At 45.5% G+C, this 72,089-nt stretch overlaps 1 protein-coding gene across 1 annotated transcript; it reads right to left on the bottom strand.

Moving 5' to 3' along the window:
• Positions 1 to 13,151: 13,151 nt before the first annotated feature.
• On the bottom strand, positions 13,152 to 59,508 carry LOC141116525 (neurexin-3-like). The gene is made up of 5 exons (XM_073608927.1): positions 59,374 to 59,508; positions 32,456 to 33,385; positions 16,461 to 16,478; positions 13,318 to 13,347; positions 13,152 to 13,228 (listed from the first exon to the last, which is right to left on the bottom strand). The coding sequence occupies exons 2-5, from the start codon at positions 33,165 to 33,167 to the stop codon at positions 13,152 to 13,154; spliced, it is 837 nt and encodes a 278-aa protein (XP_073465028.1). The 5' UTR covers positions 33,168 to 33,385; positions 59,374 to 59,508.
• Between the last annotated feature and the right edge of the window lie 12,581 nt (positions 59,509 to 72,089).

Below are 72,089 nucleotides of genomic sequence, written 5' to 3'. Positions count from 1 at the left end.
CGCCTGCGCCCTAGGTCCAGGTTCAAGCCCCACCATCCAAGTGGACCTAGAGGGAGAATAACAAAGTGCCGAGCGAAGCGAGGCCGTGCCCAAAGCGTGGCGAGCGAAGCGAGCCCGCGAGGGGCCCTCTAACAGGCGCCGTGTACAGCTGATTTCAAACTATTCGGCTTCAGCTATTTCCGCCGGCTTCTACTGCGCAGGCGCTGCGCCTGCGCACTAGAGGGGGGTCCTTATCCGCCGAGGGGAACTTTCTCGGCAGAACTCCGGCACGGACTGGCTTGAGATGTCACGTTTGGACCTTGACCCAGCATGAAATGACCAGATATATGTCATGATTGAACCTTGACCTGGCACTGATTGGTCACACCTCAAATGTCCTGATTGGACCTTGAACTGACCAGAGACGTCACAATTGGACCTTGGCCCAGCACAGATTGGCCAGAGATGTTGCAAATGGACCTTGACCCAACATGAATTGACCAGATATGTCACGATTGGACCTTGAACTGGTACAGATTGGCCAAAGATATCATGATTGGACCTTGATCCTGCATGGAATTGCCAGATATGTCCTGATCGGACCTTGATCTGGCACGGATTGTATAGAGATGTTACGATTGGACCTTGACCCAGCAGGAATTGGCCGGAAATGTCACGATTGGACCTTGACCCAGCACGGATTGGCCGGAAATGTCACGATTGGACCTTGACCCAGCACAGATTGGCCAGGAAATTTACGATTGGATCTTAAACCCGGCACTGATTTATTGGCCAGAGATGTCACCCAACATGAATTGGCCAGAGATGTTATGATTGGACCTTGACCCAGTATGGATTGGCTAGTGATGTCATGATAGGACCTTGACTTGGCACTGATTGGCCATAGATGTCTCGACTGGACCTTGACCTGGCACAGATTGGAAAGAGATGTCACAATTGGACCACAGATGTCCCAACTTGACCTTGATCTGGCACAGATTGGCCAGAGAGGTCATGAATGGACCGTGACTCAGCACAGATGGGCCAGAGATGTCATTGGACCTTGATCTGGCACTGATGGGCCAGAGATGTCATGATGTCCTGGCTTTTTTTCTGACTTCTTGTCACTTGCAATTGACTTTAACCACATGAGTGGTGCTCCCTTCCTTAACCATTATTAGAGGTCACCGCCATCACTGGTCTCCTTCTGAAAATGCTGCTTGCCTGGCTAACTGTGGCTTCAATTTTTTGGTTCAGAACAAACTGGCGGACCAGGAATTCAGATTTCCCTGTCTCTATACTTCCAAATCAAAGACTTGCTGAGCTTGCTGAATCAGTATGACTGCCAGGGCACTAGTATCTTCAGAAGAGGTCAGCAATGCAAGCCTCCATATTCTCTTTAAAGGTTTCCTTAGAGGCCCCTTTAGACTAACATTAGGGTAATGCACATGTTGCAGTAACAGACAATAAAGCATGTAACATGCATTACTGCATAGCATTGCCATTCATTTCATTGCACACTAAGGCAACACACCAGTATTACAGCATGTGTTGCATTATGAAAAAAAATAAAGTCACGTCTGATTTTTGGCATTGGCAGACTGTTCATGTCAGTGGGCTGCCTTAACCCAAGGCACATCAACACGTCGCACGTCAAAGAACTAAATGGGCCCTAAACTATTGGCGCCCTCACTGCACAGGGATGCTTATAAGTATTGGCACCCCCTCCGCTAGTATGGTGCTGTCAGTAAGTACTGGTACCCTTTTGGTCACTGGTTCTCGGCTGGTGAAGGGCATGCTGGGTATAATTCCAGGCAACCCCCCCCAGGAGATGTCAGTTCGGCTATTAGTCGCCGTGTCAGGTTTAATAAAGCCGCTCGGGTCATTGGCAAGAAGTGACAAAGCTGAGTTAGTGTGACAGATTCTGGTGACAGGAGAGGGACAGTGACGGACGGGAATCTTCATTGCCTGAGACACGGCGGAGACAATGACTCATCATGAAGAATGCGTCTCGCTAAATGAAAAGTTTACACAAGATGGACGTCTGACATACATCACATGGTAAAAACTCTCCTCCGAAAGGAAACAAAGTCCAGGTGATCACCAAAACAGACCAATTAATGCCATTATCGCCTTCTTGGTGTACCCAACACCCTCACACACAAGATGTGTGTTGACCTGCTGAGCAATCAATCTGTCCACGCACATCAATCACACACATATCCCTTCATTAGGTAGACCCTATCAGACAATGTAAGTTGGGATATGCCATACCTGTGGGTCCACCATGGAAGAGGAGAGTCGCCTGTTGTCTTCTGAGTCATGGAATGGCCAGAGTTGTCCTGATTGGACCTTGACCTGGCACTGATTGGCCACACAACAAATGCCCTGATTGGACCTCGACAGATGTGCCAAAGATGTCACAACTGGACCTTGGCACCAGCATGGATTGTCCAGAGATGTCAAAGTTGGACTTTGACCTGGTACTGATTGGCCAGAGATGTCATGATTGGACCTTGGCCAAAGCAAGGATTGACCAGAGACGTCATGATTGGACCTTGAACTGGTACTGACTGGCCAGAGATGTCACGATTGGACCTTGTCCAAAGCAAGGATTGTCCAGAGATGTCATAATTGGACCTTGACCTGGTACTTATTAGCCTCAGATGTCATGATTGGACCTTGACCTGGTACTGATTGGCCAGAGATGTCATGATTGGACCTTGACCCGGTACTGATTGGCCAGATATGTCATGATTGAACCTTGGCCCCAGCATGGATTGTCCACAAATGTCACGATTGGACCTTGACCTGGTACGGATTGGCCAGACATGTCATGATTGGACCTTGGCCCCCAGCATGGATTATCCAGAAATGTAATGATTGGACCTTAACCTGGTACGGATTGGCCACAGATGTCATGATTGGACCTTGACCCAGCATGGAATGGCCAACCTTGGCCACACAGCAATCACACTCATATCCTTGCATTAGGTAGACCCTATTAGAAGATGTAAGTTGGGATATGCCATACCTGTGGGTCCACCATGTAAGAGGAGAGTCGCCTATTGTCTTCCGGGTCCAATGCCAAGCAACTGCCCTGCTGCATCGCAACCACAGAGCACCCTGCGTTTTTATTTTTTCAGTGAAAGCAAAGCAGTCTCTGATTGGATGAGGTGGCAATCATGGCGTCGCCGCCCTGCCTCTCCCCCTCGTCCAGAGAATGTTTGCATTCATTGAAGAAAAATGCAAGGTGTTCTGTGAATGTAGTTAAAATCTATACTTGGAGTTCAGTTTTGAAATATTTTTTTAGCTCCAAGCAGTGCAAGTTACTGACTCGGTATAAGCCTCTTGCAGTCTCTGTACAGCATAGCTCAGACCAGGGGACGGAGAAGCAGCACAAGCAGCTAATTAATTGTGCTGCAATGTACAGAGCATGCTAATAGGAAAAGAGAGCAGACTGATAGAGGGATGAACTCATCAGTCTGCTACTTCTCCTATCAATGCCCAATCACAGGTTGAGGGAGCGACAATACCGGTGTTACTAAACTGTAACAGAAAAAAAAAAATAAATAAATAAATCAGGTGCCCTGCTAGAAAGGACAAAAATACAAATCCTTTTGCAGGCAAAATAGCCCCCATAAAAACTGAATAGCCATACATTTATGATCACCCGCCCATTATATAGGTCCCTCTTTTGCAACCAAAACAGTCCTGACCCGTCACGGCATGGACTCCACTAGACCTCTGAAGGTATTCTGGGGTATCTGGCATCAAGCCGTCAGTAGCAGATGCTTTAAATCCTGTAAGTTGTGAGGTGGGGCCTCCATGGGTCGGACATGTTTTTCCAACACATCCCACAGATGCCCGATTGGATTGAAATCTGGAGAATTTAGGGGCCAAGTCAACACCTCATATCTTGTGTTCCTCAAACCATTGTTACAGTGTGTCAGGGCCTGCCATTGGGGAATACGTTTCCATGATGGGGTGTACTTGATCACCAGCAATGTTTAGGTAGGTGGTACGTGGCAAAATAACATTCACATGAATGGCAGGATATCACACACACGGGATCTTCAAAAAGTTTCCACCCATTTTCTAACTCCTTTAAATATTTTCAAAAACAAAATTACATCACTTTTCTATATAGTCACCTTCCTTTGGGATGCATTTTTTCATAGCAACTTTTTAACACCATCAGCAAAACTGCTTCCGCCTTCACCGTTTCCACCAAAAATATAAAAGTGCGGAAACTTTTTGAAGACCCCTCATCAGGGCTTTTTTTTTTTTTTCCTGCAGGAACGCAGTTTCGGCACCTCCAGAACTGAATGTATATAATGGCAAGGGGTGCCCTGGGTGTGCTGGAGGGTCTCTATTGATGCTGGCAGCTGGGGAATCTATTGTTGCTGGGGAGGTCTTCTGTTGCTTGTGAAGGATCTATTGTTGCTGGGTGTGGGTCTTATGTTTTTGAAAATATTTTATTCTATCTTTTCATGTGACAACACTGAGGAAATGCCCTTTTGCTACAATGTAAAGTAGTGAATGTACAGCTTGTATAACAGTGTAAATTTGCTGTCCCCTCAAAATATCTCAACACACAGCCATTAATGTCTAAACCACTGGCAACAAAAGTGAGTACACCCCTAAGTGAAAATGTCCAAATTGGGCCCAATTAGCCATTTTCCCTCCCCGGTGTCATGTGACTTGTTAGTGTTACAAGGTCTCAGGTGTGAATGGGGAGCAGGTGTGTTAAATTTGGTGTTATCGCTCTCATTCTCTCATACTGGTCACTGGAAGTTCAATGCAAATATCTGAGGATCTAACAAAAAGAATTGTTGCTCTACATAAAGATGGCCTAGGCTATAAGAAGATTGCCAAGACCCTGAAACTGATCTGCAGCACGGTGGCCAAGACCATACAGCGTTTTAACAGGACAGGCTCCACTCAGAACAGGCCTTGCCATGGCCGACCAAAGAGGTTGAGTGTACGTGCCCAGCGTCATATCCAGAGGTTGTCTTTGGGAAATAGATGTATGAGTGCTGCCAGTATTGCTGCAGAGGTTGAAGGGGTGGGGTGGGGGGGGGGTGTCAGCCTGTCAGTGCTCAGACTATACGCCGCACACTGCATCAAATTGGTCTGCATGGCTATCATCCCAGTAGGAAGCCTCTTCTAAAGATGATGCACAAAAAGCCTGCAAACAGTTTGCTGAAGACAAGCAGATTATGGATGACATGGATAACTGGAACCATGTCCTGTGTTCTGATAAGACCAAGATAAACTTATTTGGTTCAGACGGTGACAAGTGTGTGTGGTGGCAACCAGGTGAGGAATACAAAGACAAGTGTGTCTTGCCTACAATCAAGCATGGTGGTGGGAGTGTCATGGTCTGGGCCTGCATGAGTGCTGCCGGCACTGGGGGGCTACAGATCATTGAGGGAACCATGAATGCCAACATGTACTGTGACATACTGAAGCAGAGCATGATCCCCTCCCTTTGGAGACTGGGCCGCAGGGCAGTATTCCAACATGATAACGACACCAAACACACCGCCAAGACCACCACTGCCTTGCTTAAGAAGCTGAGGGTAAAGGTGATGGACTGGCCAAGCATTTCTTCAGACCTAAACCCTATTGGGCATCTGTGGGACATCCTCAAACAGAAGGTGGATGAGCGCAAGGTCTCTAACATCAACCAGCTTCGTGATGTCGTCATGGAGGAGGGGAAGAGGACTCCAGTGGCAACCTCTGTGAAGAGTGAAGCTCTGATGAACTCCATGTCCAAGAGGGTTAAGGCAGTGCTGGAAAAAAATGGTGGCCACAGAAAATATTGACACTTTGAACCCAATTTGGACATTTTCACTTAGGGGTGTACTCACTTTTGTTGCCAGCGGTTTAGATATTAAAGGCTGTGTGTTGAGTTATTTTAAGGGGGCAACAAATTTACACTGTTATACAGTGGGGACGGAAAGCATTCAGACCCCCTTACATTTTTCAGTCTTTGTTATATTGCAGCCATTTGCTAAAATAATTTAAGTTCATTTTTTTTCCTCATTAATGTACACACAGCACCCCATATTGACAGAAAAACACAGAATTGTTGACATTTTTGCAGATTTATTAAAAAAGAAAAACTGAAATATCACATGGTCCTAAGTATTCAGACCCTTTGCTCAGTATTTAGTAGAAGCACCCTTTTGCTCTAATACAGCCATGAGTCTTTTTGGGGAAGATGCAACAAGTTTTTCACACCTGGATTTGGGGATTCTCTGGCATTCCTCCTTGCAGATCCTCTCCAGTTCTGTCAGGTTGGATGGTAAACGTTGGTGGACAGCCATTTTTAGGTCTCTCCAGAGATGCTCAATTGGGTTTAAGTCAGGGCTCTGGCTGGGCCATTCAAGAGCAGTCACAGAGTTGTTGTGAAGCCACTCCTTCGTTATTTTAGCTGTGTGTTTAGGGTCATTGTCTTGTTGGAAGGTAAACCTTCGGCCCAGTCTGAGCTCCTGAGCACTCTGGAGAAGGTTTTCGTCCAGGATATCCCTGTACTTGGCCACATTCCTCTTTCCCTCGATTGTAACCAGTCGTCCTGTCCCTGCAGCTGAAAAACACCCCCACAGCAAGATTCTGCCACCACCATGCTTCACTGTTGGGACTGTATTGGACAGGTGATGAGCAGTGCCTGGTTTTCTCCACACATACCGCTTAGAATTAAGGCCAAAAAGTTCTATCTTGGTCTCATCAGACCACAGAATCTCATTTCTCCCCATCTTGGAGAACTTCAGGTGTTTTTTTAGCAAACTCCATGCAGGCTTTCATGTGTCTTCCACTGAGGAGAGGCTTCCGTCAGACCACTCTGCCATAAAGCCCTGACTGGTGGAGGGCTGCAGTGATGGTTGACTTTCTACAACTTTTTCCCATCTCCAGAATGCATCTCTGGAGCTCAGCCACAGTGATCTTTGGGTTCTTCTTTACCTCTCTCACCAAGGCTCTTCTCCCCCGATAGCTCAGTTTGGCCGGACGGCCAGCTCTAGGAAGGGTTCTGGTCATCCCAAACGTCTTCCATTTAAGGATTATGGAGGCCACTGTGCTCTTAGGAACCTTAAATGCAGCAGAATTTTTTTTGTAACCTTGGCCAGATCTGTGCCTTGCCACAATTCTGTCTCTGAGCTCTTCAGGCAGTTCATTTGACCTCATGATTCTCATTTGCTCTGACATGCACTGTGAGCTGTAAGGTCTTATATAGACAGGTGTGTGGCTTTCCTAATCAAGTCCAATCAGTATAATCAAACACAGCTGGACTCAAATGAAGGTGTAGAACCATCTCTAGGATGATCAGAAGAAATGGACAGCACCTGAGTTAAATATATGAATGTCACAGCAAAGGGTCTGAATACTTAGGACCATGTGATATTTCAGTTTTTCTTTTTTAATAAATCTGCAAAAATGTCAACAATTCTGTGTTTTTGTGTCAATATGGGGTGCTGTGTGTACATTAAGGAGGAAAAAAATGAACTGAAATGATTTTAGCAAATGGCTGCAATATAACAAAAAGTAAAAAATTTAAGGGGGTCTGAATACTTTCCGTCCCCACTGTACAAGCTGTACACTCACTACTTTACATTGTAGCAAAGCGTCATATGAAAAGATATAATACAATATTTACAAAAATGTGAGGGGAACCCAGTGGAGGATGCCCCATATGTCCAGTTTTTCTTGGACCTGTTAAAATGTGTCGGGTTTCCCAAGTGAGAAGAAACTGAATCTAGCCATACACTAGTAGATTTCTGAACAAACCTTCATACGAACATTCATATAGATGGGGGGCCAAGTCACCCAATCTGTCAGTACGTTTATTATCATTTTAGGAGCACTAAGCGTCATTGCTGTCTGCTGCTTTGCTCTTCTGTTATCAGCATGATTCACCTCTGACAAGTTTTCCTGATACCAAGAGAAAAAAAAAAAAAAAACACACACACATCTGAGGGACCTCCAGCACACAGCCTGCGATTGACAGCCTCAGCTCAGTTCCTGCGTGGAGGGGGTGCATCTATTCTCTCTAATCAGTTGTCAGAGTTCTCCTCACTGAGCTCTGCAGAGTGTAACTTAAGCTCTCTGCCCCCTCAGACAGGCTTTAAAAATCCTGGACTTTAAACGCATGTAGAGAATAGCAGATAAACAGGCACAACTTATGTAGGAAGATTTGTTTCATCTTTGTGTATCACCTGAGGATAGTCTCTTCACTGGGTATATGGAAGGGTTCACAACTACTTTAACCCAACTACAGTAGATGGAACAGATGGCACCTTGACATTTCACTGGTTATATATCTACCTAGAGATCAAACCATGTTCAGCAACCCTTCTATTACAAAATGTTCCATTGGCTCTTGTTTTTTCCTCTTAAATACATGTTTAAATGTTGAACCTAGTTGGTGAGGCTGAAAAAAGAAACAAGTCCATCAAGTCCAACCTATGTGTGTGATTATATGTCAGTATTACATTGTATATATCCCTGTATGTTGTGGTCATTCAGGTGCTTATCTAACCAGTTTTTGAAATTATCGATGCTCCCCACTGAGACCACCGCCTGTGGAAGAGAATTCCACATCCTTGCCGCTCTTACAGTAAAGAACCCTCTACGCAGTTTAAGGTTAAACCGCTTCTCTTCTAACTTTAGTGAATTCCTGCGTGTCTTTTTAAATTCCCTTTTGCGGAAGAGTTTTATCCCTATTGCGGTGTCTCCAGTACGGCATTTGTACATTGAAATCAGATCCCCCCTCAAGCGTCTCCTCTCCAGAGAAAATAAGTTCAGTGCTTGCAGTCTTTCCCCGTAGCCGAGATCCTCCAGTCCCTTACTTCGCTTTGTTGCCCTTCTCTTCTCTAAGGGACTTGACATAATCCCAGCCTCCATCAACCTAGATGCTACAAAGTACATGTCTATTCTATGGTAGACCTGTTATCTTTATGTGGGCTGGGGGTAGAATCTGTGACCTTCGGGTCTTCTTCCTTTTCCCAACTGGGGGTCTCTCCCTCAGCGAGTACTTGGAGGACCAGCTTTGGCAGGTTCCCAAGAAGTGGGGTCCACTTAGCTCCAGACCAGAGTACCCTGCTCCTGTCAAAAGCTTCACACCCTGAAGGGTTCAGGCATTATGGCCCTTCCTCTTTGGAGTTCAATCATACTCTGTACTCTAATGAACTTTGTGTGTGCTGGGATTTCACCGTTCACTTTCTGCGCCACAGAAATTTGGAAAGTACCGCACCACAGAGCTCCACGTAAAAAATTAATAAAAATCTGAATTTGGTACTGCAACTACATGCCAATGGATTACTTTTAATGTATTTGAGATTATACTGTTCTTTTCCTCTAAGCTTTTATCTGTTGTTAAAGAATTACCGTAAATATCTAATAGAAATCAAAAATAATTAAAAAAATGAAATCATTAATTGAACCAGGATTGGGATTTTTTTTTAGCAAATAAACAGGCAGTAAGCCAAAATTTGGTGAAATACACCCAAGCAGCAAACATTTCTTTTTTCCAAAAGAACAAAGAATTGTCCAAAGCAGCTTCACATACTGACAAAGATGTTGGGATTTGTAATTTCCAGAACATCAGCTTCATTAGTCCCTAAAATGTGCTGAGAAGTGAGATGTGCGTGTTCCCCTCTGGCATGGCGGGGGTTAAGGTGGAGCAGTAGGGGGGTCTCCAGTCCCCCCCCCCCCCTACCCCCGCACAGTCTGTCTATAGTCGCCCTGGCCTCATTTGCAAACAAATTGCCACAGTCACATCCTTATGTAAATAGGTCTCCTGGTAATTTTGAGATGATGAACATAAGTGTTTTGCCGCCTGAGGGCGCGTGTCTGGGAGGGACGTTGAGCGTGCTCACAGTAAACACCTGCTTCAGAAGCGACGCATTCTTCCATACATCGCTCTGCCGCAGCGGTCACCTTGATGAAGGGAAGTTAGTGGATTTGTGCAATTTAGGAATGTTCCTAATGTCACCAGTTCAAAATCTTCATATTTACAGTATGCCTGAATCAGGAATCTACTGAGACGATTCTCAACTGTCATATGTTGTTGAAATGTATCAGTGTGAACATGTCTATACGAAGACCCCGCGTTTGTACGAATGGTGGTATCGGACTTTCCTACGCAACTGTTATCCACTGGCAATGTCGGGGTGAAAGAACGATACCTATTGATGATTATCTATTTAAGCCAATATGCGGATTTTCTCTTATTTTGTTCTCCACATAAACCAAAGGGAAGGGTACTAATACGAGGGACGGGACAGTCTGGCCATAAGTATGTTTGGTATGACCTTCTACAGAACTGAACAAATTGCCTCCTGAATTCCAAGCTGTTCTAATCATCCCAAACTTACTCGAACCATTAGAGACATAGTACTATTATTTGTCTGTCAATAAGGAATTCAATAAAAATAGACTATAGGATGATTGCAGATCACAGTAATGAGTACAGAAAATCAAACATTAAATGCAGCAGATATACAGAAGAATTACAACCTGATTCAGTGCCACAATTGCACCAATAATTTTTATACAAGGTATATCCTCCATAACAAATTCAGTACATTCCAGAACAATTTCTTACCAATACTCCATCGTACACTACCCACTACTTGTCCCAATGTCTAACTCAGCTGCTTCCCACTACTACACCAACCTCCTACACACTCAGTCTCAAAATTCAATATCCCCACCAAGCTCTATTCATCTACTTATCACCTAACATTACTAAATCAAATTCCAACATCCTATACTCTCATGCTCTACACCAAATCATCACCACCTCCACTTCCAACACACTGCTCTTTTACACCCCAACATCACCAGCTTTCAGTTCAGCATCCAGTATTATGCCCCTCTACTCCCCCAACATCACCACCACTCATTAAAACATCCAGCACTCTTCTCCTCTACACTCCATCACTACCTTCTTTCCAACAATTAACACATTTCTTGTCTATAACCAAACATCACCACTTTCCATTGCGACATCCAAAACTTTGCTCCACTCTGCCCCAACATCACCTCCTCCCATTCCCACATCCAACACTTATGTTACACCCCAACCTCACCACCTTCCATTCCAACACTATGCTCTTTACACCCAATAAAAATCACCCCCCATTGCAACACACCACACTATCCTCATCTATACCTCATTTCAACATCCAACACACTACATGTCTACAACCCAACATTACCACTGCCCATTCCAACATCCAGTAATCTGCACCTCTACACCCTAACATCACCACTTACCAATCCAACTTTCAACAATCAATTGATCTTCAACCCCACCACCTTCCATTCCAACACACAACACTTTTTCTCTATACCCCAACATCACCAACTCCCACTGCAACATCCGAAACTCTGCTCCTCCATGCCCCAACATCACCTTCCCTTATTCTAACATCCAATACTCTGCTCTTTTAGAGCCCAACATCACCCCCTCCCTTCCAACACTTAACACTCTGCTTCTCTATACCCAAACACTACCACCTTCCATGCAGCATCCGGAACTCTGCTCCTCTATGCCCCAACATCACCTTCCCCATTCCAACACCTAACACTTTGCTTGCCTATACCCAAACACTGACTTCCATTGCAACAGCCAAAATTGTTTCTCTATGCCCCATCACCACCACCTTCCATTCCAACATTCAACACCCTGCTCCTCTACACCCCAACATTACTACTGCCCATATCAACACCCAGCAGTCTGCTCCCCTACACCCCAACATTACTATTGCCCAAACCAACATTCAAGACTCTGCTCCTCTACACCCAACATACAAGATTCTGCTCCCCTACACCCCAACATTACCACTGACCATTACTGCCCACACCCAGCAGTCTGCTCCTCCATGCCCCAACCTCCAACAATCTCATCAAGTGCATCTCAAATTCACCACCTTTCATTTCTACATTCAACACTATGCTACTCTACACCACGAAATCATCAAGTCTCATTTTAATATATAACACTTTGCTTTTCCTCTCTTTAACATTACCCCCCCCCCCCCCCCATTCCAACACCTAACACTATGCTTCTCTACACCCAACATCACCACCTCTCCTTCCAACATCCAATACCCTGCTTCTCTACACCCCAACATTACCACTTCCTATTCCACCACTCGACACTCTGCTCCTACACTTCAACATTGCCACCTCTCATTCCAACATCCAACATTCTGCTCCTCTACACCCCAATATCACCACCTCCCATCCCAAAACTGCCCTCCTTTACACCCCAACAGCACTTCTTTTACACCACACCTCCACATATTCCATTGTCCACCACCTTGGTCATCCATTGTCCAATCTACCTAATACCCTACGATACTCCTTTACATCTCAGCCTGACCCTTCTGTACATCACATCTTTTCTTATCCTAGCATCCAGTGCCCTTTCCATAATCCTACTCCATACTATTTAACTTCAAAGCTACACTAAATAGTAAACTACCCAAATAAGAAATATTAGGAAAATAAAAACTTATATACTGTATATCATTATGACATGTCACAGCACAATGGATAAAACAGAGAACATCAGAAGAAAATACATTTTGTAATAAATGATAATCACAGTCCAAAAAAAAAAAAAAAAACACTTCAATGAGCATGACCAATCCACAACTATTAAATAAAGCATGGTGCACAATAAACACACAGTAAAAATAAAATTGTTCTCTACCTTTGCCTCTAGCTACAGCCAGCAGGGGGAGTCCAAGAGCGCAGGAAGAATTTTTATATAGAGAAAGAGCAAGTCAGGCACACGGTAATTTACTTTTATTTTTTTGCAACATGCTACCAAAAAAAACACACTTAAGTGTTAAGATGTGTAATGAAATAACACTGCAAACAGAATTCAGGACACAGCAAAATGGCAACAGTGGGGTCTGATGCAGGATCTTCGACAATGGCTCAGTTTGGGAATTTATTCTTCATCGTTCCACTGGAACTCCTGAGTTACATTTCTGCTGTCAGGTCACCAGGAACCCATGAACATTCAACTTGGATCCCACGGTTTTGTTTAGATGCCCCATTACTCCCCCAACCCCCCCCCCCCCCCCCCGCTAATCGTCTCCTGCAGACCATATTAACTGTTGCCAACAGGGACATATGACAAGATGAGGGGTCTACAGGCCACCAAGGTGAGCCCATCTACTCCACACATCTTCAAACAGCAGCACACCAAACAACTCAAAGAAGACATCTGAAACAAATGGAGGTCAAAGGAAATATGATACACAGAAAGGTAAGGAAAAGCGATGAGACCAGATGGGTATGGTGGGGGAAGCGTACCTTGGTCTTCCATCATGATATGGGCCAGCCCTTTAAAAGAAGAAGAGAAAGAAGAGAGGAGCAGAGAGATAAGACACACCATTACACAGCAGAGTACAATGCCCTCAGTGGGGATTGTAGAGACACATACTTTTTAAATGAAGTATGGCACCCTCAGCATCATCACACCCTCTATATCAGCTTTCTAGGCCATGCAGGAAAGCTGCTTCTTCAGCATAGTAAGAACAGAGTTAATAAGGGCCCAGCAGAAGCAACGTACCGCCAACTGACCTGCACCTCAAACCCAAGACGGACTCAGGAGAGAACCTGTGAATGGACTACAGACATATAAGGTGGGAACTTCTGAATGCCCAGAAGGTCCAGCAGAAGCACAGAGGCCCCCAACAGACCTGCACCTCAAACCCAGGATGGACTGAGGAGAGAACCTCTAATTAGGCTACAGACATGCAAGGTGGGAACTTCTGAATGCCCAGCAGAAGCAAACAGGCCCCCAACTGATCTTCACCTCAAACCCAGGATGGACTCAGGAGATAACTTGTGAATGGACTACAGACATCTAAAGTGGAAACTTCTGAACTCCCAGTAGGCACAGCAGAAGCAAAGAGGGCCTCCAACTGACCTGCACCTCAAACCCAGTACGGACTGAGGAGAGAACTTCTAACTGAGGTGGAAACTTCTGAATGTCCAGAATGCCTCCAAGTCTTCAGACACTTCATTGCTCTACTAGGCCTTGTTCAACCAGCCATACTTAGGCGGACGTGTGTGTGGGGAGCCATGTTTGTCTTCAAGTGTTTGCCTGCAGGTGTTCCATGCTTCCCTGTGCAGGCAGTCCTATTCGTGTCAATTGGGACACAACAGCAGCACAGACACAGCCACTGCTCTCAATTTGAAAGCCATGCCCCAGAACGTCTAGTACAACCTCATGTGAGCAAAAATGGCCCTTGCAAGGGCATGCACTCAAGTACACCCGTATGAAAGAGGCCTTGATGATTCCTCCAACCCTACATCAGTTATTTATCACTAAATGATGTTGATTATGGAAACTGGTGCTATTGATACCTAAAACAGGGAATGACTAAACACCTGCTCAAGTGTTTAGTCATTCCCTGTTTTAGGTATCAATAGCACAGCGCACTGACAGCGCTCAGAGGAAACTTACACCAGTGTCAGGTGAAATGCTAAGAGGTGCAATCATTGCTTTTTCCAAATGATAAAAACAAGACAATGCAGTTACTCTAATCATTTTAAATCAATCTTTAATCAGCTTTTAATTCTTTTCCCCATTAGGGTTTTCATTCTACCTTCAATCCATCTTTCTAGATCTTTATTATAACCAAGACATGGAGGGAAAAAACGCGTAATCACAGACGCAGCTGTTTGAAAGGATAGCGGTACAATCATTTTATAAATGTCCTTTATCCCCGCTAGCATGCTTTCAGGTCTTATACCTATGGCTGGGAGCAGCACAGCCACTTCTCTCTATTCTGTACATGTGCGTCATGGTCTCCACTAATTTCTACGAAAATGCCATCTGTTATTCATTCCAACAATTGACGGCTGTTCCATTGAAGTGAATGGAGATTGCCGGAAGAAGCATGGACAGGAGACTTTTGGGGAAGAGGCCACACAGCTAAGGTCTCAGTTGTAAAGATGGGTAAATATAAGACTTGGGGAGGGATGGTTCGATAATTGTATTAAAAATAAGGTTATTCTTTAAGACCTCATGCACATTTGAGCTCCAAAACTTTTACAGATGTGGACCTTTTTTATGCCTCTAAACACCCCTCCATGTTAGCCTGTGTGTTAATGTGTTCATAGTAGGGGGCAGGAGCTTTTACAGGCAAAAAAATCACCACGTGTGTGTTCAGGAATAGAGTGTTTTGGTTGAAAACACACCAAAATTAGACTAAACATGCAAAATAGCGTCTAAACGTGCCCAAATGCTAGGCGCATTAAGTGCTTGAGCGTTTATTCATTTTAATGGCCAGAATAAATTCTGGCCAATGAAATGAATGCGCAAGTTCTTGACGTGGCTAAACGTGTTTGCAAAAACGCAGCTTTGGCACATTTCTGAAGCCACTTTTCTCCTGCCTGTGTGCATGGGGCCTAAAGAAGAAGAAAAGTATGGATATTTTGTCATAGTACATTGATCCAGCTTGGACCAATATAACTATGCATATACCATACCTGTGGGATCCTTCTACAAAATGGAAATCACTGTTGTAGACACTGCTAATCCAGTATTATCCACTAGCTTCCAGGTCCTGTCCTGAGTGAATGCCCTGCTGCCTAGTGAACACAGGAGGTGGACCACTTGGCATGGGCGCCATTCAGAGAATGCTCTGTATTTTCTCAATGAATGCAAAGCGTTCTCCGATTGGACAACGTGGAGAGCATAACTGCCCGCATTCTCCACCTCTTCCAGAGAACTCTTTGCATTCATTGAGCAAATGCAAATCAACCCCTGAATTGCATCCATGCCAAGTGGACGGCCTCCTGTGCTCAACGCCTCAGGGCAGTTGATCGACATAGAACCTGGAATCTGGTGGAGATCACTAGAATAGCTGTGTCTACTACAGTGATTTCCAGCATCTAAAGCAGTCATTCTCAACCATGGTTCTTTTAAACCATAGGGTTCCTCCAGAGGTTGCTACTTCGCAAAACCAGCAGAATGACCCAATTATCTTTTTAAGCTATCTGTAATGATTGCATTCTTGTTGACCTCCAATGTAAGGGATCCTTTCCCCACTGACACCTGATAAAATAGTTTTAGTAAGGGTTCCCCGAGACCTAAATTTTTTTTTTTTTTTTTAAGGGTTCCTTTGGGGTAATAAGATTGAGATAGGCTAATCTAGAGGGATACCACAGGTATGGTATATGCATAGTTACGTGTGTCCAAGCTGGATCAATGTAACCATGTAAAGACAGCCATAGCTGGAATTCTAAAGCAGGAAATCCAAGGAAAATTAACTAGTCACCATGTAGGCAAGCAGGTAAAAAGATGGCAGATGGCTCTGCAAATTCCTTCCTGACTTTACAGCAGAAAAAGGATTGAAGGTGAATGAAAACGAAAATGCAAACCCCCTCCCTGTCATCTCTGCCGGTTAAGTCTACAATCTTAGCTGGATGAGCTGGGGACTCACCTGGCAGGTCATTGGCATCTAAGTTGGCATGAGCAGAGAGGAAGGAAAGAGAAAAAGAAAAAAAAAAGAGTCAAACTCTGAGCACACGTGACCAACATTGCATGGAGTCGGCTACACATGCAATCACAAATGAGCGTTCCTCGGCCCCTCACCATGCCCATCATGCAAGTGACAGGCACTGTGCATGGCTAGCGGAGCCAATCCGAAGCATCTGTCCGCTGGGGAGCAGATCGTCACACACCTGGAAGAATATTTGTTAGAAAATATTCATGATATTCAAGAACAAACAACACACCGGCAGGATTCCTTGGACTTTCCTCACCGTCCATGGCCTAAATACACCCCCCCCACCCCCATCAGTCATGACACATTGATATAACCAGAGCACCTTCATATCACCAGACAGTTCCTCTAAGAAGAAACACAGTTGCTGAGCACAATTTTAAAATGCCAGTTGCCTGGCTCTCAGGTAAACCCTCTTGCTGATAACTCAAAGGAGTTCTCAATTTTGGCTGTTGAAGAAAGGAGGAATTTGGAGGCCGATATCCCTGGCCTAGTAGTTTGGCTGACACGCTGATCCAATGACTTTAAATATGAACTCCGGTCAGCAAAATAAAAAAAATGGCATTAGGCCACACACACACACACACACATTAAAGCTGATCAAACTTTTTTTTATCATTATTATTATTAAATGGTCCCCTGCAGGTTTATGCCATATTGCGCCAGTATGCACCACATAATACCATATTACAGACCTACCTGTCAAACATACCATGAAAAAATACCCCCTAGATGGGACTTTAAAAGACCACCAACACTGTATGTACAAAAGTTTATTACAAATGTTAAAAATAAACAAGTGAGCAAATATAAAAAGACGTGTAACATCTAATGCCGCGTACACACGAGCGGACTTTCCGGCAAACTTGGTCCGGCGGACCGGACTCCGTCAGATAATTTGATCGTGTGTGGGCTCCAGCTGACTTTTTTCCCCCAAAAGTTCGACGGACCTAGAAATGAAACATGTTTCAAATCTTTCCGACGGACTTGAGTCCGGTCGAAAAATCCGCTCGTCTGTATGCTAGTCCGACAGAAAATACTGACGCTAGGGCAGCTATTGGCTACTCGCTGTGAACTTCCTTATTTTAGTCCGGTCCTACGTCATCACGTACAAATCCGTCGGACTTTGGTTGATCGTGTGTAGGCAAGTCCGTTTATTCGAAAGTCCGTCGGAAAGTCCATCGAAAAGTCCGCCCGTGTGTACGCGGCATAAGTGTGCATACAGCATTACATGACAAAACACAAAAACCAAACAAGATGAAAAATTACACTAATACTCTCCGCTGGGTATGTACCCAAATACCCGACGCGTTTCCGCTTTCTACACCTTCCTTTGAAGCAGGCATACTCATCCAGGAGCGAGGCTTTATACATGGACATTATTTCTACTGGGCACACCGAGTCAGGGACCATTGGTTAGCATTGGCTAACCCAGCAGCTCTATGAGAGGCTCTGGTCTGCCTCTGTCTTCACGGCCCTTCACAGCACTTACTGTTCACAGCCGCAACTCATTCGCTGTCATACACTGGGTACTACACCGATGTGAAAACTGATTTTCTCAAGTTAGCAGTGTTTTTCCTGTACAGCGTCCTGTGCCTTCTCCAACATTGGACTCTTTATGCTCATGACATGGAATCTCTCCAATTGAGCTAATATTTGTGACCATTCTCCAACTTGTACCCCTTTACGAAGGTGTAGAAACAGGAAACGCCTTGGTATCAGTGTTGGTGGTCTTTTAAAGTCCCATCCTGGGGGTGTTTTTTCATGGTATGGTCAAGTAGGGATTGGGACCACCACACTTTTTTTTCCTGACATGGTGGAAGCCTCTCTTTTCTACCTGTCACCATTCCCAGGTGTTTCCATCTTCCTTTCCGGTCCTGGCTGTTCAGCTGCATGGCCAGGCCGAAATGACATCACTCCCACACACCAGAGTCACATCACATAGCAGGTACCGTAAAAAATGTACGCCGAGACCAATAAGGTCTCTTCTGTTATGAAAGCCCAACCAGTCAGCAAGCTTTAAAAAGTGAGTTACCACTTTCACGTGGAAGTAAACCTTCCTATGGTTTTCAGCCAAGGAAGCTGCCATCTTGGCCTCTGTTTAATTTTCAACTGCCATGGTGGTGCACATGTGATCAGTTATGAACCAGCCATTGGATGCTTTGACAGTTTGGTTGAGAGCACAACCAATGTGACAGTTACATTTCCGGCACGTACTGGGAATGTAACTGTTTGAGAATGTTAAATCGATGGGTTGACTTCCACTTTAAGATCCTAAAGCTTCTTTAGTCTAGGGCAGGGGTAGACAGATTATAAAATTCAAGGTTGGTTTATTTTATTTTAGGAGCCATCTCCATTGACAACTACAGAGAGCCTGAAAAGTTAGGTGCCAGCTGTAATTTTTAGGGGCACGGGTTATGTGGGGGGCTCCAGCCATGGTCTTGGGAGAATTATTCCTCAGTTCTGTAGGATTCCCCTGGCCAGTTCTAGGTTGGACAACTGTTTCTACAAAGCGGACTCTCTTCTCTGGTCCCTTTAAGAGGAACTCCAAGAATGATACTGACTGAAAGATTTAGGCTGGGCTCACACTATTGCGAATTGGATATGGATTTCCACGCATCCAATTCGCATGTCAGGAGATTGTGATCGGCTCTCTATGGAGCACATGTCCGCAGTGGCTCCAGTGCGAATTGCCCAGGAGTCCTGTGCGTCTTTTGGGCTGTTTCAGGTCTGAATTCAGCCCAGAATTCAGGCTGAAATTGGACCTGAAACAGTGAATGGAGACTCACCGGAATCCTGCTGGGATCTCTAGCGTGAAACCAGCCTCAAAGTAGCAGGATAGATAGAAATCTGATTTTTTTAATTTAAATCAGATTTTTTTCGATTTTTATCAAATTTATTTAAATAAAATGCTTTTGGAGTAAAAATCTATCTATAGATCGTTTTCTATTTAAGATACATTAATAATTTTGTTTATTCAGCATGAAATGGAGCTTAGTTGTGTAGCACGAGGCTGTATATTCTGCAATACTTACATTTTTGGTAAACTCGTTCGATGAATCCAAGCTGAGAGAACATGCACTGGCAATGTTATTGCTTTAATTAAATAAAAGAATTTGAGTAGTTCTCCAGCTATGCGTGATTAAACAAAAATCGGTTCTGATATCACGGTTTTACTAACCTGACAGCTTAGTCTAAATAGGGAATCTTCATTTTGCAAATATTAAAAGATTCTAATTACCAGCAAGAACGAGTCCTCACATTTAAAGAGCACCTGTCATTTCAGATCCATCATGGCAGCGCCTGTTAGCGGGCAGTTGCTCTTTAAAAATGGTGATTTAAAATCGAGTTGATTTAAATCAAATACACCCTGTAAACTGGTATTAAACCCAAAAGCAAACATTATATTGCAGCTTACCAATTCGAAGGCTCGATTCACATCTATGCATGTTGCTTTTGAGCTTTTCTGCAGTGCTTTTTGCTGTACTTTCCACATTTTTTTTTTTTTACTGCCATTTTACCGCTATTTTGCAGTGATTTGCATTTTTTTTATGCTTTTTTAGGGGCAGAATTAAAACCGCAAAACGCAAATTGCAACAAAATCGCTGTAAAAATGCACTACATACTTTTCTGCATAACCAAAAAAAAAAAGCAGCGTTTTGCGTTTTAAAAAGTCCCTAATTCTTTCCAAAAATGCAGAGGCACAAAAATGCATCGATGTGAAAGTGTTCCATAGGAACCCATATTAAAAAAATATCCTGCATTTCTGCAAAGAGCATGAAAAAACGCATTGGTGTGAATGGAGCCTTAGATGGGATGGCTGCATTTGTTTTCTTTAGGCTTTCTTCTATTTTCATCTGGTGATCCAGCCAGCAAATCTGTTTTTCACAAGCTCAAGCTCTCCAGCAAAAAAACCCTTATCCACGAAGGGAAAAAAACAGTTTGCTGTAACTGCTTATAAAGTGTGAGCTGGAGTTTGGCTTCACTTTGCTAGTATATCTAAATCTGCCAATACATTTAACACTACCCTCCCCCCCAGACTGACAATGCTGTCTGCTGTGCCTCCTGTTCTCATTCCTCCAGAGTTATGTCTCACTAATACAGGGGTGTCACTGGCCAGTTCACCAGGTGAAAACAGAGGGGAAATGCCAAAGAAAGGAAAACAAATGCAGCCACCACATCTAATGATTGGTAAGCTGTAATATATTACGTTTTTGGTTTTGGGTTTAATAAATACTGATTTAAAGCGGATCAGTTTGCTGTGGCGAACTCAACAGGAAATAGGAGTGGGTACCTGTCAAAAGCAGGCATCAAAAGGGGGGGTAGGGGGGGCGGCAGATGAGCGGAGCTTCCCCTTTTGGGTGGAGCTGTGCTTTAGGCTGGCAACAGATCGATCAAAATTTGGCAGGTTAAAGCGGCACTCCACCCTGCATGTTTGGACCCTCCACTGCCATATTTGGGTCCAAAGATGCAGGGCAGGGTGGAGCTCCGCTTTAACCGGCCAACTTTTGATCGATCTATGGCCAGCCTAAAGCGGAGCTCCACCCAAAAGGAGAAGCTCCGCACATCTGCCTCCACCCCTACCCCCCCTTTTGGTGCCTGCTTTTGACAGGTACCCGCTCCCAATGCCGGGTCAGATCAGATTGCTGCAGTGATTTCCGACAATGTTCTTCCCCCCGCAGCCTTCTGGGACACATAGGAGAAGACTGCGGGACAGCTCACAAAGCGCAGTGCGACTCGTGCATGCGCAGTGGGAAACCGGCTGTGAAGTTGTTCAACTGAAAAAAAATGCTGTGGGTTTAACACTATTTTAAAGATTACAGCTGGCACCTCATTTTCTAAAGTTCCCCAGTGTTGTCAGTGGAGCCGTCTTCTGAAATAAATCCTGCTGGCTCCTAAACATATGAGGGGGGGGGGGGGGGCTATTGGCATTTTTTATACATCTGATCAGAGCTCAGCTTTAAATCCATTGGATCCACATATCAGCCAAGCAACTGGCATTTCCTTAAAGCTTCACTGAACCCAGCAGCCTGCATTCATTATATCTGTTCTCCCACAGTACACAGAACACGGAAATGCAATTATTTTAGTGAATATAAATGGCTAGATACTTTTTCTCATCAGCAGTATATAGCAGTCTTGTGACTCCTATCAGTGTCTGGTTAAAGCTTGTAGGAGGAGTTTTCATTCTCTGCCGACTGTCCTATCAGGATGCAGGACCCCTGACTTTGTCTGGACAGTGCTGATTGGCCCTGTACTGATCACATGCACTCTCCCAAGAAAAAAAAAAAAATAGAAAAACTTTCTAGCAATACACACCAAACTGAGCATGTGCAGAGTGCCCCCAAGGCTCTGTTCTATCAGGAGATACATTGGGGAATCTGCAAGAAGGGGAGGATCAGAGAAGACAGGATCAAACAGCCTTTTTAAACGATTCAGAGGATTAACCCCTTAGGTTCCACAGTGAGTATAACAAGCATGCTTTACTGCATATACAGACTGATTTTACTGTTGTGGGTTTAGTAACACTTTAAATCGGGCAGATCAGCATATCAGCCAAACAACTGGCATTTTCCTTAAGAAGTCAGTGATATCGGCCTCCACATTCCTCCCTCTATAGGTTTATGGTTCTGACGGCTTGAGTAGTGCGGTGACGGGCAGGAGAGGGCACTGCGCCGCTCTGTGCGTTTCCATACATAACATTCCTTCCATACAGCAAACTTCACACCAAGACCAATCAATGATCAATGATCCAGAGGATGAACCCCCCCACCCCCGCCTCCGGTTCTCAATACATCCTATACCTATAGAGCCCCCAATAATCAATTCTACTGAATCAGAACCAGGAATACCACCCAGAACCCTCACCTGGGTCTGTGCACCTGGCAGTGCAGGGGTTAAACAGCTGTGTCCCATTCTTCCATCCCATTGGATGATAGCGGCAATGAAACCCCCAACAGATCCTGCCTATTAACCCCTTCTTTCCCAGCCCTGGACATCCCTTTATTACCTCCGGTGGGGTGGGGAGACCTGCCCAATCATGTGACCATGGTCATTGGTGGTCACGTGATCAGGAGCCAGAGCCGGTCCCGGCGGCTCCTGATCATTAGTAGAGTCCGGGCACGGTCCTTGACAGCTCAGCCAGTGAGCTGGGAGAGAGTGCATTGGGCACGCTCAGCGCAGAAACCTCTGCTGCCCATGGACACATATGTGCGGCATACGGGCGTTAAAGCTCACCCTATCCACCGCTGTACATATTACATGGGTGACAACTAGTGATGCAACGAAATTTCAGCCGCCAAAAAAAGGGTTTGTGCCGAAAGCAAAAAAGTGCCGATAATGGCTGCCGAAAACATCTGCGATTTTACCGCAATTTTGGCGCGATTTTACCTTGCTTATGGTGTGCTTTTCATAGGTCATGCAACTCAAAAAATACATCAAAACTGCAACACAGGTGCATTTTTTGATGCGTTCTTGCTGCCCTTTAGCAGACAATCAGCGGTGTTGAAAACGCATGCTGCCGCAGCACCAAGTGGTTTGGTTCAGCACAATTTTGCAAAAAAAAAAAAATCAGGGACTTCTTCTGCATGTAAGGCAGCCCATTGAAATGAATAAGCTGCCCTACGCAGGATGGATGAGCAGGAACGTGCGCATGCTCCGTGCATGGTGTGAATGGACCCTAAAGCGGTATATAACCCAAAAACTAAAAAAAATTATATATATTGCAGCTTACCAATTATTAGATGTGATGGCTCCATTAGTTTTCTTTTTAGGCTTTCTTTTTTTTATTTTTACTTGGTGATCTGGCCAGTAACAAACCTGCTGTATTAGAGTGCCTTCACTCTGGATGAAGGAGCACCTTTGGAAAGCAGCATTGTCAGTCTGGGGGGAGGGGAGTGTTAGATATACTAGCAGATTTAGATACACTAACTGAAGCCAAACTCCAGCTATATATTCGGTTACAGCAAACTTTTTTTCATTTTGGGATAAAGGTTTTACGTGAATAAATAAAAGCAGATCATTGCAAGCACCCCTGTCAGTGGTAAATGGTAAATGTCTGTAAATGATACATCTGGAAGAGGGCTTGTTCTTCTGAAAAACAACAGACTTGCTGGTGAATTACCAGATGAAAATAAAAGAAAGAAAGCCAAAAAAAAAGAAAACTAATGCAGCCATCACATGTAAGAACTGGTAAGCTGCAATGATAAATGTTTGCTTTTGGGTTTAATACCGCTTTAAATAAACATTTGTTACAGCGAGATCGAGATTTAAATCCGCAATTCTCAGATCTAGCCAACAGGAGTATGAGAGTATTAGTGGATTATGTAATATTTGGACAGAACCCCCCCGATCTGGAATTGGTGAGGGGGTCCCCCCCCCTGATCTGGAATTGGTGAGCCCCCCCCCCCCCCCCTCTCTCCATGAAGGGAAGATGGAGAAAGTGTCATGTGACCTGTAAGCGCCTTGCACCTCGCCGGTCAGGTTATTGTTTGGATAATTTGCGCTCGGGATGACAGACAACACAGGGAGGGCAGAGAGTAAATATTTAATCCGTGCGCCTTTCATGGCTTTATCCTCACTGTTTCCTGCGACATCCGATCCCGACCCGGCGCACGCAGACCCACCAGTGCAAACACTGCGAGAAACACGAGACAGCGTGGATGGGTTAACCTCTTCATCACCGATGGGGGGGGGGGGGGGGGGGGGCTGGCTGTCCGTATTTACTGAACCACGGCCAGTTGCACAGCTTTCTACATTATAGTTGTTGGTAGATGTAAAGGAGATTGTACAATCAGATTGTTGAGTGTATAGAGCTATTGAGAGAGAGAGAAAGAGAGAGAGAAAGAGCGAGCGAGCGAGAGAGAGAGAGAGAGAGAGAGAGAGAGAGAGAGAGAGAGAGGGGGGGGGAGTGAAAAGAGGAGAAAGTAAGGAGGAGAAGAGAAAGAAGGAGAAAGAAAGGAGAAGAGAAAGAAAGGAGAAGAGAAGGAGGAGAAAGAAAGAAGAGAAAGAAAGAAGAAAAAGAAAGGAGGATAAAGAAAGGAGGAGAAAGAAAGGAGAAAGAGGAGAAAGAAAGGAGGAGAAAGAGGAGAAGAGAAAGAAAGGGAGAAAGAAAGGAGGAGAATGGGAGAAAAAAAATGAAGAAAAGGAGGAGAAAGAAGAGAGGAGAAGAGAAGAGGAGAGGGAGAGGGAGAGGGAGAGGGAGAGGAGAGAGGGAGAGGAGAGAGGAGAGAGGAGAGGAGAGAAGAGAAGAGAAGAGAAGAGAAAGGAAGAGAAAAAGAGAAAGGAAGAGAAAGAAAAGAAAAAGAAAGGAAGAGAAAGGGAGAAAAAGAGAAAGAGAAATAAAGGTAGAGAAAGAAAGGAGAAAAAAGAAAAAAAAGAGAAAGAAATGGAGAAAGAGAAAGAGGAGGTGAAAGAAATGAAAAGAAAAATGAAAAGAAAGAGAGAAAGAGAAAGAAGAAAAGGAGAAAAAGAAAGAATGGGAGAGAAAGAGAAAAAGAAATGAAGCGAAATAGACTGAGAAAGAAAGAAGGAGAGAAAGAAGGAAGGGAAAGAAAGAAAAAAAAAAAAGAGGAAAGAAAAGGAGAATGCGAGATTGAGATACAAACAGCAAGAGAGAAAGAATGAGTGAGAAAGAGCTAGAAAAGAGGAGAGACCAGAATACAATCAGATTGTAAGCCTTGGTTAGGAGATAATGAAGTACTTTGGGGACAGTCCAATGTTTCTGCTTTATATTACTCTAACAAGGACTACTGTCTTTGAGTTCCTCCTGCATAATGGTGGGCAGGCAGCTTGTGCTTAGGAGATCTGATGTGTGTGGTGAGCTTAACCCACCACATCATATTTAAATCATCCAATAAACCCAATAGTAGAAATAAGCCGTGTCTTGGTGCCATCAGAGGACGCAATGAAATGCTGTGTACTGTATATATATTTATGATTGTACATATTTCTCACTCGGCTGTCACTGAGCTCTATGATCGGTTTCATTATATCTGTTCTGCTTTTTTATTTTATTTACACAGGTCCTTTTTTTTTTTTTTTTTTAATTTATATTTGGTCTTCACCGATCTCCTCCCCCCCGGGGGCCCCTAGTAGAGAGCGGTGTGGCCCCTGGGAGCAGTGTGCGGAGCTCTTCCCGGTGTCAGGGTATATCATGTAACACGGCTGGAAACCTGAATAAAAGGCCAGAGCGTCACCTGTGTATTAAATATTTACCTCCCGTGTTATTAGGAGCCGAGCAAATTAACCGCCGGCCTCTCCGGATTTACCCGCCAGTCTGATCTTTTATCAAATGTAACCACTTCTAATGCGAATTCCCACAGCGCCACCCGGCTACGGAAAGGCCACGATTAACCCCTGCCCGCCCGGAACGCCGAGCGTCTCCTGAACACAGAGGGGCCCCTTCCGGGATCTGCAGAAATACGACATAATCCAAACACGATCGTTCTTGTTATCTGAGGATTGTGGATATAAAATGTATCCTTATTAACAAGCAGCTTGTGTCAGGTATGGGGCGGTGTTCACCAACTTGTGCGTCACGGCTGTGCGTGCCAGGAAGCATGCGTTGATGCGTATTGTAAACGCACTGCGCTGCGTCACATACCACGCACTGGGCGTGCTCCATTTTTTTTAAAAAAGGGGGCCATTCGCATTTTTCCATCCCTTGTGATCAATAATAAACAGGCCACCCTAACACAGTGCACATCCATGCGTTCCATAACACGCGTTTAACGCATGCACCGTCGCACCACCAAAGAACACAATGTGAATGGGCCCGGATTAATAATGAATAAAAATGTAGAAAATAACAAAAACATTATTCCAATATCTTAGGCTCAATTCACACTCGCAGTTTTGTGTTGGAGATTCACGTGATTTAGCGCGTCACGCCTAGGCCAGCCCATTCACACCAATAGGCTGCCCTAGGCGCGCTTGTCGCCTGAAAGAAGCTCCTGCTCCCTTTTTGGGCAACAAGCTTCATGACATTTTTACAGGTCCGTTTTACTGCGACTGCAGCGCCATTCTGACGCACACCAAGCGCACCAAAATCGGGGTGCCATTTAGAATGAGTGGGACCGAAAGCGTCGCTGGTGGTGTTGGATCCAGCAGACAAAAAACACATGAAGGGAGGGGCTTAAGGCGACCACTATCCAATGTGGTGGGCAGACCCCGATTGTTACGTCTGTGGATGGCAGTAGACTCAGTCCGTGTCACTTTAAGCTCGAAAAAGTACATGAGCTTCGTTCAAGCTTTAACCATTTTTGGCCCCAACAGACTTCAATGGTAAACTTGAAAAATGCGATAGAAAAAAAAAAAAAAGTAAAAAAAAAAAAACTATACTGTTTCTCCAAGAAACTAGTTTTCCATTGCCTAAAATTAATTAAAGAAATGCTCAAAAAAAAATATATATATATAAAATAAAAAAATAAAAAAAAACCTCGACCATTCTATTTCCCCTAGTAACTAAAAACACAAAAAAGCCTGTACAAAAATGCTAAAAAAAACCCCAAAAAAAACAAAACAACAACTCGACCAGTCTATTTCCCCTAGTTCTTCATTGGTTAAAATTAATTAAAACAAGAAATGCCCCAAACAAAAAAAAAAGCCTTTACAAATGCTAAAATAAAAAAATACCATTCTGTTTTGCCTAGTAACTACCGTAGTTTTCCATTGGCTAAAAAATATTAACACAAGAAATATTAAAAGAAAAAAAAAAAAAAAAAAAAAGCCTGTATAAATTCTGAAAAAAAAAGATAAAAAAAGACCATTATGTTTCCCCAGTAACTACTTTTCTACTGGCTCAAAATAAAAAAAATAAAATAAAAAAAGGAGAAACACTCAAAACACAAAAAATGCTTGCACAAATGCTAAAAAAAAAATGACCATTCTGTTACCCCTAGTAACTAACTTTCCATTAGCTAAAAATAATTACAACAAGAAATGCTCAAACACACTAAAAAAAGCTCCTGTATAAGTGCAAAAAAAAAATCCCTGTAAAATTGACCGACGCTCAAGTAGGAATGCAGCCTCAGGCCCCTTTCACACTGCCGTACCCGCATGATTTCGCCACAAATTTACTGCGATTTTGACGCGATTTCAGGGAATTCCTGTGTAAACTTGAGGTCTATGGACCTCAACTCGCATCAAAGTCGGACCAAAGTAGTACAGGGACTACTTTGAAGTTGGTGCGACTTGAAGTCGCACAGATATGAACTGTTACCATTGGGAATCATGGGGTACGACTTGTCATGCGACTCCGATGTCCAAAGTTGCAGGAAAAGTCGCACAAGTGTGAAAGGGGCCTGAGGCTCCATCCACACCTATGTGGGTGCGATGGTGCGTGCACGCTTTTGTGCATTTTCACACGTCACATTCAGGGCAGCCCATTTTTTTTCAATAGACTGCTCTATATGTGAAAATCGCACTAAAGTGAATGACCCCTTTTTTTAAAAATCATGCCACGCCAAAACACATGTCTCCGTGCGTTTGGGAAAGGTTAACAAAGTTAAGAGTTAATGGCCTTGCAGCACACCTGCAAAAAAGGGACGCATGTTTTCCATGTGTTGTAGTAACATGCTCTATTGCGCAAATGTGAAGCTACCCCAAGGCACAGCGATGTGTTGATATGCATTTTGATGAATTTTCATTCTTTTCAATAAAAAACACAACAGGGGGGTGGGGAGGAATGTATAGGGAATCCAGCAAGAAGAGTTGGTTGGTTCACACCTACGCTGCGTTCCCGCGTGTTGTGTGAATGGCGTGAATGTCCTACGCGCGAGAAATAAAAAAACGAAGTCACTGACTCATTTAAAAAACACGTCACACTCAACTACATGGCACTGCCGCGCCATGTGGTTTGGCGCTCGCAAAAATGTGCGACATGATGTGGGGGGGGGGGTTCCATTAAGAATTTCTCTGTGTTTCACCAAAGGGTGCGATTTTGCGTGCGTTCCCAGCATGCAAAAGCCTGAACCTAGGCTTAATGTGCATTATTGCGTATTTGCAACTCAGTTTGTAATAAATGTCAGCACGTATCCTAATGTGCATCACGGTGTGTTTATGTGCGTCTTGACGTGTACGTTGAGATGTGTTTAAATGCGTTTTTTATGGATTTCTAATTTAAAACTTTTTATTTCGATTTTAATGTAAAACTTTTGATTTCTAATGTAAGAATTTGGTTTTCAGTGGTTGACCTGCATTTCCACCATAACAGAAATCTGTTCAATCTAATTGGGTGCAGAGTGCAGGGACCCCCATAATTCACACTGCTTCGCTGAAACAAAAAAAACGTATATATATATATACAAATTTTATTTATATATATATATATATATATATATATATATATATATATATATATATATATATATATATGTTTTTTATGCGTTTTTTATGCATTTCCGGTGTGTCTTCTGGGTGCTTATTTTCCAGCATGCAAAACGCACCAAAAGCGCAACGGGGTTGCGTCTTTGATACGTTTTTGGTAGCTGTTCCATTAATTCCATTGGGGACCTACGTTTTGTTGGTGCGGCTTTGAAAAGGACTTTTTAAAAACGCACCGAACCCCGCAGCGCAGTGGTGTGAACAGTCCCAAAAGGATTTAAAAAGGAAAAACATTTTTTTTTTGCATTTTATTTAGCAAGGTAAAAAAAAAAACGCAGCAAAAAACGAATCAGTGTGAAGGAGCCCCAATAACGGATTTGACCGGTCGCTGAGATCTGATTGGCTGTCGAGATTTGGAGTTTGCCGGCATTGATCCTCGCAGTGACTGTGCCGGGAATAACGGCTGATTATTGTCTAATAGGATTCTATTTATTGAACTATAATATGGCGCTGGTGACGTCACACCTGAGCGTTGCGTTTACACGTAAGAATGTCGCCACAAGTCCAGTTTGTCCTGCATTGTGGTGTGTCGGCATTCAGAATGAAACGATAGACCGATCTCCTGTGTGGGGGGACTATCAGTGTATATGTATAAGGCCCCATTTACACCTAGTGTAGCAGGAACGTGCATTTTTGCAGGGGGGGGGTTTGCGCTTTTTTCATGCATATTCGTGCGATGCGCATAAGGCAGCCTATCCGCCCGACAAATGTGCAGAAGAAGCTCCTACACTTTTTCAGGGACCCCTCCAGAATCTCTGTGTCAACGCCAGGTACAGGAATGATAAAGTGGAAACAGAATGATTTAATGAAGGAGAAGGATGACGGCCTCCGATCAGAGCGCGCCGCTGTCATGTCACCCGGAGGGAGGGGGGGGGGTGACCTCATTACAGCGTGAAAACAGATCATTGCTTAATCCTTATTATATGCCGCCTTCCAATAATAATAATACATTGGACCCCCTCCATCTCTGCCCCCCCCCCCGCGACATCCGCACCTACCCCTGTCCTAACACCCCCACCTCAGCACCTACCCCTGTCCTAACACCCCCCAGCACCCAGGACTATGAAGAAACAAGCTCAGCACCCCCCCCCCCCCCCAGGCGGAGAGATTACTTCTATGGAGTGATCATTTGGGGCAATCTGCCGTCCAGACGGGACCCTCCCAGGCCGGAGCGGGGAGGAGAGATCACTGGAGTGTGTAAAACAGATTAGAAAACGGGGAGAGGATTATCGACTGTAATGGAGGTCAATAGACACGGGACGCTGTTAACCCCCGCACTGCCAGGCCCCCCCCCCCATTCACCCTGCGGATATACACCAGATGGGGCTCTCTAGGAAATGAAAAGGGGACATTTTATTAGAGAAAACCAAACAGAGGAGCCTCCGGTGTGACCAGGCAATAGATATGAGTGAGCAAAACCAGACTACACACACCGGGGTCACAAATCAGAATACACACAGACACCGGGGTCACAGATCAGAATACACACAGACACCGGGGTCACAGATCAGAATACACACACACCGGGGGTCACAGATCAGAATACACACACACCGGGGTCACAGATCAGAATACACACACACCGGGGGTCACAGATCAGAATACACACAGACACCGGGGTCACAGATCAGAATACACACACACCGGGGTCACAGATCAGAATACACACACACACCGGGGGTCACAGATCAGAATATACACACACACACCGGGGTCACAGATCAGAATACACACACACACCGGGGGTCACAGATCAGAATACACACACACACCGGGGGTCACAGATCAGAATATACACACACACACACACCGGGGTCACAGATCAGAATACACACACACACCGGGGTCACAGATCAGAATACACACACACACCGGGGGTCACAGATCAGAATACACACACACACCGGGGGTCACAGATCAGAATACACACACACACACACCGGGGGTCACAGATCAGAATACACACACACACCGGGGGTCACAGATCAGAATATACACACACACACACACCGGGGTCACAGATCAGAATACACACACACACACACACACACACACACTGGGATCACAGATCAGAATACACACACACACCGGGGTCACAGATCAGAATACACACACACACCGGGGTCACAGATCAGAATACACACACACACAGGGGGTCACAGATCAGAATATACACACACACACCGGGGGTCACAGATCAGAATACACACACACCGGGGGTCACAGATCAGAATACACACACACACCGGGGTCACAGATCAGAATACACACACACACCGGGGGTCACAGATCAGAATATACACACACCGGGGGTCACAGATCAGAATATACACACACACCGGGGTCACAGATCAGAATATACACACACACCGGGGTCACAGATCAGAATACACACACACACCGGGGGTCACAGATCAGAATACACACACACCGGGGGGTCACAGATCAGAATACACACACACCGGGGGGTCACAGATCAGAATACACACACACCGGGGGTCACAGATCAGAATACACACACACCGGGGGTCACAGATCAGAATACACACACACCGGGGTTCACAGATCAGAATACACACACACACCGGGGTCACAGATCAGAATACACACACACACACACACACACACACATACACACCGGGGTCACAGATCAGAGTACAAACACACCGGGGTCACAGATCAGAGTACAAACACACCGGGGTCACAGATCAGAGTACACACACACCGGGGTCACAGATCAGAATACACACACACCGGGGTCACAGATCAGAATACACACACACCGGGGTCACAGATCAGAATACACACACTGGGGTCACAGATCAGAATACACACACACACCGGGGTCACAGATCAGAATACACACACACACCGGGGTCACAGATCAGAATACACACACACCGGGGTCACAGATCAGAATACACACACACCGGGGTCACAGATCAGAATACACACACACACCGGGGTCACAGATCAGAATACACACACCGGGGTCACAGATCAGAATACACACACACACCGGGGTCACAGATCAGAATACACACACACCGGGGTCACACTTTCTAAACTCAGCTTGAAATAAACATTGTATCTGGTAGAATACAACTTCCATTTAATGTTCCTAAAAGGGGAAATAATAATTAGACCTCGGCATACAATCCCCTCCTAATACACATATGACCCATGGAGAGCGTTCAGCACGTGGCAGGAACAGAGTTTAGCCAATCAGGAGTCACCATAATCTGGAACACATGCGGTATTCTTCAATCCCGTCCTGCTCTGCTCAGAAGAATCATTTGTTGCAGAATATGGGTAACAGATTTCAGACCTATGGAGGGGGATTATGGGTGGAAAATACACATTTCTTCTATTCCATCTACATAATGGCATCTCAACTTGTGCTACCGCTGTCGGAGCCAGGATACAGGAAACCAGGGATGATCAACCATATTGACCAAATGTCAACTTTTAAACATGATATTCATCGAAGGACCATCACTACTAGAAAGGATTACCCCTCTTTATATACCCACAAGCCCCAGTCATACCTTCAGAGCAGAACTTGCCCACATATCCGGTCGCCGTGCAGTCGCAGGTGGGCTCGCTGTTCAACAAGAGACAAGCGCCTCCGTTCTCACAAGGGTTCTCCGTGCACAGACCCTCCTGATCCAGGCGGACGCCGTGACTTCCCAGCAGCTTCGGCTCCGAGTTTCCATATTTAAGGTCAGATAAAAATCCAGAAAAGGTGGGAACATCTTGGATGGAGCTGTAGGTCAAGGCGTCGGAGCGGATATCCTTGGGAACGCCGCCCAAGAAGAGGTCGCTGACAATATTCATGTGCTGCCGCTGTGGCCGGACCTCCCCGGGTTGGACTTCCCCATCTAGAACCAGTGTGGTCCTCAATCTATTGCGGCTCACCCTCACGAAGTGCCAGCCGCTGTCGTTGATCGCCTTGTCGCTCAGCACCGTGGTTTCGGCACAGTCAATGCTAAACTGCAGCTGGACCCGGCCGTCCGCCAGGGACAGGCAGAGAAAGTCGCAGATACCTCCGTCATCGAAGTAAAGGAGAAGGCCGGTGGAGACATTGGTCCTGAGCTGGAAGCTGAGTTCACTGTGGGTGCTGGCATCCCAACGCAAGTAGCGGGCCCACTGGTTGGGCAGGCCCATAAATTCAAGTCCCAGGCTGAGGCCCAAGATGGAGCCCAGGAGAAAACTTAAGCTGAAAGTAAAAGTGAGTGAGTGAAGGCCGGAGGAGGACATGGTGGTCTGCAGGAGAGAAGCGGAAACTGGAGGAGGAACTGCAGGGAAGAGAGAAGGAGGAAGAAGAGGAAAATCCAGGATCTCAGAGAAGAGAGCAGGAAGATGCTCTTGTTCGACCGCCCAGACCACGCTTCATAAGAACAGTGTTCTCTCACAGTCGTTCTAGATGTGCAGAAACCGTTCTGGGTCCTTCGAGGGTCTCTCTTACAGTCTCTCTTCTGGAAAAAAAAAAAAGAAAAACAAAGACAAAGTATTAGTCCAACATTGGTCTACCAGGAAACCTTCACATGTATGAGAGGTGCAACCTACGGGATGCTATCTACTCAGGTCTACAACATGAACATGTGCTTCCAACATTTCTATCCAAAATGGGTGGAAGAAAAAGCTGCAGGTTTTATTGTGTGCTAAGTTCTGCCATTATCTATTTTAAAGGGGGAGAGCGCACATCTAGTGTGATACGGTTTACTAAGAACAATAATTAAAATCGCCAATCAATACACTCACATTTATCAGGAAGTGTACGGGCATGTAAATGGTCTCAGCCTACCCTCCTGGAATACCCCTAAGATTTGGATGGGAGCATTGGGACTCCAAATAGTTGGCTGACAGCAAAGTACAGCAGCCGGTTGGACACAAGCTTTAGGAGTAGAGAACATACGTCAAGGTGGCTATGACAACGCGTTTCACTTTCACCCCAGGTGAGGTGTTGACCAAAACGTTTAGTGTCTGCTAAATTCACCACTGATTTGGCAAAACTACTTGTAATGCCGCGTACACACAAGTGGACTTTACGGCAGACTTTGCCCGGCGGACGTGATTTCGTCGGACAATTCGATCGTGTGTGGGCTCCAGCGGGCTTTGTTTTCTCAAAAGTTGGACGGACTTAGAATTGAAACATGTTTCAAATCTATCCAACGGACTCGAGTCCGGTCGAAAAGTCCGCTCGTCTGTATGCTAGTTTGACGGACAAAAAACCACGCTAGGGCAGCTATTGCCTATAAACGTCCTTGTTTTAGTCCGGTCGTACGTCATCACGTACAAATTCGACGGACTTTGGTTGATTGTGTGTAGGCAAGTCCGTTCATTCAGAAAGTCCGTCGTAAAGTCCGTTGAAAAGTCAGCCGGGCAAAGTCTGCCGTAAAGTCCGCTCGTGTGTACGCGGCATAAGACCCACAGACTGCTGCTGATCAAGCTTAGCCCAGGGCTTGACAAATTTGCTTTGAATCTAGGAGCCAGCTAAAAAAAAGTTAGAAGCCAGTTCAAATCTTACGGATTTAACATGTCCCAGAAGGAGAACTTATCTTTTCACCCTTTCACAGCCAGAGCCATTTTTTTCGCTTTTTTCACATGTTTAAAAAAATTATTTTAGGCCAGAAGATTACATAAAACACCCACACATGATATATCTTCTGAAAGCAGACACCATAGAGAATAAAATAGTGGTAGTTCCAATTTTTTTTATTTTATTAAAATATAAAAGCCAAGGTTGCACCGAGTAAATAGATACCCAACATGTCCATCCTTAAACAATGTCAGTAACCTATATTTTCCATAGGCTAGGTTTTAAAGCTCCCTATAGGTCATCTGTTTAGCCTTACGACGGAGGTCTGGTGCTGAATTATTGCTCTTATTCCGGCGTGCACGCCGAAATGTAACATGTGTATCGCAATCAAAGTTTCAGACGTAGGTGCCCCGCCTCATGCGTTTATGTTTGTAAGTGCATATATGTGGGGGTGGGGGGGCTCAATTATTTTTTTGGGGGGGGGGGGCGGGGTTATGTGCTTGGGTGTAACTTTAATTTTTTACATTTAAGAACTTTTTGTTTTTTTTACTTATATTCTAAAGTCCCGTTTTTTCATATAAAAATAACAAATATGTTATACTTACCTGCTCTGTTGCAGTGGATTTGCACAGAGCAGCCCAGGTCCTCGTCTTCTCGGGTCCCTCTTCTGTGATCCTGGCCCCTCCCTCCTGTTCAGTGTCCCCACAGCAAGCAGCTTGCTATGGGGGCACCCGAGCCACAGCTCCCTGTGTCCAGTCAGACATGGAGCCCCGTCCCCGTCCTCTCTCTCTTCTGATTGGCTAACTGACTTTGACAGCAGAGGCAGCCAATGGCGTCGCTGGTGTGTCTCATCCAATCAGGAGGAGAATCTCGGACGGCTGAGACACTCTTGGACATCGCTGGATGGAGAGGGACCTCAGGTAAGTATTAGGGGGGGCTGCTGCACACACACACAGAAGGCCTTTTATCTTAATGCACAGAATGCATCAAGATAAAAACACCTTCTGACTTTACAACCCCTTCCCCCCCCCCCCCCCCCCCCCATCACATGATGATTTTTTTTTTTTTTTGGCGACGGGTTCTTTAATGAGACATCCAGGGTCTAAAAGAAACTGCATATCTCCTCTGTGCTCCACTGAATGTGATACACATCGCAGTGCATTACATTCTTTCCTGGCCTTAATGGCTGGGGAAACTGTCAATGGGGACCATCACCTCCGGGTCAACAACTAGAAGTGGAGGAGAGTGGACATGTGACTGCTCTCCTCCCTCCTCCCCCCCCCCACGGCTTCTCTACCCAGAGACACCCGCTATGCAGGTCTCCGGTCCGGAGATGGGGAAGCGGAGCCCGGGATAAATAGCAGGGTATGTGCAGCGTTCAAGCGGCAGCCCAGGCACCAGGTTGAACCTTCTGGTCGCAATGGCGACCTGGGGTTTGTTAAGCCCCTGCTACGGTATATTTCTTAGAAAGCTTCAGAGACTCCCTTGTATACCTGTTACAAGACGTTTTGCCAAATCAGTGGTAAATTTAGCAAACGCTAAACTTTTTTTGGTCGACACCTCACCTCCGAAACGCATCGTCATAGCCACCTTGACGTATGGTCTCTCCTCCTAACCCTCTATGTTGCGGGACATCTCTATGGTGCGCGGCGCCGGCTGGGCACATACACAGTGGATTGGGCACGCCAGAGCTGAGTCACGGCGGTCTGCTTGAGTTACTGACATGTTTAAGGTTTGACATGTTGGGTATCTATTTACCGCTTTTATATTTTACCAAAAATTGGATAATTCATTTCACTTTTGTGCCCCTAACATGAACTTTAAAATGTGTTTTTTACAGAAATGTTGTGTTTCCTAGACCTTTGCAGTAATGTGTGACATAAAAAAATTAGAACTACCACCATTTTATTCTCTAGGGTGTGTGCTTTCAGAAAATATATATATTGTTTGAGTGTTTTATGTAATCTTCAGGCCTAAAATGATTTTTTAAACATGCACAAAAATGGCTGTGGCTGTGAAAGGGTTAAACGATAAGTTCACCTTCTGGGACATGTTAAATCCATAAGATTTAGTTTAAAAAACTGGCTTCTAACTTTTTTTAGCTAGCATACATTCAAAGCAAATTTGTTAAGTCCTGAGCTAAGCGTGATCAGTGGCAGTCTGTGGGTCTTACAAGTAGTTTTGCCAAATCGGTGGTGAATTTAGCAGAAGCTAAACTTTTTGGTCAACACCTCACCTCCGAAACACATCATCATAGCCACCTTGACGTATGGTCTCTTCTCCTCAAGTCTAGCACACACTAGTAGTTTTTTTAGTTTAACCCAGCAGGGCTGAACGAGAAAAAAAATAGACCACTCCGAAGGAGCTGCTGAACTAACCATGCACTGTTAGTACAGCGATCTCCTCTGCTGCGCTATTGTGTTCTGACAGAGGGACGACCCCCTCGCCAGAACACTCCAATCAGCTTTCTCCACCATTGGCTAAGAACACTGATCGGGAGCTGATCGGCAAACCTTTCTCGGTGATGCCCCACAGAAGCTGGGCGAATGGTCAGCTTGTGTCCAATCGGCTGCATTACACACAAGCCAAAATGTTGGCCGGTTTCTATGGGACCTTTCGGCCCGTGTGGACTAGGCTTTACCCTCCGTGTTGTGGGACATCTCTATGGTGCTGGCTGGACCGGGCACATGCGCAGTGGATTGGGCACACCAGTCACAGCAGTCTGCTTGGGTTGGGTTCCTTATGCCGCGTACACACGAGCGGACTTTACGGCAGACTTTGCCCGGCGGACGAGATTTCGTTTTCTCAAAAGTTGGACGGACTTAGATTTGAAACATGTTTTAAATCAATCCGTCGAAATCGAGTCCGGTCGAAAAGTCCGCTCGTCTGTATGCTAGTTCGTCGGACAAAAAGCCACGCTAGGGCAGCTATTGGCTACTGGCTATGAACTTCCTTGTTTTAGTCCGGTCGTACGTCATCACGTACGAATTCAACGGACTTTGGTGGATTGAGTGTAGGAAAGTCTGTTCATTCGGAAAGTCTGTCATAAAGTCCGTCGAAAAGTCCGCCGGGCAAAGTCTGCCATAAAGTCCATGTGTACGCGGCATTAGCTGTCAGCCAACTATTTGTTAGTTAAGACTTTAGGCGATCCTTGAAAACTCATTTATTCAGGGAAGCCTGGCCCACCTCCACCTGAAAATCTGTACTTCAGTCACCTCTCGCAGCTTTTGTATCACCTCCCCCTCCCTTTAGATTGTAAGCTCAGTGAACAAGGCCCTCCTATTCCTTGTATTCTGAATTGTGTTGTAATCATGCTGTCTCTGTATATTGTAAAGCGCAAACTGTTGGCGCTATACAAATCCTGTACGATGATAATAATAATAATAATAATAATAATAATCTGTGGTGGGGACATTAGAGTGTAAGTTCCTCTGATGCATAGGACCGATGTGAATGGCTCAGTGTTCCCGGTACTACACTGAAGATGGCATTGCTATATAAATAAATGAACAGCAAACAAAGTAATACAAGCACATTATGAGATTAAATTGTGCATATCAGAGTATGAAAACATATGTAAATGCTGCAGGTTACGAGGCCTCCATACACCGTAACACCTGGACAATAAATAAATCATACCCTGCACCATCGTCCCGGCATATGGTATCAGGTGACACTCGTTCTGAATACAGGAACCAAAACCAACAGAGGCTAAAACCAACAGGCTATTGTCTGCTCTGCACCAGCTAAGATGTGCACAAACCTAAAATAAACCCAAAAGCAAACATTATCTTGCATCTGAACAATTCTAATGCCCCGTACACACAGTCGGATTTTCCGATGGAAAATGTCCGATCGGAGCGTGTTGTCGGAAATTCCGACCGTGTGTGGGCTCCATCGGACATTTTCCATCGGATTTTCCGACACACAAAGTTTGAGAGCAGGATGTAAAATTATTGTCGGAAATTCCGATCGTGTGTACACAAATCCGACGGACAAAGTGCCACGCATGCTCAGAATAAATAAAGAGACGAAAGCTATTGGCCACTGCCCCGTTTATAGTCCCGACGTACATGTTTTACGTCACTGTGTTCAGAATGATCGGATTTTCCGACAACTTTGTGTGACCGGGTGTATGCAAGACAAGTTTGAGCCAACATCCGTCGGAAAAAATCCTAGGATTTTGTTGTCGGAATGTCCGAACAAAGTCCGACCCTGTGTACGGGGCATTAGAGTTAGTGGCAGCATTCGATTTCTTTTTTAGGCTTCCTTTACTTTTATTTTCGATCTAAAATCCAGCTCAATTCACACTTGTACCGCTCCAAAGCTGCACCAAAGTTGGAGTGCAACTTTGGATGGGTGCAACTTGGATTCGACTTTGGCTTTGACAAGTGATAATGGACAACTGTTGCATTGTATAACATTCAAGTACGAATGTCATGCAACTTTTGAGGGTTAAAGCAATTGTAAACCCAGCTTGGTGACTTATACCTATAGGTAAGCCTATAATAAGGCTTACCTGTAAGAAAAAATGAATATCTCCTAAACCTGCACGGTTTAAGAGATATTCAACCTGCACCCTTCACCCTGCATGCAGCTGCTGACGTCGGCTTATAATGTCGGATCTTCAGAGCTTCTTGCCGGAACCAAGGGCCTCCGCGCGCATGTGCTGGAGTGACGTAATCACGGAAGAAAGGACAGGAGAAGATGTCAGCCCTCTCAGCGTTGACCGGACTCTGCTGGAAGGGCTTCGTTTTAAGGTAAGTATTTCAGAATGTGCTACTATGCATTATGCCTTGGTCTTGCAGGTTTTTTGTTTTTTCTTCCCCAGGTTTTACAACAAGTTGCATGAAAGTCGGACCAAAGTAGTGTGGCCACCTGACGTCACAGTTTGGTGCCAGTGTTAATTGTGCCGTCAATTTTTGATTTAGTTTTAGTGATATTTTAGTTGACTAAAATAGTGTTAATTTTATCGCCGAAAATATTTTTGTCAACAAGGTTAACAATACAGGAACGCATTTCAAAGTCACGCTTCTTTGTGGCTGACGGTGAAGTGTGACAGCTTCCAAATGCATTTCTGTATTGCACATGTGCCAAACTGACCTCAGGCGACCTCACTTCCAGGTGAGTAGTTGGCTTTAGCGTTCCCCCACAGACGTGTGATAGCAGCTTCCTGCCCACACAGAATGATGTCATGCCCATGCTGGTCGCCAAAGCTGGGGCTTGTGGACATCGCTCTGCCACCTCTCAGACTTGTGTTGATACGTAATATCCGAGGCACGTGTGTGAGTGCAATTTTTGTTCAAATAAATGTTCCACTAGTTTTTATGGTACACTATGGGTTTGCATCTTGTTTCTTTATTCTTTTACAGTTTGGGGAAGGCCCTTTTCTGTTCCAGCATGACCATGCCCCTGTGTACAAATCTAGCTTCATAAAGACATGGCTTGACCAGTTCGGACCAGCGCCATAACGATATGGTTTGACCAGTTCGGACCAGCGCCATAACGATATGGTTTGACCAGTTCGGACCAGCTCCATAACGATATGGTTTGACCAGTTCGGACCAGCTCCATAACGATATGGTTTGATCAGTATGGACCAGCGCCATAAAGACATGGTTTGACCAGTCTGGGAGGAGGAACAAAGACCTCAACCCTACTGAACACCTTTGGGATGAACTGGAATGCCAATTGTGAACTGGATCTTCGTATACAACATCAGTACCTGACCTCAAAAAGGGCACAAATTCCAACAGACACTCCAAAATCTTGTGGGAAACCCTTCCAGAAGAGTGGAAGCTGTTATAACCACAAAACTCCATATTAATGCCATGGTTTTGGAATGGGATATTCAACAAGATCATATAGGTGTAATGTCCACAGATGCTTGGCCATATAGTATATTTTGCAATGCTGACATGTCTGGGTTTTGTACTTATATCTAGGTTTTTGTTACTCTTCTTGGGAGAAACTGTTTCAGCAAGAGGTCCTCTTCTGGTGTCAAATTTAGAATAGAAGACAGACTAGTATGTTCTGGAATTGGGAGATCGGCTCCTGTACCAACTTGGCAGTGATCATACCATAACACAACTAGCATAACCCATATTCATTCCACACACAAATATAATATGGAGGCCTATTACACAAAATGTAGGTGCTGATCTGGTCCAAGACCCAGTTGCAGATCCCCAGATGGACCTGTGAATACCAATTTCCAAGCTAGATGCCAACTCTCCCCATAGGCTTGGCTGTGCTGTGAGACCCTCGTCAGTGGCAGTCAATTAAAGTTGAAAAAAAAATCAATATGAATAGCAGCATACAAGCCGAGGTCCCCAGACAGACATCATGACATGGAGCGTCGAGCTTCACAAGTCGAACAATCAACGTCAGCCAGCAAACAATTAACCCCCCCTCAGACTGCCGATCCTGACAGAAGAATTCCAAGGGAAAGTTATTCATCTTTGAATCCAGAATTGTTCCCTCCAATGGCTTCCGACTCAGCCAGCTGAGCCTCATCCACACAACCGCATGCAAATAAGGGTCACCCAAACCAACCAACACGATCGGATTTGTACAAGATACAATATTCCTAACTTTCCTCTGCACAGATGAAAAAGAAAAACCTGACTTTGTACCGGCAATTGCAATCCCTCATTATTTCAAAGTGATCACCAAAAGTAAATGTAACAATTTCATAGAAGCTTTAATACAATAAAAAGTTAAACATTTTTCCAGTGTTTATAAACCTACAGCTTTCATTGAAATCATACCTGGTAGTTCTGCCATGATGCTTGCTCAGGTACTTCCTGTTATAAGGTGACAACACTATGTCCCTGTCTCCCAATTGTGCGCCTGAGTAGTCACCCTGTCATTTGTACACCAGATAGACACTACAAACAACCATGCAGAAACACATAGCAAAGGTATGGTCCACCATCACCATACAGAAGCTGGTCCAGATCAACCATGTGCAACCGACACTGCATGTACAGCCCCGACCAAACGTTTTGGAGAATGACACAAATAGTCTGCTGCTTCAGTGTTTTTAGATCTTTTTGTCAGATGTTACTATGGTATACTGAAGTATAATTACAAGCATTTCATAAGTGTCAAAGACTTTTATTGACAATTACATTCATTTTGTGCAGAGTCAACATCTGCAGTGTTGACCCTTCTTTTTCAAGACCTCTGCAATTCGCCTTGGCATGCTGTCAATCAACTTCTGGGCCACATCCTGACTGAAGGCAGCCTATTCTTGCATAATCAATGCCTAAAGTTTGTCAGAAGTTATGTTTTTTGTTCACCCGCCTCAAGGATTGAACACAAGTTCTCAATGGGATGAAGGTCCGGAGAGTTTCCTGGCCATGGACCCAAAATGTTGATTTTTTTCTCCCATGCCACTTAGTTATAACTTTTGCCTTATGGCAAGGTGCTCCATCATGCTGAAAAAGGCATTTTTCCTCATCAAACTGTTGTCGGATGGTTAAGAGAAGTTGCTCTCGGAGGATGATTTTATACCATTCTTTATTTATGGCTGTGTTCTTAAGCAAAATTGTGAGCGAGCCCACACCCATGGCTAAGAAGCAACCCCACACATGAATGGTATCAGGATGCTTTACTGTTGGAAAGAAATTAGAAAAAAAAGAGGGCGCACCAGCCTTGTGCATTATCCATTGATATGTTTATTAAAAGAACAAATAAAAACTACTCACAAGCATATAAAAGGAACCGCAATATGAAAGCCTTTAACTTGTGGCAATCCGTCTAGTGATAGCAGTCTCCAGATGACGGAAGAGAGGACGTAGGAACCACTGCTGGCTGACGCGTTTCGAAGGGATACATTCTTCCTCAGAGGCTCTGAGAAAGATGATATCCCTTCGAAACGCGTCAACCAGCAGTGAGTCGTACGTCCTCTCTTCCGTCATCTGGAGACTGCTATCACGAGACGGATTGCCACAAGTTAAAGGCTTTCATATTGCGGTTCCTTTTATATGCCTGAGTCGTTTTTATTCTCATTTTTAATAAACATATCAAAGGATAATGCACAAGGCTTGGTTGGCCCTCTTTTTTCTATTTTCTTTCTGACTGCTAGGATACCTCTATACCGGAGGGCAGCAAGGCCCGACACATTATCCACCCTGAACTTTAGATCGCCCGATCAACACACTTGTCTGGACAAGATTTTTCCAGATGCCCCAAACAATCAGAAAGGGGATTCATCAGAGAAAATTACTTTACCCCAGTCCTCAGCAGTCCAATCCCTGGACCATATGCAGATTATATCAGTCTGTCCCTGATGTTTCTCCTGGAGAGAAGTGGCTTCTTTGCTGCCCTTCTTGACACCAGGCAATCCTCCAAAAGTCTTCTCCTCACTGTGCCTGCAGATCTACTCACACCTGTCTGCTGCCATTCCCAAGTCATCTCTGCACTGGTGGTGCCCCGATCCCGCAGCTGAATCAACTCTAGGAGATGGTCCTGGCACTTGCTGGACTTTCTTGGGCGCCTTGAAGCTTTCTTCACAAATGCAGTGGAAATGTTTTTCGTGGGATTAAGTTAATTTTCATGGCAAAGATGGATTTTACAATTAACTGCAATTCATCTGATCACTCTTCATAACATTCTGGTGTATATGCAAATTGCCATCATAACAACTGAGGCAGCAGACTTTGTGAAAATGAATATTTGTGTCATTCTCAAAACTTTTGGCTATGGCTGTAGACGTGAAACGGCTGCAAAGAGGCTGCATTAGATTAGCAACTATTAGATGGTGAAAATATGGATTTTGTGCATATGTAACCAGTGAACACAGTTGTACCCACACACACACCATTACAAATATTCCAATAATCCTTGTGTGGACATTGTATTTACTTTATCAATACTTCTCTGGGTTTTGTCAGCTAAAGGACTTCTATACACTGCTGAACTCACAACAATCCGATCATTGATCATTTGATCCAGCATTTATTATGGATTGTTATGGATTTTCACCACCGATTCATTATCTTTCAAATAATGTGAAGGCATTGACTCAAATGGATTGCCTAATTCTGTTTGTTTCGACAAACAAAAGCTTACGAGATATTTTTATTTCAGTATCATTTACATCAATTTAGACTCAAAGGAAATTGGCTCACATCTATTCATCTATACAAACAAACAAGAATTAGTGTAGCATCAAATGATCACTCTCAACATGTAACACATAATTTTATCGGTTTATACTGTATGGTTGATTGGATTAAAAAACTGGCATAATTGTAAGGCCAGCATAGGACTGCCTACACTGTTATGCAGAATATAGGACAGGCTGGTATGTTCTGGAATGGGGACTACGGGCACTAATCACGTCTTTATAATAGCAGGATGAAGAAAACAGTTCAGTTTCGTTAAGTAGAAGAAAGAGCCATCATAAGAGACCACTATGAATCAACAAGCCACAGACCTTGCACATAGAGAGCTATCCCAAGAGATCGCTCTCTTCAGACCAACAAGCAACAAGTCTGACTCTTGTACATTAGAGAACTATCCCCGGCCCACGATTCCCTGCCCTATACTTTTCCTTTTCTCTGGGCCTATGGGACCGATTAACCACAAATTGCAAATTTAGATCTGACCATACTCCCCTGGCCCCACTGTTGGAGAACTCAGAATTCACCCCTGCCCTAAACCCCAGACTTGGTCCAATAGTGGGCCAACAAGGGTCTCCTGCGTATAGCAGATTTTTATGACCATCGAGGGGTCTTGTCAATGCAACTCCTACAAGAGAAACACGACTTACCACAAATGGAACAATATAGTTATGCTCAAATAGCACACTTCATAAACTCCCTGCGGAGGAGGTCTGACCTATCCACCACTACGCCCATGGATTATCTCGGTGGAGGCATTGACAAACACTCAGGTTACATCTCCAAGCTCTGTGGTATTTTGTCCTTTATCAAGGTGAGGTTACCCTACATGGAGAGATGGGAGCAGGACATGGTGAAGAGCAGATTTAAGGCAGGATATCGATGAATGACCCTCGTTGCCACTTCAATGGGAACCCCCAGGACTTGTCAGAATGGCACAAGATGACTCAGGATCCAGCCAAATCAATAATCAATACATCCTTAATTGAAGCTGTCTACAAAGTAATTCTGAGGTGGTATATGATCCCAGCTAGGCTGGTCTGGTGGGTCCCGGAAGCTTCCTCCTTTTGTTTCAGGGGTTGTGGTCAGGATATATGGCCTATCACACTTGGTAGACATGCCCGAAAGTCAGGAGATTCTAGATCCGTACCTACAATTTTATTTATTCGCTTACTGATATTACTAACCTAACCAAGTTCCCACACCAAGCATTACTTGGCTGCCTAGTTCAGGGTGCTTCAAGGCCTACACAATGCATATTAGCATTTATTTTTTTGGCAGCGAGAATCTCTAGCTAGATCATGGAACTCACCTACGATATCTTTTGCCCTCCTGAAGGCTAAAATGTCATGGATCACGATCAATGAACTCCTTACTGCAAATTTTGCAAGACAAGATGCCAATATCTGAAAAAAATTGGGACCCCTGGATAAAATATCTGATGGAGACTGCCGGCAGTCGGGGGGCTAGCCACCCGCCTTTCTTTATTTTTCCTCTTTTCTGTATCTCCTCTCTCAGTTCCTCTGACCTACCAGAAGGAGTTTTGGTTATGTGAGGACTGCCCTGGGTTTTCCACCCTGCCTGAAGGGGGGGGGGATGCAGGGTGGATCATACTGACGTAATGATCTTGTGGCCATTAGGGTATACCCTGCACTCCATAGAAATGTTTAATAGACATGTGCATTCGTTTTTGTCCGAATGCATTTTTGTCTGAATTTTGGATATTTTCGTTATCGTTTTAGCAAACGATAACGAACGTGCAGAATCCGAAAACCAAAAGATCCGACATAAACAAATGCTTTATTTTCGTTTTCGTTGTGACAACAGTTCGATATAGATGGGAGATTCGACATGAGCCTGACAAATAGCGATCTGTGTCCATCGAACCTGTGGTCGAATATGCTTAACCTTAGCTCTATTAGTCCAAGATTATTCTACATAGAGAGAAAAGATTCGACATTATAGAGACAATAGCAAAAAAGGTTGAATGTGCCTAACCTAACTATTAGTCCAAGATTATTCGACATAGAGAGAAAAGATTCAACATGAAGATTCGACGAAGCAGAGAGAGGACATTTATGGTCAAATGCTCCGCCCATAGGCTATAGAAGAATTCTAATGTTGGTTGACTAGTAATAATAGTTAATAAATTTAATTATTACTAGTGTCATACAACATTAGAATTCTACTATAGCTTGTAGGCATTACATTTGAACGGAAATGTACAGTTTAGCTGCTCCGTCGAATCTTCTTAGAACATTCGACAGACACCATAAGCCTTCAATGACAGATTGAACCTTAATTATTTCGGATTTTCCGCCAAATGCATTTTTTAACGAAACAAAATAAATAAAAAATGAATTTCGGGAGTAACTAAATAAACAATTGGAAACAAACTTTCCCAAGAGATCTGGACCAACAACCCAAGATGCTAAACCATGTACAGTACATGGAGAACTATTCCAGGAAATCACTCTGGACCAAAAAGCACAAATTCTGAACCTTGTACATAGAGAGCTATCTCGAAAATCCAGACTAATAAGCCAAGAGTCCAAAACTTGAACACAGAGCTATTCCAAGAGATGATTCTGGAGCAACAAGCCAAGATACTGAACCTTGTACACAGAGAGCTATCCCAAGAAATGACTCTGGGCCGAAAAGCCAAGAGTCTAAACCTTGTACATAGAGGGCTATCCCAAGAGATCACTCTGGATCAACAAACCAAAATTCTAAACCTTGTACATGGTCTGGAGTCATATCTTGGGATAGCACGCTATGGGGATTCAAGTGGTTAATAGAACTTTTCCTACATGAGCCGCTTCTAAATTAAAACATCTTTTCTTCATTTCAATCTGTAGGGGCTCTAATATTCTACAACTGTTCAATGCTACAAAAGTGGTATATACATAAAATGTCCCTTGAAATCTCATTAATTGCTCATGTGACTGACTCTGTTTTTTCTTAGGGCCCATATAGGCTATGTGCAATGATTGGTGTACTTATGCACCTGATCAATGCCTGTCGCTGCAACGACATATAGAGAACACTATAAGCCCTTGCACATAGTATACAATGTCACCTGGACCTCTAAGGGCCTCTTCACGCTAGTATACAAATGTTCCCTTAGAGGTAAAAGTCACATTTCTGGCATACCCTGCAACAGCAGTTTTTGAAATGATCTTTTTCTTCTAAAGAGATGCACACACTACAACTTTTTCTCAACGTGACACAGACAGCTTAGGTGGTCATAATGAAAGCTGACTAACCATGCCATTCAGAATTAATTCTGTGAAAGCACATGGAGAAACATTTTCTTCGGAACACAGAAAGGTACGAGTCTAAACATTTTTTCGCTAAGATCCCTACAATGCGCAGAGTTCACATGGATCAATAGACAGGGTGTCATTTCCCTGCAGACTGATCAGACACCCCCAGAGCTTTGCAGCATGCAACCGGCAATTCTTGAGTATTTCCTAAGCAATCAGATCTTTTTGGGAGTTCGCTCAGCCAACAAATTAAAATTTCCTACAAGTACCCTTCAGGGCAGCCGGAGAAGAGTTTGTCTTCTATGTATGTTATCGCTCACAGGAAGAGCCAAGGGACAAATAAATAATACATTTAACAAACCCTCCCAAAGTCTCATGAGGATGCCAGATATCTGTTCAACAGTGTTAACACAGCTGAGGATTCCTGGAACCATGTACACTGCTCTGTGCAAGGCCTCTTAACAGAATGGACAACTGATGTCCTTCAACATCACCGAGACCTGGAGTCCCTCACCAACACCGAGATCAAGCACCCTCACCAGCATCGAGACAAGATGTCCCCCACTAACACAGCTTATGTCCCTTACCAGCACTGAGACAATCCTTATCAACATTGCTGGCAAGGGACCATGAGTCCCTTGCCAGCACTAAGATGTTACTCACCAACTGTCAGCAGATTGGACATCTGATGTCCCTCAACATTGCTGAGACCTGGAGACCCTCACCAGCACTGAAACCCGGTGTCCCTCAACAACACTGAGGTCCAGCGCCCCTCACCAACACTGAAACCCAGCTTCGCTCAAAAAACATTAAGATCTAGTATTCCCCACTAACTGTCAGAAACCATGAAATCAGACCGAGACAGAAGTACAGTTAAATCACACTTGTTTAATAATAAAAGTAAAAAGAACAAACGTAATCAAAACATAGCCAAAGTTCAGTAACTGGAATGGATAGTCAGCCAAGCCAGAAGTCAGGGATCAAAGTAGTGGAACAGCAAGCAGGATCCAGAGCCAGAAGGGATGTCAGCAAAGCCAGTCTTTGAACAGGAACACAGGAGATGTTTCTTGTGATGTTGACCAAGGCGAAGGCAGAGCTCCTCTGGACTGGACAGCTAAAGTAGGCAGGACTGACGAGCAGGATTTCAACAACAGCTGAGTAACTGTGGAGAGAGATGGGAGCTGGCAATTAGCCGACAGCTAAGCGGCCAGCTCAAAGAAGGAAGAGCTGAGCCCAGCCCTGACAGTAACACTGAGAACCGGTGTCCCATATCACCATTGGTACATTTAACAGACCTAACCAAGATAGGGGCTTCTGGAGAGGACTAAGAGCAAGCCTCTTACCCACTGACTATGGAGCCAGACAGTCTGCTACGGGGTTTCCTGCTATTGTCTGAAGGTGTTCTGTGTTTATTCTTCTGATAATGAGTATTGTATCTTCTGTGCTTGAAGTCGGCAAGTCTGACCTGGAATGAAATCTCCGAATCATCCAGGTGGCTAATTAACGTAATGTTTATAGTATGTCAGTTGTTGTAACTATGTTTCTGATTACAGTTTGTATTGTTAGGGTAATATGCTCAGGAGGGGATGTCCTCCTGTAGGATATAAAAGTATGTCTGAGTTTCAAATAAAGTGTTCCAGTTTTGTAACTGAGCTAGTCTTGCCTCGTTCTTGGTTGCAATATGTGGATGTAATATCTGATCTCTGATGTTCAGACTGGAAGAGGCTGTATACTGATGGAAGAAGCGGAGTGCGGGACGGGTTCCGTGACAGTACATTCTTCAACTCAAGACCAGGAGTCCCTTACCAGCACTGAGATGTTCCTCACCAGCACCAAGACCAAGCACCCTTTACCACCAGCATTGAGACACAGTGTACCTCATTAACACCTGACATCCCTTACCAGCACTGAGATGTTCTTCACCAACCCTGAGACCCAGCATAACTCTCCAGCACTGAGACCTGGAGTCCCCCAACAGCACTGAGACCTGGAGTCCCCCAACAGCACTGAGACCTGGAGTCCCCCAACAGCACTGAGACCTGGAGTCCCCCAACAGCACTGAGACCTGGAGTCCCTCAACAGCACTGAGACCTGGAGTCCCTCAACAGCACTGAGACCTGGAGTCCCTCAACAGCACTGAGACCTGGAGACCCTGCAACACTCACCAGCTCTGAGAGCTGACAACCAGCACATTTTAGAAACAATGAGAATCAGCATCCTTCACCAACCCTGAGAGCCAGTGTTCCACAGTATCACTGGAACCCTCACCAGGACTAAGACCTAGTGGTCCTCACAAACACTGATACCAGGCATCCATTACCAGAGCTAAGAACTGACAACCAACATCTTGCACCAGCACTGAGAACCAATGTCATTCCAATAAGAAAATGGCATCCTTTTCCAGCACTGAGAAATAGCATCCTTCACCTGAAATCAGAACCATCATCCATTAACAGGCCAGTTTAGAGAAGGAAGGGCTGAGCCCAGCCCTGGCAACCTGACATGGATGCCACTCGACCTCTGAAGGTATGTTGTGGTATCTGACACCAAGCCATCGGTAGCAGATCCTTTAAGTCATGGGCACCCTGCGATGACCATTTTTTCTGCTTTGAACACATCAACTTCAGGAACAACATGTTCACTTGCTGCCTTATTTATCACACTCACTTTCAGATGCCATTGTAATGAGATAATCAATGTTATTCACTTTACCTCTCAATGGTCCCAATGTTATGGCTGATTGGTGTACTTTCCTTTAACTTATCTGGCTTCCTGTGTAGTATTCACATAAAGAATTCAGACAAAGGTCACCGTGAGCCTCCTACAGCCTAAAATGGCAGCTAACGGAGCAATACTCTGCACAGATGTGTATACCTCTGGGAATGTCTGGAATATCCGTGAATGTTGTTAGCAGTAAAGTAACATTACATTGCAGGTTATGTTATATGTGTACCCAACATCCAGAATGCTACAAACGTTGTGTGTAATGTGAGCTGCACCGGCAGCTATTGTGTAGTTGAGGATAGCACTTCACAGGGTAACCCGACACGACCACTCCAGATCGAGTGTCTCACTTCACCAACCATCCATAACACCCAGAATTCCCCTCTCTCCCGTTCTATCTGAACTAACTGGTCATCCTGCTAACTTTTAGGTGGATGGGTGACGTCTGATAGACATGACCACCACGTTACTGGATGGGTGACGTCTGATAGACATGACCACCATGTTACTGGATGGGTGACGTCTGATAGACATGACCACCACGTTACTGGATGGGTGACGTCTGATAGACATGACCACCACGTTACTGGATGGGTGACGTCTGATAGACATGACCACCACGTTACTGGATGCGTGACGTCTGATAGACATGACCACGTTACTGGATGCGTGACGTCTGATAGACATGACCACGTTACTGGATGCGTGACGTCAGATAGACATGACCATGTTACTAGATGGGTGATGTCTGATAGACATGACCATGTTACTGGATGGGTGATGTCTGATAGACATGACCATGTTACTAGATGGGTGATGTCTGATAGACATGACCATGTTACTAGATGGGTGATGTCTGATAGACATGACCATGTTACTGGATGGGTGATGTCTGATAGACATGACCATGTTACTGGATGGGTGACGTCTGATGGATTTGACAAATAGGGGTTGATTTACTAAAATTGGAGAGTGCAAAATCTGGTGCACCTCTGTACAAAAATAATCAGCTTCCAGGTTTTATTGGCAAACCTTAATGGAACAAGCTGAATTAAGAAGCCGATTGGCTACCATGCACAACTAGACCAGTGTCCGAGTGCTCCAGTTTTAGTAAATCTCCCCCATATTGCCAACAGTTAAACAGCAAGATTTTAATGCGCAATCTTTCCTCCATCACCCCAAGTATGCACAATTCTGTGAACGATCGTTTGTTGGTAATCACCATCACCGTCTAATGAGCAAACAATGTACTAAGGCTCCATGGCTCATTTGCATACACAAGTCAATGCGGATTTCAAACTGAAGCATCAGGTTGGGGATCCGGGGTCCTAGGAGAACGCCCAACACTGCACTCCAATCACAGCTACAAAACCTGCTGCACGCCATAGGTGGGGAACACAGCATAGTGCCATCCGAAGGCGCACACTGCCCCATTCCCCACCCAGGCAGGAGATTATTATGCCTGGCACACAACCAATGACACACGGAAAGGATGGGCAGAGGGTGCAGTGCTGGGCATTCAATGAATGTACAGGAAGGGCAGAGGGCACAGTGCTGGGCATTCAATTAATGTACAGGAAGGGCAGAGGGCACAGTGCTGGGCATTCCATGAATGTACAAGAAGGGCAGAGGGCACAGTGCTGGTCGTTCAGTGAATGTACAGGAAGGGCAGAGGGCATAGTCCTGGGTGTACAGTGAATGTACAGGAAGGGCAGAAGGCACAGTGCTTGGCATTCAGTGAATGTACAGGAAGGGCAGAGGGCACAGTGCTGGGCTTTCAGTGAATGTACAGGAAGGACAGAGGGTGCAGTGCTGGGCATTCAATGAATGTACAGGAAGGGCAGAGGGCACAGCGCTGGGCATTTAGTGACTATATGGGGAGAGGCAGAGGGCACAGTGCTGGGCGTTCAATGAATGTAGAAGGGCAGAGGGCGCAGTGCTGGGCGTTCAATTAATGTACAAGAAGAGCAGAGGGTGCAGTGCCAGGGGTCCAATGAATGTACAGGAAGGGCAGAGGGCACAGTGCTGGGCGTTCAGTGAATGTACAGGAAGGGCAGAGGGCACAGTGCTGGGCGTTCAGTGAACGTACAGGAAGGGCAGAGGGCACAGTGCTGGGCGTTCAGTGAACGTACAGGAAGGGCAGAGGGCACAGTGCTGGGCGTTCAGTGAATGTACAGGAAGGGCAGAGGGCACAGTGCTGGGCGTTCAGTGAATGTACAGGAAGGGCAGAGGGCACAGTGCTGGGCGTTCAGTGAATGTACAGGAAGGGCAGAGGGCACAGTGCTGGGCGTTCAGTGAATGTACAGGAAGGGCAGAGGGTGCAGTGCTGGGCATTCAATGAATGTACAGGAAGGGCAGAGGGCACAGTGCTGAGTTTAGTGAATGTACAGGAAGAGCAGAGGGCACAGTGTTGGGCGTTCAGTGACTATATGGGAAGGGCAGAGGGAGCAGTGATGAGCATTCAGTGACTATATTGGAAGGGCAGAGGACGCAATGCTGGGTGTACAGTGACTATATAAGAAGGGCAAAGGGTGCAGTGCTGGGCATTTAGTGAATGTACAGAAAGGGCAGAGGGTGCAGTGCTGGGCATTCAGTGACTATATGGGAAGGGCAGAGGGTGCAGTATTGGGCATTCAGTGACTATATGGGAAGGGCAGAGGGTGCAGTTTTGGGCGTTTAATGATTGTACAGGATGAGTAGAGGGTGCAGTATTGGGCGTTCGGTGACTATTTGGGAAGGGCAGAGGGTGCAGTATTGGGCATACAATGACTATATGGGAAGGGTAGAGGGTGCAGTATTGGGTGTTTAGTGATTGTACAGGAAGTGCAGAGGGTGCAGTATTGGGCATTCAATGACAAATAGGAAGAGTTTAGTGGGCAAAGGACAGGGTGGGTAAAGCGATACTGAAGAGGTTGCAGAGCTGGGTAGGCATGTTGTTGGGTGATGCCAGGATAATGAAAGCTGTAGGACATCACTGAGGTAAGTTGCCATCATGCATTGCTCAGAGAGGAATTGTCACTTCCAATTGCCATCAGCCCTGATCATGGAGCTTGGAATAGACATCTCGGAGCCCCCCCAGCTACTGTCCACCTCTTCATCGCATTAACTCTTACCTCCCTGGGCACACTATTAGATTGTAAGCTCATTAGCCCAGTTCTGGGCCTGTATGTAGGTGTAAGGACAGCAAGCTGTATTTTGGTCAGTAATAGCACTGGCGTCTCAGGGGTTACCACACTGGTGATGACTGGGTTAACCCTTGAAATGCCCAGAGTCTTGGAGACTTGTAGCACACTGTGTCCGCCTTGGAAATTATGCCGCTCGGCATCCCCTCTTTAATCACAGCCAGGTGATAGTGCGGCCCCCGGGGGAGAGGCTGACACATTGATTACACATCCACTGCAATTACCTGCACTCCCAACAAGTCTATAACTGCACTGCAACTGGCCGGACTGTCCCCACGCCACCAGCCATGTCACTGCCAAGGCCAGGAGGCCGAGGGGGCCACACATTTCAGGGGGGGGGTCCAAGGAGGGATCACTGAATTCTTAACCCGGATAGCCTGTAAAGAGCGGGGGAGCAGCTGGGGAGCCCATTGTCACCATGCCTGGCTTCATTGAGGGGGAAAGTGTAATAGTGGGGCGCAGAGGGGTGGTGGGGGCAAGGGGCTGTGGATGCCACTGGAGAATTGAGGATGGATGACACTGGGGGAGATGAGTCTGACACTGTAGTGTGGGGGGGGGGGTTGACACTGACAGTGTGCTCAGTGGAGGGGGGTGTTAGTGTGATACTAGAGAAGGGATTGAAAGTGACAGTGGACATTATAGGGAGGGGACTTGAGCGTGACAATGCAGGGAGGGAAATGTGTCACGGAGGGGGTTGGGGTGAGTGTGACACAAATGAGTGGGGTGGGGGGTGAAGCTGAAGAAGGAGGTGCATTTAGTGTGACACTGGACAGTGTGATCAGGGGAGGGGGGACGTGAGTGTAAAACTAGAGAGTATATGGGGGTTGAGTGTCATACCGGGGGGGGGGGGCGTGACACCGGAGAGGGCGAGTGTGACATGGGGGGGTTGAACGTGACACTGGGTAGTGGTGAGTGTGACAGGGGGGGGGGGGGGATTGTGACACTGGAGAGTAAAGGGGGTTTGAGTGTCACACTGGAGGGAGGAACTATGATAGTGGCGAAGGGGGGGAATGTAACATGAGAAAATGAGGGGGGTGAGTGAGTGAGACACCTGGGGGAGGGGTGAGTGAGACACCTGGGGGGGGGGGTGAGTGAGTGAGACACCTGGGGGGGGTGAGTGAGTGAGACACCTGGGGGGGTGGGTGAGTGAGACACCTGGGGGGGGGAGTGAGTGAGACACCTGGGGGGGGGGAGTGAGTGAGACACTTGGGGGGGTGAGTGAGACACTTGGGGGGGTGAGTGAGACACTTGGGGGGGTGAGTGAGACACTTGGGGGGGTGAGTGAGACACTTGGGGGGGGGTGAGTGAGTGAGACACTTGGGGGGGGGGGTGAGTGAGTGAGACACTTGGGGGGGGGGTGAGTGAGTGAGACACTTGGGGGGGGGGTGAGTGAGTGAGACACTTGGGGGGGGGGGTGAGTGAGACACTTGGGGGGGGTGAGTGAGTGAGACACTTGGGGGGGGTGAGTGAGTGAGACACTTGGGGGGGGTGAGTGAGTGAGACACTTGGGGGGGTGAGTGAGTGAGACACTTGGGGGGGTGAGTGAGACACTTGGGGGGGGGGTGTGGGACACCTGGGGGAGAAGGAGTGAGGAGTAGCGATCAGTATGAGGAGTACAGGGGATGGAGAATGTTTCCTGATAATCCTGGCCTGCAACAATTCTACAAACTCAAAATACATATTGGCCTACATTTTAAAAGAAAGTAGATTTTTTTTTGTATGTTTTTTAGCAGAAAGTAAAAATGTTTTTGTTTTTTTGTTTTCAAAATGGTCGGTATTTATTAAAAAACAAAAAAAAACAAAAACGTAGAGGTGATCAAATACCACCAAAAAAAAGCTCTATTTGTGGGGAAAAAAAGACAGTACAGTGTTGCATGACCGCGCAATTGTCAGTTAAAGTAAAGGCAGTGCCATATCGCAAAAAATGGCCTGGTCATGAAAGGGGGGTAAAACTTCCGGAGGGCAAGTGGTGAATGTAGACTCCACTCACTGTCTGGCTGCCATATGAAGCAAAATCAGCGAGGTGTCCTCTACTGACCTCCATGTGCCTATGCCCAGCCCCTCCTAGAACACCCCCAAACCAAAGACATACAAGAGCGACGTGCATATTACTACCACCCGATACCTGGAAGAGACGACACCCCACAGCCCCCCCAACACAACCGGTACAAATGACAAGTATTTGTCACCTTGTGTGAAACATCGAATGAATATCTACATACTGGCCTCCCATTCAGCGTGTGCGCATATATCTGTATATATCCAAATACACACAACCTGGATACATAGTGTGTGAATATATATATATATATATATATATATATATATATATATATATATATATATATATATAAACACATAGTGTAGACAGAGGAATGGGTAGGATATAGTGATGAGTGATGGTTATATGGAATACATATGGGGTGAGAAACAAGGGAGTGGTCCTATATATACTACAGGGATGAGAGTTATCATAAAGAACACAGTATATACATGGTATAGATTAATATATACACACAATACAATGGTCCTATAGAATACACTGTATTTAAAATTATATTTTTTTTTTTTTTTAAGAATCTTAGTAATAGAAGATATCTATGAACTAGGAAAATGTAGAAATTGTAATATAAAATTATATTATATAAATAATAATAATAATAATAATAATATTATATATATATATATATATATATATATATATATATATATATATATATATATATATATATATATATATATATATATCAGGGATGGGAATGGTTACATGTATACATTGGGAGTGGATACATCCACTGGGTGTGTTCCTATAGAGTGTATACAGATGATATACAGCAATACAGGGGATCACAATGGATATCAGAATGAATTTGACGAATGAGCGCTCTCCGTCAGACTCTGACCACAATAATTGACAGGCAAATCGCTCAGAACCGACAGAAAATCTGAATTTCAAATAGACAGAAATTTCTCTGCACAAATCACCCATAATTCCGCTAATCAGGACATGATCACCTCCTCGCCGAACCGCACACACCTATCTCCCCCCCCCTCCGCCCCCGCCCACGATTCTGCCTTGTACATAAGACCTTGACACGGGCGAACGCTATACGTGTCACCAGCACCAAGGGCACAGCACCCACCCTGAATCCCCGATCGGCCCCAGACACCTCGCCGCAAAACTCACTCTGCGTCTGACAAGTGATGTAAGGAGACAGCAATCCTCAACCCCCACCCCTTTTAAAAAACTATCACGGCCCCGACAATCGCCAAACCCAACACCCCCCCCCCCCCCCCCCCCCATCTACAAAACTGTCTAAAATGGAGACTCCTGGAATGTGCAGAGGAAGACAACTACAAACCTATGGAAAAACCAAAAACACGATTAAAAAAAAAAAAATGAAATAAAAATTAAATAACGTATTTTGGTCTCTCTGGGCGGGTGGAGACGGCTTAAAGCAGAAACGCGGGCCGGCGCTCGATCCCGCAATGCTTTGACAAATCCCGCGGCACTGAAGAGGTTAACGGCAGAACGTTTCACTCGATTTGTAGGGGGGGGGGGGGAGAAGAAAAAAAAGCTAAGGGATGAGGTAAGGGAGGAGGCGCCCGAACACGCGTTGAGTATGACAATTCTATGCGCTACTGCGCAAGGTTTTAATGTATTCAAATGCACAGACTTTTCAAAGCCCCCCCGCAAAAAGTAAATATGAGCCCCCCCCCCCCAAAAAAAGAAAAAATCTAAAATTGCACCGCCACCACCTGGCTCGCCGGTTATTTAGGGTTCCGTGGAAGGAGGTGTTGGGAAGAGGGTTAGGGAGCGAGGGGGGGGGGATTTATAGAAGGGTGGGCACACAGACATAAAACAGCCCCCACCCCATCTTCACATCCCCCATCCTCGAAGCTTCTCCAAGAAGTCAGTAGCCAACATTTCATGGATGGTTACCCATAATGATTATCACTCCACATCACTGCTAGCCCCCAGCCTTTTCTACCCTTCCAGCCGCGTCGGCCATCGCGGCCCCCCACAACCCTTATTTTCTTCCAATGTAAATGCGACAGAGAATCACAAGATAGAAAGAAATAAATAATAAAAAAAAAGACTCCGAACAGTATGGCGGTGGGTACCAATGTTATCCCCACCTTCTCCTCCCCAACGACGCGCCCCCCCCCCCCCACCAACACCACCACCGTACGGACTCTCCTCCCCCAACCACAGCACTCCCCACCGTTACATGATCCACTTTGGCAAAGCATAGCGCGCTCGCTGCACATTGCACCATGAGCAGGGCGAAGGGGGGGTGGGGGGGGGGGTACAGCTCACGAGGGTGCAAAACGTGACGCTTTGTGTATCTCCGCAACATACACAAACTCGGAAAACGTATAGGTAGACGCTTCGGGGAGAAAAAAAAAAAAGGTGGACGCAAAAATTTGGCGGGGGGAGCATTCGTTCTAAAACACAAAAAAAAAAAAAAAAATTGCATAAAATTGATCAAACAACAAAAAAAAAAAAAAAAAAGGGAAATAAAATGGCTTTTCTAATCCCCCCCAGTAAATAAGGGAGCGTAATTGTAGCGGGGACCGTATCTCAGATTTGCAGCTGTGGGTCTAATCGCAGTGCTATTAAAGCCCCTCTCCTCCTCCTCCCGCTCTACGCTCTCTCCGTCCACTTTCACATTGATGTTGGGGGGGGGGGGGAATAATGTGTCTTATGGATAATCAACCTAAATAGGCAGCCCGTCCTGGCAATCAGCACAATAATTGCACCTTTTTACAAACCAACTCGCTTTGACATACTCCAAGGCAATGGAAAAAGAAAGAAAAAAATATTGAAAAAGCCGAGATAAACAAAGCTTTTCTAAACAGGAAAAAAAAACATGGAAAAAGAAAAAAAAGATACAAATACAAATAAAAAATATTGATACAACATAACTTTAATCCAGGTGTCTTCCAGAACAAGCAAAAAGCGGGATCAGAATTTAATACAATATACCCGAAATTTGTTGACAAATAAAAAGGAAAGACGGAATTTCCTCTACGAAAAAAAAACAAAAAAAAAGGGATGAACTTTACGAACGTCTCCCACACAATTAGTCCTTTGTAGTGACCCACGCAGGACTAAAACACCCAACGCACACACATAATAGGTAAGATAATCCAACCCCGACACAATACATCACTCCGTCGAGCCTGCAACGTCGTCCCCAAAAAACAAAAGGGGAAAAAAAAAAAAACTTGAAGTCGGAAAGTGAAAAAAAAAATTTTTTAAAATGAACGAAAAAAAATATATATATATCGTTGGAACCAAACTGATTTTTTTTCTTTTTCTTCTTTTACAGCGACTGAGAAGAGAAAAAGATGGAGGCAGCTTTAATTTCACGCTAGGCTCCCTCGAAAAAACCAGACCAGCCCCGATTCCTCCCCTTCGTCTCCCTGTTTACCAAGCCGAGCGTTTTTCTAGGGGTTGCGTGGACAGGAAAACGAGAAAGAATTGCAAAGGAATAAAAAAAAAAAAAAAAGAAAGAAAATACAAATAATTAAAAGGAAAAAAATTGAAATGATTTAATTTAACAGGAAAAAAAGATTTGCAGACAATGTTTCTATCTGTAGGGGGGAGGGGAATTTTCTCTTTCATTTAAACGTAACAAATTTTTCAAATAAAAAAAAGAAAAAGAAATAAAAACAACATTTACCAAAAAATTGAAATAATTTAATAAAATAAATTTGCCCAATTTTTACAGAATTTTCCTGCCTGTAGGGGAAGGGGGGGGGTTGTTTTTTATTTTTTTTTTTATTATTAAAATGTAACAATTCCCCCCCCCAAAAAAAATAAAAGGAAACAGAACAAAAAAAAACAAGGAAAACAAAATTCCCGGGAGGGGAAATAGAGAACGCGGTTTGTTTCGGCGCCGTCACCTTGTGGAACGTCTCCGGGAGATCGGAGGGCAGCCTATGTGGGTCAGTAGAAGGAGGAGGACGATGGATGGGGTGAGGAGGAAAAGGGGGGGTGAGGAAGGTGGAGGGGTAGGGGGGGAGAATTTGGGATTTTTTGTGGCCTCCAGGAGTGAAGAAAAGGAGGTGGGACGCGATCAGTCACCTACACAACGCATCAAAGTCACTACGCTTTACTTCCAGGTGACATCACTGGCTGGAAGAAGACGGAAGACGGGCGGCCCGGGCTACACACGCCACCGATTAGATCACCGCCATGTGGAAGGGCGCCCACCGCCGCGTTCGCCGTCTGGCTGCCTAGGGGGGCCACCGCCGGCACGTCTACGTATAGAGGACGCAGGGCGGCGCGTTTGTACGCCCGTGTACGCATAAGAGCGCAAACGTACGCTTGGACAGCGGGGCATTCAGGTGTTTTGCCCCTTCAGGTGAGACAACACCTGTCCCATCCCCCCCTCCTCAGGTGAGATATTATATACCTGGACTGTGCACAGCGCCCCCTCCCCGCAGGGGCTGGACCTCGCTCTGCCCTCTCAGGTGCGCACAGGTGATTCTCTATCACTTCCCCTCCGGCAGGTGTGCGGAGTCCGGGGAGGAGAGTTCCTGTGTGGTCCCTATGAGGGGTCCCTATGGGGGGTGGGGGGGGCCCTCTCCTCCCTTCCCCCTCCCTCTGACCTGTACGGTGATGTCCGGCGGGCTCCTCGCGCTCTCTCGTCTCTCCTCCGCTCGGGATCAGCTCCAACCTCAACTCTGCACAGCGGCTCCGGCATCCGCACACTCCGCCAGCGCCCCGCCCGGGACCGCCCACACGCCGCCCCCGGCACCGCCCACACGCACGCCCTTTAAAGGCGCAGCGCAGCGTGCGATACTCACCTGGACCGATTACCGCACGATGGGGGAGACGGGGGGAGGGGGAGATGGGGTGTATCAGGTGTATAAATAATATATTCGAGGTGAGGGGGTACACACACAGGTATTACAGCGGGCTCTTTAAGGTGAGAGGTGTATATAGAATTATAATATAATATTACAGGTAAGGAGCAAATCTATATATAAATATACACAATTCATCTGTAATATTATATAATAATAGTTCTATATACACCCCTCATCTGTAATATTATATTATAATATGTCTATATACACCCCTCATCTGTAATATTATATTATAATATGTCTATATACACCCCTCATCTGTAATATTTCTATATACACCCCTCATCTGTAATATTATATTATAGAATGTCTATATACACCCCTCATCTGTAATATTATATTATAATATGTCTATATACACCCCTCATCTGTAATATTATATTATAATATGTCTATATACACCCCTCATCTGTAATATTATATAATAATAATTCTATATACACCCCTCATCTGTAATATTTCTATATACACCCCTCATCTGTAATATTATATTATAGAATGTCTATATACACCCCTCATCTGTAATATTATATTATAATATGTCTATATACACCCCTCATCTGTAATATTATATAATAATTCTATATACACCCCTCATCTGTAATATTATATTATAATATTTCTATATACACCCCTCATCTATAATATTTCTATATACACCCCTTGTTTGTAATATATACTAATGATTCTATATACATCCTTCACCTGTAATATTATATAATAATAATTCTATATACACCCCTCATCTGTAATATTTCTTTATAATATGTCTATATACACCCCTCACCTGTAATATTATATTATAATATTTCTATATACACCCCTCATCTATAATATTTCTATATACACCCCTTGTCTGTAATATATACTAATAATTCTATATACACCCCTCACCTGTAATAATATATTATAATATTTCTATATACACCCCTCATCTGTAATATTATATAATAATAATTCTATATACACCCTTCACCTGTATTATTATATAATAATAATTATATATACACCCCTTATCTGTAGTATTATATAATAATAATTCTATATACACCTTTCACCTGTAATATTCAATTATAATAATTCTAAATACACCATTTACCTGTAATATAATATTATAATAATTTCATATACACCCCTGACCTGTAGTATACTGTACCATTAAAATAATTCTGCATACATCCCTCACCTGTGATATTAAGCTATAATAATTCTTTATACACCCCTCCCCTGTAATAATCAATTGTAATAGTTCTACATACATCTCCCTCCTGCAATATTAAAGTGGACCTCCCCTTTTCCTTACCTTTGCCGATCAGATCCAGTGATGTGTCTCTCTCCTCCTTGGACAGATTGATAGGGGCCTGGAGTGCCAGCGGGGAACCTCAGAAGGGGAGGATCGGGGCTGTTCTATGCAAAACCATTGCACAGAGCAGGTAAGTATAACATGTTTGTTATTTTCATACAAACACTTTAATCCATAATAATTCCATTTATAATAGTTCTATATACACCCCTCATCTGTACTATTACACTATAATAATTCTATATACACACCTCTCGGCTGAAGGCTGATGGGTGTATATAGATTAGTAATTATAATGTAATTTTACAGGTGAGGGGTGCATAAAGAATTATTATAATGTAATGTTACAGGTAAGGGGTGTAAATAGAATAATTATAATATAATATTACAGGTGAGGGGTGTATATAGCATTGTTATGATGGTATATTACAGGTGAGGGGTGTATATAGAAATATTATAATATAATATTACAAGAGGAGTGTACAGTATACAGAATTATTATAATGGAATATTACAGGTGAGGGGTGTTTATAGAATTATTATAATGGAATATTACAGGTGAGGGATGTATATACAATTGTTATGATGGAATATTACAGGTGAGGGATGTATATAAAATTATTATGATGGAATATTACAGGTGAGGGATGTATATACAATTGTTATCATTGTAGGGGCAGATCCAGAGTGTAATCTCGGGAGGGGCACTGCCAACATTTTTGCGGGCAATTTGTAGGGGAAATGGCTGGTGTTAGGGCTTCAATCATCACGGCACCATGGTTATTATGGTGTCAGGATGATTGAAGCGCATTATTTCTCTTATTACATTGTAATATAAAATGAAAATATAAAATGAAATAGTTCAACTCACCATAATGCAGAATCAGTGGGAGCCCTGAGTGTGTCACTTGCCACGTCACCTGTAATCAGATGCAGATTGTCACCGCCAGTGGCCAGTGACAGTGTCCCTGTAGTCCCAGAGTGAGGCCTGCACAGTAATGGAAGTCTTCTTTTAGATGCAGAAATGAGGCGATGCATGGGGGCGGTGAGAGACAGTGGCGTCTCCAGCTTTCATTTTTGGGGGGGCACATGGGGGGACAGGGACAAAAGTAGGGGGGCAACTATAAAATGCAATTATATACACACACATATAAATACACAGTGTCTTGAAAAGTATTGGTGGTTGCAGCAATGTAGAGGGGAGGACAGGGTGGTTGTAGCCAGGTGGAGGGGAGGAAGGGGTGGGAGCAGCCAGGTGGAGGGCAGGACGGGGTGGATGTAGCCAGGTGGAGGGGAGGACGGGGTGGATGTAGCCAGGTGGAGGGGAGGACGGGGTGGATGTAGCCAGGTGGAGGGGAGGACGGGGTGGATGTAGCCAGGTGGAGGGGAGGACGGGGTGGATGTAGTCAGGTGGAGGGGAGGACGGGGTGGGAGCAGCCAGGCGGAGGGCAGGACAGGGTGGATGTAGCCAGGTGGAGGGGAGGACGGGGTGGATGTAGCCAGGTGGAGGGGAGGACGGGGTGGATGTAGCCAGGTGGAGGGGAGGAAGGGGTGGGGGCAGCCAGGTGGAGGGGAGGATGGGGTGGGAGCAGCCAGGCAGAGGGCAGGACGGGGTGGATGTAGCCAGATGGAGGGGAGGACGGGGTGGGAGCAGCCAGGTGGAGGGGAGGACAGAGTGGGATCAGCCAGGCGGAGGGGAGGTTGGGGTGGGAGCAGCCAGGTGGAGGGGAGGACGGGGTGGGAGCAGCCAGGTGGAGGGGAGGACAGAATGGGAGCAGCCAGGTGGAGGGGAGGACGGGGTGGGAGCAGCCAGGTGGAGGGGAGGTCAGGGTGGATGTAGCCAGGTGGAGGGGAGGACAGGGTGGATGTAGCCAGGTGGAGGGGAGGACAGGGTGGATGTAGCCAGGTGGAGGGGAGGACAGGGTGGATGTAGCCAGGTGGAGGGGAGGACAGGGTGGATGCAGCAAGGTGGAGGGGAGGACAGGGTGGATGTAGCCAGGTGGAGGGGAGGACAGGGTGGATGCAGCCAGGTGGAGGGGAGGACGGGGTGGGAGCAGCCAGGTGGAGGGGAGGACGGGGTGGGAGCAGCCAGGTGGAGGGGAGGACGGGGTGGGAGCAGCCAGGAGGAGGGAAGGTCAGGGTGGATGTAGCCAGGTGGAGGGGAGGACGGGGTGGGAGCAGCCAGGTGAAGGGGAGGTCAGGGTGGATGTAGCCAGGTGGAGGGGAGGACGGGGTGGGAGCAGCCAGGCAGAGGGGAGGACAGGGTGGATGCAGCCAGGTGGAGGGGAGGACAGAGTGGTAGCAGCCAGGTGGAGGGGAGGACAGGGTGGATGCAGCCAGGTGGAGGGGAGGACAGGGTGGGAGCAGCCAGGTGAAGGGGAGGTCAGAGTGGATGTAACCAGGTGGAGGGGAGGACGGGGTGGGAGCAGCCAGGCAGAGGGGAGGACAGGGTGGGAGCAGCCAGGTAGAGGGGAGGACGGGGTGGGAGCACCCAGGTGGAGGGGAGGACGGGGTGGGAGCAGCCAGGTGGAGGGAAGGTCAGGGTGGATGTAGCCAGGTGGCGGGGAGGACGGGGTGGGAGCAGCCAGGTGGAGGGGAGGACTGGGTGGGAGCAGCCAAGTGGAGGGGAGAAAAGGGTGGATGCAGCCAGGTGGAGGGGAGGACAGAGTGGGAGCAGCCAGGTGGAGGGGAGGACGGGGTGGGAGCAGCCAGGTGGAGGGAAGGTCAGGGTGGATGTAGCCAGGTGGAGGGGAGGACAGGGTGGGAGCAGCCAGGTGAAGGGGAGGTCAGGGTGGATGTAGCCAGGTGGAGGGGAGGACGGGGTGGGAGCAGCCAGGCAGAGGGGAGGACAGGGTGGATGCAGCCAGGTGGAGGGGAGGACGGGGTGGGAGCAGCCAGGTGGAGGGGAGAAGGGGTGGGAGCACCCAGGTGTAGGGGAGGACGGGGTGGGAGCAGCCAGGTGGAGGGAAGGTCAGGGTGGATGTAGCCAGGTGGAGGGGAGGACGGGGTGGGAGCACCCAGGTGGAGGGGAGGATGGGGTGGGAGCAGCCAGGTGGAGGGAAGGTGAGGGTGGATGTAGCCAGGTGGAGAGGAGGACGGGGTGGGAGCACCCAGGTGGAGGGGAGGACGGGGTGGGAGCAGCCAGGTGGAGGGGAGGAAAGAGTGGGAGCAGCCAGGTGGAGGGAAGGTGAGGGTGGATGTAGCCAGGTGGAGAGGAGGACGGGTGGGAGCACCCAGGTGGAGGGGAGGATGGGGTGGGAGCAGCCAGGCAGAGGGGAGGACAGGGTGGATGCAGCCAGGTGGAGGGGAGGATGGGGTGGGAGCAGCCAGGTGGAGGGGAGGGCGGGGTGGGAGCACCCAGGTGGAGGGGAGGACGGGGTGGGAGCAGCCAGGTGGAAGGAAGGTCAGGGTGGATGTAGCCAGGTGGAGGGGAGGACGGGGTGGGAGCACCCAGGTGGAGGGGAGGACGGGGTGGGAGCAGCCAGGTGGAGGGAAGGTGAGGGTGGATGTAGCCAGGTGGAGAGGAGGACGGGGTGGGAGCAGCCAGGTGGAGGGGAGGACGGGGTGGGAGCAGCCAGGTGGAGGGGAGGAAAGGGTGGGAGCAGCCAGGTGGAGGGAAGGTGAGGGTGGATGCAGCCAGGTGGAGGGGAGGAAAGGGTGGGAGCAGCCAGGTGGAGGGGAGGACAGAGTGGGAGCAGCCAGCACCCCCCCCCATCCCCCTCGCTCCCCCCACCTGGAGGTAGGTTCTTACCTTGGAGGATAATAATAGAATCACTGTCCACTCGGCACCCTCATGGTCCCTCTTCTCCTCTCTTCCCCTCCTGCTCGGGGCTGCAGTCCTCTCAGGGAATCATCCTGGGGCCTGCTGGTATCCGGGAGTACATGTCCCATAATCCTCTGGTTGCTAGTTTCCCAGCCATTGGCCCTGAATGTAGCCAATAGGAGGGCATTGCCAGGTGAATGCTCGGCTCAAGGAGGAGAAGGAGGGGTGGAAATCTCCCCGCAGCTGCAGCTCTGCCTGTGTCACTCCCTTCATAGAGCCTGTCAGTTTCGGCGCCGCTGCCCTGTGTCAGCAACGGCTGATGGGGGGTCGCATTGTATACAGAATTATATAATATAATATTAGAGGTGAGGGGCGTATATAGAAATATTATAGTATAATATTACAGGTAAAGGGTGTATATAGAAAATTATAGAATAATATTACAGATGAGGGGTGTATATAGAATTATTATAATATCATAGCTCCCAACTGTCCCTGATTTCGAGGGACTGTCCCTGATTTGGAGCAATGTCCCTCTGTCCCTCCTTCCTCCTCATTTGTCCCTCATTTTGGCCTGATTTATATAGATGTATATAAAATGCACTATTTATCTATCAAAAAGTGTTTTCCAGTGCTAAACCTTTCATCCAATTTCTAAATTGCTGCATTTGTAAATACCAAAAGCCAATATAAAGGAATAGTAGTGGTAAAAAGCACTTGTGGGTTTAGCCAATCATTTTTTTTTATAAAATTCTCCTTTAAGGAGGGCGTGGCAGGGGGTGTGTCCTATTGCCTACATACTTTTGCAAATAGGTGTCCCTTATTCCCATTTCAGAAAGTTGGGAGGTATGTAATATAATAATACAGGTGAGGGGTGTATATAGAATTTTCAAAATATATTATTACAGGTGAGGGATGTATATAGAAAGATTATAATATAATATTACAGGTGAGGGATGTATATAGAAACATTATAATTAAAATATTACTGGTGAGGGGTGTATATAGAATTGTTATCATTGTAGGGGCGGATCCAGAGTCTAATCTTGGGAGGGGCACTGCCAACATTTTTATAATACACCTCACCTGTAATCACATTATAATAATTCTACATACACCCCTCACCTGTAATAATATATACATACATCTATATACACCCCTTATCTATAATGTTACATTATAATGACTCTATATACACCCCTCACTTGTAATATTCTAGTAAGTCTATACACACTTCTAAGCTTACAAGTGAGGGGTGTATATAGAGTTTTTACAATGTAATATTACAGGTGAGGGGTGTATCACTCCGGCTCACACTTTATAACTGTTTACAAGAAACAATTGTGTTTTTTCTCCTTTTGGGGTAACGGTTTTCGTTTTATACATAAAAGCTGATTATTGCAAGAGCCCCTGTCAGTGTTACATGGTTAGTCTTAAAGTGGATGTAAAGCCAATGTCATCCTTTCTAAACTCCTGCCATAAGGGTTATCTATAAGGATATACAAGCCTCCTGCATGTATCTTTACCTGTCAAATGTCTCCCCTCTGTTTGTTATGAGAGCCGAAAAACTGCAGATTATGTGGGCGGGTCTGTTGTCTGGAGCTCGGTGGGTGGAGTCGTGATGTCAGTAGACTCCCCGCTCTACACTCCCCTTGTCAATATGCATTTTCTCCTGTGTATTTCTTACACTGAACTTCTGCTATGATCTCTAACATCCAGTGAAAAGACAGGAAAGTAACCACATGACTTCAGCATGCCCAATCATGGTGAGGTGTGGAACAGCCAATCCTTGCAGAGCTGCTGAAGAAAGGAGTGAGGGAGGGAACTAAAAAATAATGCATGTCTTAGGCTAATGCACGAGATATGTAAATCACCTGTCACTCACAGCAAGGGGGAGGATTTGACAAAGTTTTTCTCAGTTTGTCAAGTTTTATCTCACTGAACAATAAAAGAGGATTGCTTAGAGATGGATTAACTTTTTGTGGCAAGACTGGGCTCAAATGATAGGAAATCTTATACTCTACATTATGACATCAACAAAAATAAAATTTTTCGGGTTTACATCCACTTTAACCCTATAACTGCTGCATCTGCAGGACAGCTTGCTCTGTTGAAAAATAACAGACTTACTGGCAGGATCAACAGGTGAAAATAAAAGAAAGAAGGCCAAAAAAGAAAATAATGCAGAATTGGTAAGCTGCAATTTAATAAACGTTTGCTTTTGGGTTTTTTAACTTTAAGTAACAAATACAGGTCTTTCCCCTCCCCCAGCCTGTGAGTGGACAGTAAAAAGAGAAGCAGCAGAATGGTGAGTTCAACTCTCTGTCACTCTGCTCTCTCCTCCTATCAGAATGCTCAATCTGATTGGCTCCTTACACTGCTTCTCCCTCACCCAGTCCACGTTCTGCTGCACTGGGACTGCAAGAGGCTGATACCAAGTCACATTCAGGTCCTTACACGCCTTGTATTTAAATAGAAAATACCTTTAATGATGGATTCATGATTACAGAGTTGCATTAGTTTATTTTACATTTGCCTAGAGTTTTGGCTTTGGATCCCCATTTTCCTTCACACGTGATGAGGTTGGGAAAGGTTGAGGAGCCTCAGAGTTCAGGCACTGTTCAGACCAGCCAGGAAAAAATGACTGAAACTTCAGAAAATGGGAGTCACAGCCAGCAAGTCATTGAGAAGACCAATGGGAGCATGGACTGGCTGCATAGGGAAAAGAAGAGATGTCATAGCTGGGCCTTCACAACTTTTTTTTTTTTTTTTTTAATTCTTGAAATGTTGCTGTCAGTTTTTTTCTGCCATTTCTGTCAGTGCAGCCTCACATCCTGCACATCTGTCAGCAGAGAACAGAGCGGTGGGAGGATTCCAGCACTGAAAGGGTTACTCCGCTTCGTGACTCCACTTCATGGGGGGGGGGGAATCCATCCTGATGGGGGTTGTTGCTGGAAATCAACTCAATCCAAACAGAAAGGTTTAAACATTTCCCCAACACAGAGGAATAATGAATGAATGAACCCAACAAACTCTCCAAACTCAGAAACATAGCAATACATTGTATCTGTCAGGGATGGAGCAATGCTCTGCAGATCTCTAGAGGGGCCTGAGATGGAATCATCTGCAGAATATATCTATATGTATTTGTCAGGGATGGTGCAATGTTCTGCAGATCTCCAGACGGGTCCGATATGGAATCATCTGTAGAATATATTAATATGTATCTGTCAGGGATGGAGCAATGCTCTGCAGATGTCTAGAGGGACCTGCGATAGAATCATCTTTAGAATATATCAATGTGTATCTGTTAGGGATGGTGCAATGCTCTGCAGATCTCTAGAGGGGCCTGAGATGGATCATCTGCAGAATATTTCAATGTGTATCTGTCAGGGATGGTGCAATGCTCTGCAGATCTCTAGAGGGACCTGAGATGGAATCATTTGCAGAATATATCAATGTGTATCTGTCAGGGATGGTGCAATGCTCTGCAGATCTCTAGAGGGACCTGAGATGGAATCATCTGCAGAATATATCAATGTGTATCTGTCAGGGATGGTGCAATGCTCTGCAGATCTCTAGAGGGGCCTGAGATGGATCATCTGCAGAATATTTCAATGTGTATCTGTCAGGGATGGTGCAATGCTCTGCAGATCTCTAGAGGGACCTGAGATGGAATCATCTGCAGAATATATCAATGTGTATCTGTCAGGGATGGTGCAATGCTCTGCAGATCTCCAGAGGGGCCTGCGATGGATTATCTGCAGAATATTTCAATGTGTATCTGTCAGGGATGGTGCAATGCTCTGCAGATCTCTAGAGGGACCTGCTATAGAATCATCTGCAGAATATATCAATGTGTATCTGTCAGGGATGGTGCAATGCTCTGCAGATCTCTAGAGGGGCAAGAGATGGAATCATCTGCAGAATATATCAATGTGTATCTGTCAAGGATGGTGCAATGCTCTGCAGATCTCTAGAGGGGCCCTAGATGGAATCATCTGCAGAATATATCAATGTGTATCTGTCAAGGATGGTGCAATGCTCTGCAAATCTCTAGAGGGGCCTGAGATGGAATTATCTGCAGAATATATCTATATGTATTTGTCAGGGGGAAGGTGGGATGGAGCAATGCTCTGCAGATCTCTAGAAAGTTGGTACTGGTACAATCTGCAGAATATATCAATATGCATCTGTCAGGAGGGGGATGGTACAGAGCAATGTTCTGCAGGTCACTAGTGTGGTTGGTGGTGGAATAATCTGCAGAATGAATCAATATGTATCTGTCAGACATGGAGCAATGTTCTGCAGATCTCTAGAGGGGTCAGAGATGGAATAATCTGAAGAACATACAGTGCCTTAAAAAAGTATTCATACCCCTTGACATTTTCCACATTTTGTCATGTTACAACCAAAAACATAAATGTATTTATTGGGATTTTTTGTGATAGACCAACACAAAGTGGCACATAATTGTGAAGTGAAAATGATAAATTGTTTTCCACATTTTTTACAAATAAATATATGAAAAGTGTGGGGGGTACATTTGTATTCAGCCCCCCTGAGTCAATACTTTGTAGAACCTCCTTTCACTGCAATTACAGCTGCAAGTCTTTTTGGGGATATCTCTACCAGCTTTGCACATCTAGAGAGGGAAATTTTTGCTCATTCTTCTTTGCAAAATAGCTCAAGCTCTGTCAGATTGGATGGAGAGCGTCTGTGAACAGCAATTTTCAAGTCTTGCCACAGAGTGTCAATGTGATTTAGGTCTGGACTTTGACTGGGCCATTCTAACACATGAATATGCTTTGATCTAAACTATTCCATTGTAGCTCTGGCTGTATGTTTAGGGTCGTTGTCCTGCTGGAAGGTGAACCTCCACCCCAGTCTCAAGTCTTTAGAGACTCTAATGCCCCGTACACACGATCGGACATTGATCGGACATTCCGACAACAAAATCCATAGATTTTTTCCAACGGATGTTGGCTCAAACTTGTCTTGCATACACACGGTCGCACAAAGTTGTCGGAAAATCCGATCGTTCTGAACGTGGTGACGTAAAACGCGTACTTCAGGACTATAAATGGGGCAGTAGCCAATAGCTTTTGTCTCTTAATTTATTTATGTCACAGGGGGCAGGGTTTCTGGGTGACGTCACCCGATGGCCATGCCCCCATAGTTGTATAAGAAATTTCAGACATCGGAACGAACAGAAAGGCGGGAGAAGTCCTTTATTATTAAATTTCTTCTTCCTCCGGTCTTCAATCTCCTCTGCTTCTTCCTCTGGTATTCATCTTCCTCTGCTTCTTCTTCCAGTCTTCTTCTTCCTCTGGTCTTCATCTTTCTCTGCTTCTTCCTCCAGTCTTCTTCTTCCTCTGGTATTTATCTTCCTCCGCTTCTTCCTCTGGTCTTCATCTTCCTCTGCTTCTTCCTCCAGTCTTCTTCTTCCTCCAGTCTTCATCTTCCTCCAGTCTTCTTCTTCCTCCAGTCTTCATCTTCCTCCAGTCTTCTTCTTCCTCTGGTCTTTATCTTCCTCCGCTTCTTCCTCTGGTCTTCATCTTCCTCTGGTCTTCTTCCTCCGATCTTCATCTTCCTTTGCTTCTTCCTCTGGTCTTCATCTTCCTCAGCTTCTTCCTCCAGTCTTCTTCTTCCTCTGCTTCTTCCTCTGGTCTTCATCTTCCTCTGCTTCTTGCTCCAGTCTTCTTCTTCCTCTGGTCTTCATCTTCCTCCGCTTCTTTCTCTGGTCTACATCTTCCTTTGCTTCTTCCTCCGCTTCTTCCTCTGGTCTACATCTTTCTCCGGTCTTCATCTTCCTTTGGTCGTCATCTTCCTCTGCTTCTTCCTCCAGTCTTCTTCTTCCTCTGGTACTTATCTTCCTCCGCTTCTTCCTCTGGTCTTCATCTTCCTCTGCTTCTTCCTCCAGTCTTCTTCTTCCTCCAGTCTTCATCTTCCTCCAGTCTTCTTCTTCCTCCAGTCTTCATCTTCCTCCAGTCTTCTTCTTCCTCTGGTCTTTATCTTCCTCCGCTTCTTCCTCTGGTCTTCATCTTCCTCTGGTCTTCTTCCTCCGATCTTCATCTTCCTTTGCTTCTTCCTCTGGTCTTCATCTTCCTCAGCTTCTTCCTCCAGTCTTCTTCTTCCTCTGCTTCTTCCTCTGGTCTTCATCTTCCTCTGCTTCTTGCTCCAGTCTTCTTCTTCCTCTGGTCTTCATCTTCCTCCGCTTCTTTCTCTGGTCTACATCTTCCTTTGCTTCTTCCTCCGCTTCTTCCTCTGGTCTACATCTTTCTCCGGTCTTCATCTTCCTTTGGTCGTCATCTTCCTCTGCTTCTTCCTCCGTTGCCACCGTCGCCACCCCTGCCACCGTTTAACCGCTGAACCGCTGAACCGCTGAAAATTTAAAAAGCGATCATCCACTGACTGGCTCTCGCCTTTCTGTTTACTCCGATGTCTGACATTTCTTATATAACCATGGGGCGTGGCCATCAGGTGACATATTCTGGAGACGCTGCCCTCTTGTCACAAACCCATCATGCCCCAGGTGGTGACATCACAAAGGGCGGGGTTTCCAGGTGATGTCACCCGATAGCCATGCCCCAATAGTTATATAAGAAATTTCAGACATCGGAGCGAACAGAAAGGCAGGAGCCAGTCAGAGGATGATCCCTTTTTTTTTATTTTCAGCGGGTCCGCGGTGGTGGCGGAGGTGGAAGACCGAAGGAAGAAGCAGAGGAAGATGAATCTCTCTATCTCTTGTTTGTTGTTTGTTGTCACACTACACTACTTTTTTTGGGTGAATGGGTAGGGGTACAATGTATCCCATACTCATTCACATGGGGCGCCGGATCTGCACACAGACCCTACCCCTTGCACGCAGACCCACACAACCACCACGCAGGGTTGTAGGGGAAGAGGCCCTAGTCCCCATCAACATGAGGACAAGATGCTTTGGGGGGATCAGAGCCCCCCCAAAGCACCCCCCCCATGTTGAGGGCATGTGAGCTGGTATGGTTAAGGAGGGGGTGGGGCGACCGCTCTTCCCCCCTTTTCCTGGCCTGCTGGGCTGCATGCTCGGATAAGGGTCTTGTATGGATTTGGGGGGGACCCTACACATTGTTGTTTTTTTCTATTTTGGTGTGGGGTTCCCCTCAAAATCCATACCAGTTTAGTCTGATATGGCTTGGGGAGGGGACTCTACGCCATATTTTTCATGATTTTTTTAAGCCAGAAATCTTTGGCTACTAGCTCATTATGAAATACTTACCTTAGAATGAGGCGCCGGTATCTCACCTGATCCGAGCTGACATTTTCCCTCGGCATGTCTTCCGGGTATCGCAGCTCCGGTGCTGTGAGTGGCCGGAGCTGCGATGTCGTCACTCCCATGCATGCGTGCGG

The sequence above is a fragment of the Aquarana catesbeiana genome, linkage group LG13 (genome assembly GCF_042186555.1).
Source record: "Aquarana catesbeiana isolate 2022-GZ linkage group LG13, ASM4218655v1, whole genome shotgun sequence".
Classification (NCBI taxonomy): Eukaryota; Metazoa; Chordata; class Amphibia; order Anura; family Ranidae; genus Aquarana; species Aquarana catesbeiana.
Note: the sequence above shows the minus strand (reverse complement) of the source record. Positions and strands in the feature narration are given on the sequence as shown.

Excerpts from the sequence above, each read along its gene's own strand:
- LOC141116525 (XM_073608927.1), bottom strand. The coding sequence starts at position 33,167 with ATGTCCTCCTCCGGCCTTCACTCACTCACTTTTACTTTCAGCTTAAGT. Across the intron at positions 13,229-13,317 it reads TATCATGATGGAAGACCAAG|ATGTCTTCTTTGAGTTGTTT; the intron begins GTACGCTTCCCC and ends CATTTGTTTCAG.